This window comes from Quercus suber, unplaced genomic scaffold, assembly GCF_002906115.3.
Source record: "Quercus suber isolate HL8 unplaced genomic scaffold, Cork oak 2.0 scaffold_445, whole genome shotgun sequence".
NCBI lineage: Eukaryota > Viridiplantae > Streptophyta > Magnoliopsida > Fagales > Fagaceae > Quercus > Quercus suber.
Window position 1 is genome coordinate 98268 of NW_027069896.1, and position 66830 is coordinate 165097.

The window sequence follows — 66830 nt, forward strand, 5'->3', positions numbered from 1 at the left end:
GATTTTGGGACATCAAAAATGGTGAAGATTGACCAAACTCATGTAACCACCCTAGTTCATGGAACTTTTGGATACTTGGACCCAGAATATTTCCAAACAGGTCAATTTACAGAAAAGAGTGATGTGTATAGTTTTGGAGTAGTCCTTGTTGAGCTCTTAACCGGAGAAAAACCTGTTTCTTCAACAAGGTCGGAAGAAGGTAGAAGTCTATCCACATATTTCATTCTTTCAATGAAAGAAAACCGTCTCTTTGATATTCTTGATGACTGTGTAAGGAAAGAAGGTGATAAAGAGGACGTCATCATAGTTGCTAATCTTGCAGAAAAATGTTTGCACTTGAATGGGAAAGAACGTCCTACAATGGGGGAGGTCGCAATGGAATTACAAGGAATCCAAAAAAAAGATACTAATGGTCAAGAAAATTATGAAGAACTTCATAATGTTAGAAGCAAAGAAATTGATCCTTCATATGCTTGCTCTACATCAACAAAATCTTATTCAGAAATTGCTTCATCTTCTTCATCAATTGTACTCCTGCCATCATCATCTTTCAAATCACTATGATTAATAAACTATTTGCTTTCTAGTTATTTGGTTTCCTTTTTCATGTTGTAATGTATTAAAAATTATTTTAATATGTACATAATTGAATTTAAGAAGAATTAATAAATATTTGCATAAGAATGGCTTGTATATTGTGAGAACTACAATATTGGGGTTAATGGTGACTAGTGAGACAGTGCGTGCAAAAGAGAAGAGATGATGGTCTCATTCCTTCACTGTGCATGTCATGGGTACATCACTTGCACTACTTATTCTCGCAGTGCTCGTGTGTAGGGGTGAATTCATATAGAGTGTATGGAGTCGCCTAAAATCAGTAAGATTTCTTAAAGGTTTGATTGATCCAAATATATTTTTTTTTCCTTTCTAAATTTAGTTCCTTTAAGTCTAAACTAGATAAAACCGTGTCTCGATCTAGAAAAAAGATTGGGTAGTTTGGTTGCACATGGGGAAGCTCTTAGGCACCACATGACATCAGACCATAGTCGATACCTAATTGTGCTTATCCCTTAAAATGTAGTGCAATGCAATATCAAAAAAAAAAAAAAAAACTACTTGCCCAGTTGGGAACATGTCTCATGATATCGTGCATGCTTTGAGAATAATACATGAGTCTAGATCTCAATTGTTTTTATTTTAGCGGAAAAATAATATATTTTTTAGTTTTGAAAAACTCATCACTGACAAGGGCTGATGTCAAGATGAACTTAAAATATTAAGTTGCCCATTGCAGTCAAGTTTTGAGGGTACCTAGCCATTATTAGGATCTCATTGATCTTTTGTAAATGATATGATCCATCTATTTATGAATTTTAAATTAATGGATAAAACAAAGGTAGACATTCTTCATGATCTTGTTCGCCAATGAAGCTTGTGAGGATAAAAAATAATTTCTCAGTGGGAAGTCGAAGAAAACCACAGTAGAATTTTGGCAAGTGCTTTAAAAAATATGGTGTTTCAGTGGAAAATCAAGAAACCAGGATGAAATTAACAATGTTTTGAAAAATACAAATTTTTTTTTTTTAAGGAAGAAAATCAAGGAACCATGTTGAAACCATAATTTTGCAAATATAATTTTTCAATGAAAAATCAAGAAACTGAGATGAAAATCATGCTTTTAAAATCCATACCAGTCAAAGAACCAAAATAATTAGTGGTTCTGAGTTCTCTAGTCCGATCGGAGTCAAACCGATGGTTAAACCAATGATGTCATAAAAAATAAAATTATTAATTTTAAAATTATAAAATTAAAGAATAAGTGTTATTTTTTATAAATAGTAGACTAAAAGATGTAAATATATCTTGTTAGAAATTATATAAGATTTTTCAAAACAATTTACGCTAGTTTCACAACTTATATTTAGGGAAAAAAACAAAAACAAAATCTAACTAAGGTTCTAAAAATATTAACATTATAAAATAATCGTCTTTGAATTATAGAGGTAATAAATTTAAGATAATTTTCAAATAAATGAATTTCCCATCTTGTTATTTAAGAAAATAAATATAATAAAACATAACTAAAAAATTTAAGTTATCAATACAAATACAAACAAAAAAATATGGAAGAAGCAAGTGTAAGGGGTGTTAGGGTCATATTTTATGTATTGGCTAATCCTTTGACAAAATGCACTTTACTTGTAATTGGGTAGATCTAATATGAATATAATACATCAAGAAATATGTTGGTCAAGCATGATAGGGCAAAAATGTATTGGCCCCTTGCAAATTAATTAATTACTTAAGTTAATTAGTTAGGTTCAATTACATGCAATGATGTGACAACACAAAAAAATCACCAGCTAAACTAAATGCAACGGAAATTAAATTTGACATGGTGATTTGTTTACGAATGAGGAAAACTACCAAGGCAAAAACTCCACCGGGTGATTTTAAAGTCACCACTCCCAAGAATCCACTAATCAATAATCAAGTGATTACAAGTAAAAAGAATCTTAGCAACTACCCTTGGCCTATCCCAAATTACCAACCTACCGTTGAATCTTCACTCCAATACCCAATTAGACTTAATCTAGTAGTAGCACTCTTTTCGTTTAATGCACAAATCTCAATACGTGACTAACCAATGATGCACAAATCCCAGTACGTGACTAACCAATTATGCACGGATCCTAGTAAGTAACTAACTTCAGCAACTTGAAGAAGGTTGTTTGCTGCAAAGTTCTTCACTTCATGCACAATAAAGATCAGGAAGCTCCTTAGTTACAAAACCCTTAGGTGTAAAAACGCAGTAACTTCTTTCAGAGAGAATAAGGCACGAGGTCACTCAATGCATGTACAACGGCCTTTAAAATAAGCCTTATATATGTCTAGGGTTGTGAGAAAAGAAACCCAATACATACACATCAGCTTGGGCCAAAAATCAGATTTGGAAATTTTGATTCTGTAAGTCTCGATAGAAATAGCTTGTGTCGAGCTTCGACTTAAAATCTTGATAGAAGTCCTTTCTGTCGAGATTGCTGTCGAGCTTTAATAAATAGCTTTTCTTCACTTGTTTCTTGGGCTAATCTTCATAGCTTTAATACTTGACTTGAACACTTGTTTCTTGAAGTACTAAACACATCCTAGATCTACCCAATTACAAGTAAAGTGTATTTTGTCAAGAGATTAGCTAATTTACATAAAATATGTCCCTAACAATCTCCCCCTTTGGCAATTCGTGACAAAACCAAAAAAACAAATAATCATGAGAGAAGTCATAAATCACTTAAACTCATAACCACTTGTTGCATACAATGAGTCTAACCCTAACACAAACTCTTGAAAAACTTTGCAAGAAGAGAGCTCATGGCATGGTAGACTTTCACAACCTGTTTTTCTGAAACACTTAAACAAGACTCATCAAAGCATCATATGTGAAACAAAAATAGAGATTGCATATATATAGAAATATGTGTATAAAGAGAGAAAGGAAACAACACATGGGAAGATAGGTGTATAAAACATAAATCATCATCATCATATATATAAATAAAGTACATGTATGTAAAAATGGTCACAAGACCAGTGTACACGAAGCTAATGTAAAAGAATACATAAATATCCTTACTACATCCCTCAAATAGATAAAAAAAACACTCCCCCTAACAAAAATATCCTACACTAACTCTCCCCCTAAGTACAAGACTACTCTCAAACCCAAAACTACTCCCCCTTTTTGTCACGAATGACAAAGGGCAAGTCACTGAGAGATAGTCATCTCGTCATCACCGGAAAAGCTAGCAACACCATCATCTGCATCATCCTCACCATTAGGAGAGGCCTCGAAGAAGGAGAGGTAGAAGGAGCAAGACTAGCCATACGAGCCTGTCGGTGAGCAATGCGTCCTAGTCTAGTGTTCATTTGACACATCTCATCAATGAGAGTGTCCAAATGACCACTAAAGTCAGCATGCATCTGCTGAACCTGCTCTATGATGGCCTCAAGATTCACACCACCAACCGCGGAGTAAGAAGGAGCTGAAGAAGTCAAAGCCGAAAAGGGTGGAATAGCAGAACCTGCAGGATTAGTCGCTTCCACACGTGGCTATTTCAACTGAATCTAAGCCTCACTCCACCAGATAAAACCAGCACTAATGGCACCCATAATGGTGAAGAAAGGTGAGAGAGGAATGGGAAAAGAGAAGTGTGTAAGGATCCGCATGATAGCCGAAGGAAAGATGAGCTTATCACAGGTAGCAATGTCTCTATAGAAATCTATAATAGATGCTATAAAGTGAGAGGGAAAATCGATGGTAAGACCCTCCATCAAAGACAAAGAAAACAAGTGTAAGGCTCGGTGATGGAGTTATAGTGTGACAAAGGAGTAAGTTTAAAAGTCATCACCATGTTAAGAAAGTAAGGGCCTTTAGCAAAGCCTGAGAAATTGGTGTTTAGAGCACCACCCCAAAAAGAGGGTTTCCCACAAAAGTGGGAGAGGAGGTTGTCTCTAGACACAGTCCGGAGACGCTAATAGCCAGGGTAGTCAGGATGCGCTACCCTAGGGACGTGTAGTACATTGGATATAAGATCCGGAGTAACTATGATACGTGTACCTCTGAATGTAAAAACAAACTAAGGCACAAAGGTATCGATGCCTTTGATAGGCCAAAAAATATTGACCCCTTATGATGAATTAACTGATTAATTAGCCAAGTTTATTAATTAATCAAATTAACATGCAATTGTATATAGCCGCACAAACAAATCACCAATTAACTAAAGTATGCAATGGAAAATAAATTGACATAGTAATTTTTTTATAAATGGGAAAAACCTACGCAGCAAAAACCCCACCAGGTGATTTAAGGTCATTACTCCCAAAAATTCACTATTATCAAAACAAGCAGTTACAAGTAAAAGAATCTCACTTATACCAACCTACAGTTGAACTTTTACCCCAATACCCAATTGGACTTGTTTTGTAGTGACAATCTCTCCTTTTCAATGCACGACTCCTTGTACGTGACTAAAAAATTGCGCGAGTCCCAATACGTAACTTAATCACCAACTTAAGAAAGATGTTGGCTGCAAAGTTCTTCAGTTCATCCAAACGATGAAGATCATGAAGTTGCTTTGTCACAAAACCTTACGGTGTACAAACGCAATAGCTTCTTCAAGAGAAAGATGAACTAGGGCAAATTCTATCTCCAGTCACAATTTGCATGAACACAACTTTGCTTCACACTCGTGCAACCTTTAACGACCCTCAAAACAATTCTTATATATGTTTGGGGTTGTGAGAAAAAAAAGCCCAAACACATTCAAGGATTGGATGAAAAGCAGCTTGAAAAACTGAACTTCATAAACCTTGACAGATACCGTATCTATCGAGCTAGCTGTCAAGCCACAAGCTTTAGCTGCTTTTAAACCTCGATAGATGCTAGCTGTCGAGCTTTAAAATCCTGGACTTTCTGACTTGATTCTTGGACAGACTTGCATGGCTTTAACACTTGAACTTGAAACAAGGTTTCTTGAAGCATTAAACACATCCTAGATCTGCCCAATTACAAGTAAAGTGACATATGTTCCTAACAATGAATCACATATGTCCTAACAATCTCCCCCTTTGGCAATCTGTGACAAAACCATAAAAAACAAATAAGATATAAAGGAAGTCATAAATCACTCAACTCATATTCACTTGTTGAGTACAATAAAATCTTTCCTAACACAAACTCTTGAAAAACTTTGCAAGAAGAGAGTTTATGGCAAGTCTACTTTGACAACCTGTATTTCTGGAACACTTTAAACAAAACTAATCAAGGCATCTTAGTATGAAAAAGAAATAATAGATTGCATACATTAAATAAGAAACATGTGTATAAAGAAAGAAAAGAAACAACACATGGAGAGATAAGTGAAAGAACATCAATCAAAATATATAAAGTAAATATAAGTACAATGTATGTCAAAATGGTCACAAGACCAATATACAAGATATAATGTATCTAAAATTGAGAGAAAAGAAAAAAGATACATAGAATCCTCACTAACTCCCTCAATATACACACTCCCCCTAATAAAAATATCCTATGCTAACCCTCCCCCTATGAGAATGACTACTCTCATATCCAAAACTACTTCCCCTTTTTGTCATGAGTGATGAAAGGTAAGAGTATTAAGTAGACATCTCATCATCGCTAGGTGAACTAGCATCCTCATCCTCATCATCATCATCGTTAGAGTCATCGGAGTCAATTGCCTCGGGAAGAGAAGAGGGAGACTTTACGAAGCCACCAAGGCGAGCCTGCCGTCTGGCAATACGGCCGACATAGGTGTTCACTTGACACAACTCATCAATGAGAGTATCAAGGTGAGCATCCATGCGCTGAACATGGGCCATAATCGCATCAAGAGTCACACCATTAGCAGAAAATGAGGGAGCAGAGGTGGATGGAGCTAAAGGAGTGGGAAGAGCTGCTGTACTGGACTGCCTCGAACGTAGCTGTGCCTCACTCTGTTTAACAGTAGTGGTGTCTATGGCACACATAACAGAGAATTTGTTGGAAACAAGAAAAGGAACATAAAAATGGCGTAAGATCCTTGTGATAGCCGAAGGGAATATGAGCTTATCACGAGTCGCCGTATCTCTAAACATATCTACGATGGAAAGAATAAAATGAGAGGGAAAATCTATAGTAAGATGCTTTAAAAGTGAAAGCAAAAATCGAGCACAGAGCTTGGTAATAGAGTTATAGTGAGAAAGAGAAGGCAAAACAAAAGTCATAACCATGTTCATGAACCTAGGACCTTTAGCAAAGGCCGAACATGGAGTAAACTAATGATCACCCCAATCAAAGGGACGCTCACAAAAAGCTAACATAAGCTTGTCTTTGGACACAGTCCTCAGACACTCACAACCGGGGTAGTCAGGATGCTCTACCCTCGGGACACGAAGCACATCAGATATAACATCCTGTGTGACCACAATGCACATACCTCGAACGCGAGTAACAAAAAAAGGTACTGAATAATCAAATCCATGCATGTTAGATTAAAACTCCTATATAAGCATGGATGGACAAGTGACCGGGATGTCACACAGTGACTCCCAACCCCTACTGTGAATGATAATGGGTAGGTCAGTGTCGAAGAAGTACAACAAAATGACTTGGCATTCCGAATGAACACCTTGTCGAGAAAGTTCTCCGAGAAGTCCTTACGGGCTTGCTCATCACGGAACCCAATAGAAGAAGGAGTAGGATCAGACGAAGTGGATGCCCCAGAACGAAAAGGGTTCCGAAATATAGTAGACTTTCGTTTAGGTGCCATAGAGCAACTAACCGAAACAAGAGAGAGAAAGGGAGAGAGAAACATACAGAAAAGTACCAAACACAATCAATATATATCAAAATATAAAGAATTGAAGGTACGTATGCATGAAAATGCATAAGCATGAGATATGCAATAGTAAAAACATCATGGGCTCAACCCAATCCAATCCTACCAGCACATAATCATTGCAACAAATATAACACACATCTATAATGCATGAAAATATTATTATAATGCAAGTGAGATGCAATGCATGATGTTTTGAAACTTATTAAAGCAAAACCTAACCTAAAAATATTGCAAAAACCTCAGAAATTTTGAAAAATCCTAAAAATTTTCAAAAACCCAAAATTCTAGGTCAAACAATGTGAAATACATGATTAATCAGTGAGAAGGCATCATACTAGTGAAGAAAGAAGATCTTGAGACCGAAAACTAAGTGGGAATGAGGTTTGGAGAAAGTGAGAGAGGTTTTGGGAGGTGAAACGTCAGGTTCTATCGAGAGAGATCAAGGAAAAATGAACCTAGTATCGCGAGGATCCTATTTATAGGAATCTCATAATTCTTGACAAATCAAGAGGTGTCGAGAGGTCTCGAGAGGTGTCGAGCTTTAAAGGCATGGGTAAATATAGCTATCGAGTAGCTATCCAGAGTTATCCACAACAAAAACAAGCTCGATGGATCGAAGAGCTATCCAGCAGCTATCGAGGAGACAGAAACTTTCTCAATGAATTGAGGAGCTATTGAGAAGCTATCGAGATTGCGATAAAAAGAAGCCGAAGAGCTTGATAGATAAGCCAGGTGTCAAGAGGTGTTGAGGAGCTATCGAGATTGCTTAAAATAGTTTTCAAGAAGAGAAATTCACAGATATGAATGTAATCAAATATGCAAATCAACCAAGGATCCAATCAACACTTTAATCCCTCAAAAACATCTCTCAATAAAAAATAAAAAATAAAATGTAATCACAAAGATCCCAAAACACACACACACACACTAAACAAGTCTAACCAATTTTATATTTCAAAAACAAGTTAAGATAGTTTAGTGAGCATACATGGACACAAGTATTCCTTGTGATGGCCAAATCACATTGTACCTACACATGTATCAAAAGTAGCAAAGAATATTACGTGTTGTTTGTGAAAAACATTGAAAAATTGCATAAGTGTCTACATATTATGACGATTTGAGATATAAGACAATCACTTTAACTTACACACAATCATATCTATTTGATGGGGACTATCACCTACGAGGTACATCCTATGACTTCCACATCTCCTAGAATACACGCTTGCAATCATATATAAAGCATTTTGTTCTTTTTGCTTTTTATTTTTCTTTGCATATTTTTCTTTTAAGCAAACCATGCATGGGCATATAAGAGAGAAAAAAGAAATGCCCAATGATGTTAAGCATTTGACATTGCACTTTTGCTATGCCAAAGCATACGGATGTCATTTCATGATTTGTAAGTAACAGTTGTGAGATGGTTATTTATGTCTTTCTCTTAGGATTTTCTAGTCCTTCCCGTCAAAAGGAGTGATACGAGTGTTAAATACAAGAGATTACCTAATCTTACTCATCACAAACATGAGCCACAAAGCTCACTTGCTTAGTTGTGCATAGAGATGCTATCTAAGCTACAAAAGATACAAAGTTTAGAAAATTTTGTTTCAATGGCCATCCAAGGTACACAAGTACCAATGTATACAAACACACACTATTTTTGAATTTTTGAATTTTTTTATTTTTATTTTTATATGAAAAACAGAATCAAACAAAATTGAAAACTAACCAAACAAAAACATGTTAAGCTAAACAAAGCAATGCATAAAACTAGATGCAAATGCATGAGGAAGAAGGAAGAGAAGAGGAGATCAATCCATGGAGATGACACCAATGTTTTGGCGAAGGAATTCAAACCGTTTGCTATCAAGAGGTTTGATAAACAAATTAGCCTTCTAATCATCAGTGTAAATAAACTCAAGAGTAAGAGTACCATCTTCGACAAGCTCCCTAATGACGTGATGTCGAATCTCTATGTGTTTAGTTCGAGAATGTTGAACCGAATTCTTAGAGATGTTGATGGCACTGGTATTGTCACAGTAGATGGTAAGATGCTCTTGACAAATACCGTAATCATGGAGGAGTTTTTGCATCCATAGAAATTGGGTGCAACAACTACCAGCAACGATATACTCAGCTTTTGCAGTGGATAATGAGATGGAATTCTGCTTTTTGCTCATCCAGGAAACAAGATTATTACCCATATAGAAACAACCCCCCGATGTAATCTTTCTATCATCAGCATTCCCAACCCATTCAACGTCAAAATACCCAACTAAGACATTATTTTTGTCCTTACTGTACCACATACCAAAGTCGACAGTAATTTTGACATACTTTACGATTCTTTTCAAAGCAATCATATGAGACTCTTTGAGATTAGCCTAATATCTAGCACACACTCTCACACTGTAACTAATGTTAGGTCTACCAACAGTAAGGTAAAGAAAACTATCTATCATGCTTCTATAGAGAGATAAATCAACACTTTTTACCTAACAAATCAACAATGAGTTTAACATTTGGGCTTACAGGGGTTCTAACAAAACTAGCAAATTCCAAACCAAACTTTTTCACAAGATTTTTAGCATATTTAGATTGAGATAGGAATATACCTAAATCTTGTTGACGAATCTACAATCCAAGGAAGTGAGTTAGCTCTCTAATCATGCTCATCTCGAACTCGGCCTGCATGAGTTTTGAGAAGCTATGAGCAAGTTCATCCTTAGTTGATCCGAAGATGATATCATTAATATAGACTTAAGCAACTATCAACTAGCCATCTTCTCTCTTTATGAAGAGAGTTTGTTTTGCTTTTCCTCTAGTGAACCCATGTGACACCAAGTATTGTGTGAGCCGATCATACCAAGTTCTGGGGGCTTACTTTAATCCAAAAAATGCCTTCTTGAGGTACAACACATAATCAGGAAAGTGTGGATCAATGAACCCTTTTGGTTAAGCCACATAGACATCTTCTTTAAGCAGCCCATTCAAGAATGCAGTCTTCACGTCCATTTTATAGAGCTTGAATCTCAAGTGACAAGCTAGGACTAAGAGAATTCTGATGGACTCCATATAGGCTACCGAAGCAAATGTCTCATCATAGTCTACTCCTTCCATTTGTGAGTATCCTTGAGCTACAAGACGAGCTTTGCTACGGATCACATTACCCTCCTTATCAATTTTATTGCAGAATATCCACTTTGTGCTAATGTTGTGCTCACCCTCCGATCTAGGTACCAAAGTCTAGACATCATTCCTCTAAAACTAAAGCAGTTCATCATGCATAGCTTCAACCTAGCTTTTATCCTAAAGAGCTTCCTCAACTTTAGGTTCAACTTGCGACAAGTAACAAGAATAAGACACAAAGTTAACAACACATTTATCAACTATATGCTTCCTTAGTGTAAGTTCATTCATGTTCTCACAATAACTTCGAGAAGATGATTCAATTTGATCCTGGAAGAAGGTTCTTTCTCCTCATGGGTTTCAGAATCAAGTGAAGTAGATAAGTCTGCTAAATCTTCTGCAACGCTTAGAGTATTTGGATTACTAGGAGATGCAGGCTCTTGTTCAATAATTTCTTGAACTTCCCTGGGCTTGGGAGGAAGAATTTCTTTGGAGATTTCCTCACCAAATTTCTCAGAACCGAAATCTAAAGATTCATCAATAACAACATTTACTGTTTTCCATTACCTTCATGGTTCTTTTGTTGTATACCTAATAAGCCTTGCTTGTAAATGAGTATCCTAGAAATATTCCTTCATCATTTTGAAAGTCAAATTTTCCCACATTGTCTCTATCCTTGAGAATGAAACAAGTACTTCCAAAGATTCTGAAATATTTGACATTTGGCTTCCTTCCCTTCCATAACTTATATGGAGTCTCCTTGGTACTGGGTCTAAAATACACCCTATTAACCGTATGACAAGTAGTGTTGACAGTTTCTCTACACAAGTTTCTAGCCACATCCTTGTTATGTAACATGGCTCTAGCCATCTTTTAAATAACCCTGTTCTTCCTTTCTACTACACCATTCTGCTGAGAAGTAATAGGAGTAGAGAATTCCTGAGATATGCTTGATCTTGTACAAAAGGGCTCCATTTATGAGTTCTCAAATTCTTTACCATGATCAATTGAAATTCGATCAATCTTTAGGCTCTTTTCATTCTGCAATCTTGTGCACAAAGCTTCAATGTGCTTAAGAGCATCAGACTTGGATCATAGGAGAATAACCCAAGTGTACCTAGTGAAGTCACCCACCACAACAATGATGTATCTCTTTCCACCAAGAGACTCGATTCTAGTTAGACCCATAAAATCTAGATGTAGTAGCTCTAATGGTTTGGATGTAGCAGATGTCTGAGTGCCCGGATGTTTAGCTTTTATCAGTTTCCCAAGCCGACATGGTCCACACACCACATTGCTCACTCTACTGAGCTTTGGTATCCCCAAGACTAACTCATACTTAGATACAATTGAAAGATGTTTGTAACTAGCATGTCCCATCCTTTGGTGTCATAGATCTTCATTTGGTAAAGGAATGCTATTGCACACAATATCAGCATCAAGAATCAAGCCATAACAGTTGTCTAGAGTGCAAACACCACTGATGAGTTTCTTTCTAGGTTCATCCATGACAAGGCATTTTCCCTTTGAGAATAGTACCATGAAGTCTTGATCATATATCTGACTTATGCTCAATAGGTTCACTTTCAGACCTTCTACATATAGAATATTAGCAATGCCTGGTAGTCCAAGTAGAGATATGATTCCCTTTCCTTTAATCTATGACTTGCTCCCATCACCAAAAGTGACATTACCACTTTTCTTAGACTCGAAAACCTTGAAGAGAGATCGGTCTCCAGTCATGTGTCTTGAGCAACCACTATCAAGGTACCCCAAACACATGTCCATAACCTTAAATGCTGACTTCATCATAAAGCACTCTTCGTGCTTAGATGACAGATCAATGGGAACGGTGTTTTCTCTCATCTGCCTTTTATGAACTAAACCTTTAACTTTCACTCTTCTCAGACGAACTCCTTTGCACATTTTCATCCAGAGACAGTCTAGTTTCTTCTTTATCAAACTAAGATCTTTTCCAATAGTCATCATAATGAAATTCAAATAACTTTTAGACTTGCATTTTCTGATACACTCAAACAAGTAGAGATTAGAAAAAAAATATATGTATTTAAAAACAAAGATCTCTTTAAGCCGGTTGCAGCCATGACTGCAGGGGTCAATGGATCACACAGCAAATATTAAAACCTAATCAGAGTGTGCCTGCTTTGATACCACTTGATAGGCCAAAAACGTATTAACCCCTTGTGATGAATTAATTGATTAATTAGCTAAGGTTATTAATTAATAAAATTAACATGCAATTGTACATGGCAGCACAAACAAATCACCAATTAATTAAAGTATGCAATGGAAAATAAATTGACACGATGATTTGTTTACGAATGAGGAAAACCTACATGACAAAAACTCCACCGGGTGATTTTAAGTTTATCACTCCCAAGAATCCACTATTATCAAAACAAATGGTTACAAGTAAAGGAATCCTAGCACCTTATACCAACTTACAGTTGAACCCTTATCCGAATACCCAATTGGACTTGTTCTGTAGTGACAATCTCTCCTTTTCAATACATGGCTCCTAGTACATGACTAACCAATTGCGCGGATCCCAGTACGCGACTTAATCACCAACTTGGGAAAGATGTTGGCTGCACAATTCTTCAGTTCATCCAGACGATGAAGATCATGAAGTTGCTTGGTCACAAAACCCTACGATGTACAAACACAACAGCTTCTTCAAGAGAAAGATGAACTAGGGCAAATTCTGTCTCCGGTCATGATTTGCATGAACACAACTTTGCTTCACACTTGTGCAACATTTGATGGCCCTCAAAACAATCCTTATATATGTTTGGGGTTGTGAGAAAAGAAAGCCCAAACACATTCACGAATTGGATGAAAATCAGCTTGAAAAATTGAACTTCATAAACCTCGACAGATACCCAATCTATCGAGCTAGCTATCGAGCCACAAGCTTCAGCAACTTTTAAATCTCGATAGATGCTAGCTATCGAGTTTTAAAATCCTACACTTTCTGACTTGATTCTTAGATAGACTTGCATGGCTTTAACACTTGAACTTGAAACAAGGTTTCTTGAAGCATTAAACACATCTTAAATCTACCCAATTACAAGTGAAGTGCTTTTTGTCAAAGGATTAGTCAATTACATAAAATAGTTACATATGTTCCTAACAATGAATCACATATGTCCTAACAGCCGTGTATGTTGGAGTAAAACTCCTAAATAAACACGATGGAACACGTCATGGATCTCTAAAGTAGAGATTCCCAATCTTGAGTCCGAATGACTTCGAGTAGAGGGGTGTCAACAAAATCTAACAGAATAACCTGGCGTTCTAGATGAACGCCACGTTCCTAGAAGTTCTCAAAGAATTCTATCTTGGCCTTCTCATCACGAAACCGGATATGAAATGGAACAGGAGGAAGAGCAAAAGAGGATGACCTAGAACCATGACAAGAGTTCCAAGCCGAAGTGGATTTCTTCTGTTTGGGTGCCATAAGGAGGTTCTATTCAAGAGAGAGAGAAAGAAAGAATAGAAACACAACACAAGTTTAGAATAGAAAGAAGGAAAAGAATGTATGCATGAAAAATGCATGAACTTATGACATGTAAAAGTAAAGACATCATGGGTGACACCCAATCCAATGCTAGCAGCACTCATATCAATAATCAAGCACACATATCTAATTATGCATGAAACATAGTTATAATGCAAATGGAATGCAATGCATGAGCATATGATGTCAGATTCACAAAACCCAACCCACAATATTCACAAAAAACTCAAAAACCCAAAAAATATAGCAAAAACCCCAAAACCTAGGTCTAATGCATGAAATGCATGAAAGAGAGAGGGTTTAGAACACGTTTAGAACAGTTACCAAGTGGATCTAGCTTGGATTAGGTCGAAAATCACTTGGGTGAAAGGATTTAGTGAGAAAAGAGGGTTTGAGTCGAGAGAGAAGAGATATATGTTGAGAGAAAAGGAGAGAAAAGAAATGTGAATCGCACCTTAGCTATATATAGAAAACGTAGCTCGATGGATAAAGATTTCTATCGAGAATCTGTCAGGCACTAAATTTCGACAGAAAAGAATCTATCAAGAATCTGTCGACAGTTAAAGAAAGATCTTAATGGATCAAAGATCTGTCGAGAATCTATCGATCAAACAGAGAGAACAAGAATCTTGCTCGATTGATCGAAAAAGATTACTTACATTCCATTCATTTTCATTCTTTCTATTCCTTTATTTTAAAATATCCAATCAAGGTTACTTAATTTCATTCCATTCCTTTCTCTTACTTAAATACATTCCATTTCATTCAATTCCTTTCCATTCCCTTATGATCATTCCATTAAATTCCCATATGAACTCCTAAACGAAGCCTAAGTGAGAGGGAATGGAATAGGTAGGAGGGAACACTCATTCCTCTCTATTTCCTTAAAACCTCAAATTTTCACTCCCCTCGAAATTGGGAGGAATAAGAGGGAATGGAATTAGATTTAATGAATTTTTTACTAAAACTCCCAAAATACTCCTATATATTCAACCCTTTATCTTAAAATAGTGGTCTAATAGTAATATTGTCATAAAATGATTGCATTCCATTCCCTCCATGTTACTCCCAAGCAAGATTACTTACATTCCATTTATTTTCATTCCTTTCTATTCCTTTATTTTAAAACATCCAATCAAGGTTACTTAATTTCATTCCATTCCATTCTTTTTCATTCCTTTCCCTTACTTAAATACATTCCATTCCATTCATTTCCATCCCTTATGATCATTCCATTCAATTCCCTTATGAACTCTCAAACAAAGCCTTAGAGAATTTTTTTTGGAAGGTGATTCTAGCACCATTCAAGACCGGTTGAACTATAGATGCAATTGATGCAATCGCCTAAGGCCCCTAAATAAAAGAAGGCCCCCACTTGTAATATATATATATATATATATAATATTAATCTATTTATTTTAATTACAAAAAAAAAAATTAAATACATTTATTGGTCAATAGAATGCATTAAAAAAGTCACATTATATCCTAAAATACAAAAGATTAAAAACAGAAAAAACAAAAATAGTCAAAATTCGGCTAACAAAATTAAATTTTAGGAGACAAATTCATTAACTCATTCTTGAAATACACTAAAATCAAAATTAATACCTGAAAAATTCATTAATAAATAATAATACAACGTTGTGGGTTCTAATTAACTCAATTGGTAAAGTCTTTGATGGTTGAATAAAAGGTCTGGGGTTCAATCTCTGCCTACACCAAAAACCGATTGGTATCTTGATCTGATAATAAAGAGTTATTATCAAGAGCGAACACCATAGATTGAAACTCTTTCAAAAAAAAAAAAAATACAATATAAATGTCTTGAAATATGCTAAAATAGAGATTATAAATTTCTAAAACAAAGATTATAAATAATGTGTTTGAACTTTGTGAAAGACTGTAATTAAGTATGTGTGTGTGTGTTTAACAGTTAGTTTGTTTTTCAAAAAAAAAAAAAATCTAAAACAAAAGAAAAAATCTCTCATCTCTCTACCTCTCCATATATATTCTTACATTTCTTTTCTTCATCTTGATTCTTGAATCCTTGATCTTTTTCTATAAGCTTTCTTTTATGAACAAAGTTTCTCTCCAAACTGGTTTGGAGGGAAACATTACAAACTCGTCATATATATTTATATTGAGTGTGAATTTTGAAAATCTAACCATTAGATTGCATGTTCTTATTACATCCTTAATACTTATAAAATTTCAAGAAAATCAAAGATCAATTGCTATGTCATCAAATAAATATTATAATTTCAAGTTTTTGTAATCTAAAATTGTATATAAAAAATAATTTAATTGATCAAATAGTAAATAATATCTGATTTGAACGAAATTTGATATGTATGTTAAGAATATAAGGAACATGAAATTTAAAGGTTAGATTTTCAAAATTCACACCCAAAAAATAAATATATGAGAAGTTTGAAGAGTTTCTTTCCAAACTAGTTTGGAGAGAAACTTTGTTCTTCTTTTACTTAGTCATTCTTCGCAACAAATTTGTTGCTTTCTGACAAGGGAACAAAGTTGCCCATAAGCTTGCTAGACTAGCTTGTAATTTTCCCACTTTTAATATTTGGATGGAGGATGTTCCTCCATATGTTGCTACTGTGTATCTTTCTGAATTGGTTTAATGAAACTCCACCCCCTCCCCCTGTCTTCTTGGGGCGAATTCTCAACAAAAAAAAAAAAAAAAAAAAAAAAAAAAAAAAATTCACGGTAGATTCAAGATTGAAGAGTGGCGGTGTGGGCATAGCAAAGGTAACCCCTTTCTCCCTCTCTGTCTCTCCAAAATTTTCAAGTAGATTTAAGATTGAAGAGTGTTGACTTTTTATTCAATTTCAATATTTCAAATTATATTTTTTTAATTTTGCTTGACAAGACAACACATTAGCTGACTGCACAGTGCACACAACATAGCACAGTCTGCACAAAGGTGAAAGGCCAGAGGCCCATAGCTCACAGCTGCCCCCACACACTAACCCACCCACACTATATGCACACAGCTACACATTTTGAACAAAGGTCATAGCTCACAGCTGGGCCCCACACACTAACCCACCCATACTCAATGTATTGTTGTATACGCACGCACACACTCTATCTTTTACTTTTACTTTTTTTTTTTTTTAATGCAAAATTTTACTTTGTCGATTATTATAAGTTATCACACCAATTAATAATTTGATGTATATAATATCAAATGATTTGTATTATAGTGATACTAATTTATTGAATAATTAATATTTAAATATTAAAAAAATGCCTCACTTAAAATTTTCACCTAAAAGGCTTCCAAAGTTGTTGAACCGGCCTTGGCACCACTGTCATGAGTTTCATAATGTCACCTTCTCTCATGTGCGTCAATAAGGTAATAGGCTTACACATCTGTTAGTAAAACATGCTCTAGGCGTGGTTGATTATTCTGCTTGGATTGAAGAGTGTCGTTGTTTCTTAGTAGGGATGGCAATTTTGCCCCGCCCCGCCCCACCCCGCCCCATGCGGGTTTTCCCCGCCCCGCAAAGGTGGTGGGGCAGGGAAGGGGCAATATTTTGTCCCTGCACCCTGGAGCGAGGCGGAGATGGGTTTAGTATTTTTATCCCCAACCCGCCCCGCCTCGTTCCCACCCCACACTGATAAGGACTATAATTGTAAATTTAGTAAACTCTAAATCACTAATATTTAAAGGGAAACACAAGAGTACAAGATATGAGATAAAATTTTTTTATTCTTAAACCCTATTGCTATTGCTGCCTCTGACCCATCCCTCTTCTCTATAGTCCATAAAGTATTATAGTGATACTAATTTATTGAATAATTAATATTTAAATATTAAAAAAAAATGTCTCACTTAAAATTTTCACCTAAAAGGCTTCCAAAGTTGTTAAACCTGCCTTGGCACCATTATCATGAGTTTCGTAATGTCACCTTCTCTCATGTGCATCAATAAGGTAATAGGCTCACACATCTGTTAGAAAAACATGCTCTGGGCGTGGTTGATTATTCTGCTTAGATTAAAGAGCGTCGTTATTTCTTAAAATAAACTCTTATTTATGATGTATTTTTATCTTTAAATTTTGAATGAAGTTGTTATCTTTTCAAAAAAATTAAAAAATAAAAAATAAAAAAATTTTAATGATTTTTGGACCAAATATTTTATATATATATATATAGACACACACAAACGTGGCAAACAAAGAAAGAATGCTGTCCATTCCGTCTTGTGTCTTTTCAGTTTTCCCTTTTGGAGCCAAAAAGTGGGCTAAAAAGTACATAAAACTTTACCTTTTAACAAAATAAGCCAAGAAATTAGAATTTTCATCGCCACTCCAGACTTGTCATAGACCAACCAAAATTTCTCTGCCAGACTCCGAACTCTCCCAATTCCCAAAAGATGATGGAAGAGAATGAAATGGAGATGGAACAGCTACTGAGTATGGGCTTTCCAGACGAATTGGCAGCCCAAGCCTTAGCCGCCACTGGTGGCCAATCCACTCTCAAAGCCACCGAATGGATTCTCAACCATAAATCCACCCCCGCCGCCGCCACCACCACCACCCCCACTTCTACTCCTCCTCCTCCTCTTCCTCCTATCAACAACAACCCATCTCCATTCCAACCCAAACTCGACCGTTTCTTCCACTTCCATTCCAAACCCTCCACCACCAACAACAGTTCCCCACCACCTCCCAACGCCGCACCTCAACAAGAAACCCGCCGCCGCCGCCACCACCACCACCACCACCCCTACTTCTACTCCTCCTCCTATCAACAACAACCCATCTCCATTCCAACCCAAACTCGACCGTTTCTTCCACTTCCATTCCAAACCCTCCACCACCAACAACAGTTCCCCACCACCTCCCAACGCCGCACCTCAACAAGAACAACCACAAAAATCAACAAATCCAATCTCCAAGCGTCCCAAACTATTACTCTCAAAAAACCCACTTCCACAACAACAACAAAACGACAAGCCCCACGAGCCCTTAGCAGAGCGCATGCGACCTCGTACCATAGACAACGTTGTCGGGCAAGACCACCTTCTTGGCACAAACTCTCTCCTTCGCTCCGCAATCCAATGCAATCGCCTCCCTTCTATTGTCCTCTGGGGTCCTCCTGGTACTGGTAAGACCTCCATTGCCAAAGCCATTGTTAATTCCTGTTCTTCCTCTTCTTCTTGTTCTTATAGATTTGTTTCACTATCTGCTGTTACTTCTGGGGTTAAGGATGTTAGGGACGCGGTTGAGGATGCTAGAAAACTAAGAGTTTCGTATAGTAAGAGGACTGTGTTGTTTGTGGATGAGGTTCATAGGTTCAATAAGTCTCAACAGGACTCTTTCTTGCCGGTTATTGAAGATGGGAGTATTGTCTTCATGGGTGCCACTACTGAAAACCCGTCTTTCCATTTGATCACACCTTTGTTGTCTCGGTGTCGGGTTTTAACTCTTAATCCCTTGAAACCCCATCATGTTGTGGTCCTGCTTAAGTGGGCCACGGACGATTTGGACAAGGGATTGGCACGGAGTGTAGGGATGCGTGTTGATGTGAATGAGGAAGCTGTTGAGTTTATATCTGCGAATTGTGACGGTGATGCTCGTGTGGCATTGAATGCTTTGGAGATTGCTGCTATTTCAGCGGCTGCCCGAGTTCATGGGGACCAATCTAAAGGTGTAGAAGGAGGAACCCAAGGTGGGAATTTGTTGGAAAATGAGGAAAATGGGGTCTGTTCTTTGAAAGCCATTGTCACACTGGATTATGCTAAGGAGGCACTTCAGAGTAAGCATCTTGCTTATGACAAAGATGGTGATGAGCACTATAATCTGATCAGTGCACTTCACAAATCTATGAGAGGAAGTGATGCAGATGCTGCAACTTATTGGTTGGCAAGAATGTTAGAAGGAGGCGAACAACCTCTCTATATTGCACGGAGATTGATAAGGTTTGCAAGTGAGGATGTTGGGTTGGCGGACCCATCTGCACTTAACCAGGCTGTCGCATGCTACCAAGCCTGCCATTTTTTGGGAATGCCTGAGTGCAATGTGATTCTTGCACAATGTGCGGCTTATTTGGCTTTGGCTCCCAAGTCTGTCTCTGTATATCGAGCTATAGAGGCTGCACAGAAAGTAGTGAGGGAATCAGTTGGACAGAATGAGGGAGTGCCTCTTCATCTGAGGAATGCACCAACGAAGTTAATGAAGGAACTTGGTTATGCTAAGGACTATATATACCCCCCTGATAATCCATCTGCAACTCAAAGTTATCTGCCACCCTCACTACAAGGGTACAAGTTCCTTGATTGGCCTAACAGTAATAAAAATGATGAATGAGAAGCGATTTAGTTAGTGCAGGAGTTTTTGGAGCTACTACTTTGTGTTGGTTTGATACTCCTTACATTTCCCTTTTTGTAGATTCTATGTTCGTTATATTATACAAATTAGTACCTGTTAAGCATCATCATGTTTTCAAAATTACTAACAAACATGTTGAAGAATGTTGTAGAATGTTCAAATGTGCCAGATACCTTTTGACTTTCGTATGAGAAATGATGGAATTTGGGCCTACTAATTGACCTGGTTTCTGAAATCTATATTTATGTTGCTTGAAGTTTCAAACTATCTATTTACTTAATTAATTAATTTGATTGGTTCAAGTTGTTGGTTTCTTTAATGCAAGAGACTTCTTCTTGAAAAATCTCCATGAACAAGAGAACTTCTTGTTATGTATAAAGAGGGAAATTTTTTGAACCATATTGGGGAAAGACATCTTCTTATTATGCTAGTGGTTTCAAGTTTCAACAATCATCTGGTGGAAACTTCAGAGTTTTGGACTTTGCTGCAACTACATTGCATATGGTAACCGAACAAGTTTCCAAACATTTTGTGGAGGCATTAGGATAGAGTTTGCTGAAAGAATTTCTGACACTTAACAATGTGGAAATTTTTAAGGGAAAATGTGGTGGACATTTTTAATCTCCTGTAAATGGTTAAATTTGGTGGAACAACAAATGTGGCATTATTTGTTGAAATCTATAAGAAATTTTGAATTTACTGTTTAGATAAAATAAATTTTTATTATAGAATTTATGATATCTTAAATCTATTATAAACACTCAATGCCTGAATGAAAATGTACAGTGATTTAATAAATTTACTGAGTGATTTTGTTCGCTCATGGGTATACTCCGATTAATATTTCCAGTGCTTTCTTGCCTTTACTTTTTCAACAATTAATTAATTATTGGAGGTCTTTCTTTGTTTGGAAATTTGATCCGGTGGATGTTTTAAAATTTGGATATGGTAAAAATATTTATAGATATGTTGAGAGAAAGTTCTTGTTTAATAACGAGTGGAAATTTGTGGAACTAATGGAAACTGCGAAGTCAGTGCAGGAAGAAGTGGAATACAATCTCCCTAACCATGTCAATGAACGGTAATGGCATCCATCTAAATGAAGCCTTCTAGTGGTATGTTATGAGTGCAGTTTCTTAAAAATGTAATGATCCCTGAATTCACTTCTTTCCATGGACAACAAGATTTACTATATAGTAATTCATTATGCCTCATGAAATATATTTCCCCTTTTATGTATTCTTACATTTTCAATTTGTTTTATCTTCAGGTTTCTAGTTGTACTTGTTTTCTGACCTATTGTAATGGAAAATAAATATCAAGTGGGCTAGCTAAACTCTTTTCCCTGGTATAAGCAGCCTGCACCTTTGTTAATTTTATTTCTGCACAAGAAGCTTTCTTAACTGGCTTCATACTTAGCTGAATGAATCATATATTCTAGAGTAGTGTGTTAAGTTTGATGAAAAAAGGCCTTTCTCTTTATGCTATATACTAACCATACCTATAGAGAGAAATTTTGGTAAAATGGTCTCCCATTAAGTTTCTTTAACCCTTTAAAATTTTGCAAGCAAATATTTAAGTCCAACTAATGAAATTTGGTTACGTTTGATTTTAAAAAAATAAAAATAAAAAATAAAAATAAAAACCCTTTAAAATTTTAACCTATGTTGTATTCCTTTTTTTTTTTTTTTTTTTTTTTTTACACCTCTCTAATCACTTTTTTTTTTTTTTTTTTTTTTTTTAACACCTCTCTAATCATATGGTCAGACTGAGCCCATTCTCATCATAGCTCTCATAATTCAAACAAATTAGGTTAGCTAGGTTATGAGCTAACAAAAAACCTCTAACATGTCTTGCATGTTTAGTTAGGTTATGAGCTAAAGAAATGTCTAGTCTATGCATGTGAGAGAAAGAAATAAAACTGTAGGCATTTGTGGTGGACTTGGTAGAAGCTAGGATATGACCATAATTTCATTTGTGAAGGATTCTTCTTAGCTTATGAGTGCCTTAATTACAACTTCAGGGTCCTTCAAGGATGAAAGATGAGAAGCCGAGTTCATGAGCAAAAGAGATGGCTCTCGCTACAGCCAAAGCTTCAACTTCGTTATTTTATTGAAACATCTCTCTTTGCTCTGTATTTTATTTTATATTTAATTTTTTTTTTTTTTTAAATACGCATCTTTGGACCATCCACAAGTGAAAAGGTTAGGATGGAATTTGACTGTGGAGAAATAGTATCATCTCACCAATTGCATCGAGCAGTGAAAGTTAATCAGCCTCCTGCATCAAGACTGCAGGTGCAGTAGATTCAGGGGTTGCTAATTAGAGCACCACCATATTCGCAGGTCTATTGGTAATAGGTACCTTTTGAAATTGAAAACCTTTCATCTTAAATGCCAATTCTTCATCAATTTGTTTTCAAATCCACAAAGACAGGCACAACAAATCTTATTATTTTCACAAGCTGAGGTGGCATCCCACCATTGGTCAAGGTAAAATCAAATAATAACAAAGGGTGAGTTCTTCTATGGGTAAAACAAAATTTCACAATATTTTCATAAGTTGAGATACCAACCCACTATAGGTAAGAATAAAATGAAATTATAAATTATAAATTATTATTTTTTAAAATTATACTTGAACTCACCACAATGTACAATTCAAAAATCAAAATAAGAGTGATATAAAAATGTTGTGAGATTTTATTATGCATTTTAACTTTCTAAATCCATAACTCTTGATATATCTTCATTTTCTCTTTACTTTCTAGATGAGAAGATTATGCACGCCATGCTATTAGACATAATTATGGCATTCATACTTAGGCATGTTCTAGTATCAAGTTCAACCGGATTTTTGTTCAACCAATAATCCAACCTGATCATGTTGGATTGAACTAGTGTCAATCGACCATGGTCAAATTATCAATTGAACACGAGAGGAGAGAGGGGGTTCACCAAAGTAAGAGAAAGAGATGAAAGGATGTTGGTTCGGACCCATTAAAATGTGAGAGGTACGTTACATATATATACTGATAAACAATACTTTTTATTTTTAATAAATAAATATTTAAAAATATATATATATATATATAAAAAAAAAAAAAAAAAAAAAAAAAAAAAAAAAAAACATTATACTTTTGTTATGTTGAGCACTACCTTTTGGTAATGAGAAATGGAAATTATTAGAGTACTAGCCAAAAGAGGTTTTGTTGTCACCAATTTACCTATGGTTGATTTTAAGGAATGATATTCCACATTGAATAATAACACTAAGAGGGAGTGATTAACATAAAATAATTGAACTTATCTCTTAAGTTTAAATTTTTTGGGTAAAGTAGTGCTCCAATATGTTATATTAACCATAACTATGAGTTATCTTCCTTAAAAATGAATCGAGGTAACTTCTTAATTCTTAAGTGTACCACTGGTCGAGAATGGTATAGATCAGTTGGCCAAATAGATTATACTGAGTTCTAACTTACACCATCTTTTTTGTCAATGTAGGTTTACTATTGTAACTTTTTCTTCCACACGGTTTGAAAGTATATGACTATAAAGGTTTATGGATTATCAGGTGCTGGTAGATAGTAGATGCCTCATTCCTTTGGCTTCCAAATGTTGAATTTATTTAATATAGTTGTGTGATTGTGACTTATAGATCACAGAACAAAGCAGAACTTCCTATGTACACTGTCTCGTATGATATTTAAAAAAAAAAAATATGTTTTCTCTCTCATGCACACACCTTCCTCTCACATTCATGATAATCTCATTATTAATTTAATTAGTAAAATCTATTAGGAATGTAAGAGAAGGGAGCACCATATCAACTTACTCAGGCATACATGCACATTTGAGTTTGGATTTTCCATATAGTATTGGGAAATGAGGCCATTGGAAACACCGCTACAAAGCTTTTGATATGAACTTTACTACTTACCTTAAAATAAATTGTACTTAAGTAATTAAAATAAAGGACCTTTTTTTTTTTTTTCTTTTTCTTTGGGGATATTACCACGTGCTAACGAAATAATAAAACAAATTACTCATGCCTGCCTAAACACAAAACTTTAGTGGTAATTTATTCTAGACAAGAGAAGCACAAAAACAGAATTCATTATGGAACAAAAATAAATCAATTCGATGAACCCTCTTATCATACTAAAAATAATAATGATACATCAACGCTGCCCTTGTAAAATACTGTGAGAAAAACTAACATAAGACCATATTATATACATCAGGATTACCAAAAATATTATATACATCAGCTTCTCAAAACAATAGCTAGTCCTCCACAACACATACCATCGGAGAGTGATGGTAACAATTAACTAACATGCCAACTGGTGTATGCACTTAGGACTCCCGAAGTAGATTGAAGGGTCTGTTTGGCATTGCCATTTTGTGGAGAAGAAAGAGTAATTTTATATTCAAACCCAAAAACAAATAGCAGCTTGGCTTTGCATTTTTAAAATTAGGGGGAAAAATACAAAAAACCAAAGCAACTCATGGTATCCTTTATTTTTCTTTTTCTTTTTTCAAAATTTTCCAGAAAATTGTGTTTTCTTTCACAGCAACAACATTTTGCAAAGATTTTATCAAAGGCTTTAATTGCAATTTTTTTTTTTTTTTTAAGTTCTCAAAACACAACTTCTGAAATTGCTATTTTTTCAAAATACAAAGCGTTCAAAAGGCCTTACCAAACAGAGAGAATATAATTCTACTTCAAGAGTCCTAACAAAAAAATAAAATAAAATAAGTGGTTTTCAAAACACAGGTTTCTTGTTCCCTTGTCTGTCAATTAGTCTTTAAACTCTGTTCTGTTGTGTTGTCTCAGTTGTACTTTGTGTAGTGCGTGTTGTAATCAGCACATAGACATCAAAGCCTGAATTTTTTTCTCTCCCCCTACTGAAAAGTGGGGGTTTCCTTAATGCTCTCCAATTGCTCTATCGAAAAATATTCCCCCAAGCCCCGCCTCTCACCTCGGTACTGCATATACCATTAGTAGTCAATACAAGGCATAACTGTCAAATATTCAATAAGTTTCACAAGATAGATAAATAGAGCCAAATTAGTTCACTAGTATCCTATTCAACCAATGAAAACATACATCCACCAAAGAAAATTGGAATAAACAAGCCTGCTCTCTAATTTGCACCAGTAAAGAGATAAAACCAATAAATATCAGTTTGCTTATGAGGAGGGCGTTATAAAGATAATGTCAACACTCAACACTGAAGAAGATTTATCTGATCACTTTGATTCAGAAATCAAAGGGCAGACCCAAGCTAGAGTTATCAATGTCCTAAGTTTGGGTCACTTCAAAATTGGTATGTCCAAAATTGCCCAGTGCAACCTGCCCCTTAAGGGGTTAGGAAACCTAAACCAGAGCCAGTAATAAACATGGTAATAAAACTAACTTTATATTCCTAAATAACTCAAACGATGAAAGTAAAGTCACAAATGAGTTGATTATTCATGGCTGGTTGGGGAGCCAAACTTTGATGCAATCCCTTCACTTTGGGCCCCCAAAACTCATCCTAAAACATAAACACCTAAACAACATAAGTTCATAACAGGCAAAGAAGGGCAGATTGGCTGGGCAAGTCTGGTCTGAATTTGCAGGCATTCTTTCTAAATTCAAGGGTATGATAACAAGCTCAACTTAAAAATAAAAATAAAACTACGAACGAATTCCACGTGTTCAATAACTGACTAACAGGATGTGATTTACCTATAACCCCATCCCACATGATTTCATCCAAGCAAAAACAACATATTGATGAATTTGATGAGCTGCTGAATTGGCTTATATATTGGAGTGCTGACAAGTTGTTTCTCGACTGCTTCTCAACAAGTTACTTCAGGTGAACTCAAAGGGGCTGTTTTACTAGAACTTTGACAGTTTGATCTTAAAATGCCCTCTTTCTTCTATGCAATCAGTTCAGAAGGGGCGAAACCAGCCTATATATTGGGCTGGGTTGGAATCTCAGGGGTGGATCAGCTATTAGGATTGCATTGTTGTGTACATACAAAACAATTTTAAATCCCATACATCATACAAATGTTGAGATATCAACCCAACTTGTAAATTGAGTGCATTTAGGTGACTTTCAAAAACACGTTACTAAAAACGAGAAGTTACCAAGATTCATAACAAGTGTTGGAAAAATCAATGCATCATCAGTTCCATATTATGAGTTCTAATAATATAACGCTTTAAAAAGAAATATACCTGGATATATAAAAATAATCATGGCACCATTTCTTCAATCAAGGATAGAATGTAGGATCAAAGTGCTTTTCTGAACCTACACACACACACACACACAATTTCTAAAATTCAAGAACTTTTTGAAAATAAAAACCAAACCATGTATTCAATTCTCCTTAATGCTGCTATAGATGCACAATTGAATGTCAGAACTACTATTCTTAATCTGGCTGTGACAAATGGATACCTTCATAAGATAGATTAAGCATATGCAGCACCCTGAAATTACTTCTCCTTTCAAAACTCAAATCCTTAAATGGGACATGAGATGCAGAACTAGACACTAATACAATACTTGCATCATCTCACATAATAAATGGGGTCAATATTAAATTGAATGATGTGTGTTATTGCAATTTTACAAGAACCCATTATTCAAAATGTTAGTTATGTTTCATTATGTAAATCAAAAAGAATCTAATCCTTACAGTTACACATTCCTATCAACAACAAATTTGTATTATTTGAGGACCAAGTGATGCATATTTGAAATTAATATTTGATGGTCTTTTTTTTTTTTTTTTTTTTTTTTTTTAAATCCCATTTTGGTAAGTGATTTATGGCATGGGTTGGTGTAGTGTAGTAGTGTGAGTTTGTTGTAATAAGAATAAAATCAGCGCATAGACATCAAAATTCGAATTTTCTTATCTCTGACCCCCATCTGAAAAGTGGGGGTTTCCTTAATTCTATCCAATTGCTGCGCGACCTTTTTCTGAACAAGATCAAGCGAGTTGAAGAGCCTCTGAGCAGGTGTTAGGGATGATGATTTTGAATTTGAATTTGATTTCATCTTATCTCTATTGATAATGGAGTGAATGATGTGGATTAGATTCTGAAGCACTACAGCATCATCAGTTGTGTACGGCACCCGAAACCGGAACCGATCAGCACAAGAGATTGGAGAGATGGACAAGTTAGGGTTCATGATTTTAGGAGCATTGTGTGGAGTAAATGGAGTCCCAATTTGAATTTGTTGTTCTCGAGATGAGAAAAACGAAACGGGAATAACACTGACAGGACTCTTCGGACTCCCAATTTGTTGTTGTTCTTCTTCTTGAGAAGGAGAAGAATAAATGAAAAAGGAAGCAGGAGTCCCACTGAATCGAGAAGCCATGGATGAATATCAATTCAAACCTAGAGAGAGAAGAGAGAGAGAGAGAGAGTCGGTTGAAGAATGCGTGGAAGGAGATCAAGTAATGAGTGTAGAAAAAAAGGCTGGGGAGGTAGGAGTGAGAGTGGCTTATAAAGGGGCTCAAGGCGGTTTACGGTTAGCGTTTGCGTTAAGCTAGCGCGTTATGCTTAAACGCTACCCTTTTTTGCTTCTTTTTTTTTTTTTTAAATCCGTGTTCTGCAACTTTCATTTTTTTTTTTTCCCAAAAATTATATATATATATATATATAACTAATATTTTTCTAGATTCTAAAATAGTTAAATAAATTCTACACCAGTTTTCAATTAATTAAAATTTAAAAATGCATACAAGTGTTGTGCGTACTAAAAAAATGTGAAATTTTATGAAGTTCACAAATAGTCTCAAGATTATAGGGTTTAAGGGTTTTTGTGTTTTTCCTGAAATTTTCGGTTGTAATTTGGAATAGAAAATTAATAAATAAAATTATTATGATATGAAAATTTTTAAGACCTACAAATTGATGTGGCATTATATTAGAAAATAAACTAAAAGTCAAATGTTTTCGATTATATATATATATATATATATAAAAGATTAGACAGAGAAACCAAAGATTTTCAAATTTCACAATTTCATAATGAATTGAACACTCAAACAGTGAAACAAGAAGCATCTCATTATTGACCTAAAGAACGATGAGTAATAACCTCGTTTATCACAATACCCCATTCCTTAAAAAAAATTACAAACCCAAAAGGGTAGCATTGCTTATTACAGTGTTGCATCATTGTTGCATTTATGAGTCCATCAGTCTTCTTCACACAGAGAGAGAGAGAGAGAGAGAGAGAGAGAGATCCTTTAATCCAAATATCCTTCGATTGAAGATGTTAATATCAATGGGCTATTCTTTGATCCTGTTATTTTCTTTCATTTTCATATAATAATAAAATAATAAAAAATTTACTACCAGATACAAGTTGGATCATTTGTAACCGTACTTGTTTCAAACACAAGTACTTTGCCATTTTTAGGCATACCTGTGCAACCTAGCAGGATTGATAAAAATTAATTGGAGTGGACGAAAAGACATAAATTGGAATGCAAAAAACTTTTGAAAGTTTTGGAAAGAAAATCTAATTTTATGGATAAAAACAATATCTTTAGCCCTTTTGCTTTTACAACCTTTCTCACCACTTCCAGAGATTAAGTTGGTAGTTGGAGACATCATTTTTACATTAGTCTATCATAAACACAACTTTTGTTATGCTTCATACATAAAAGACCAAGTCAACCATTGTCGAAAAATCAAAAAAGCACGGTGCTAAAATAAATGATAGAGGTACATTGACTTCTCACATACATAATTCATTAAACGCCTTTAAATGCAGTTGTTATCTCCTGATTATTGGCTTGAGTTGAATTCAATTTCTCAACATCAAGATCATTGAAAAATAAACTCAAAGACAAAATAGAAATGTTATCAGAGCATGTGTTTATGTTGTTGACCCGTTGTGCTCCTAGTGGAAGCCGTGGGTCTGTACTCATGTATCTAAAGATTTCACAACTTTGGACAGTTTATAGTGAACTTCTAACCTGATTTACCAAAATAAAACTGGTGAAAAAAAAATCAGAGAAATACCTTCTAGTTGTTGAGAATGTTCCAACGCACCAAGAGTGCTAAATGTGCAGCATTTTGTCAAAAATGGTGTTTTTTTATGGCAATTTATACATGAACACAAAGGGGTTTCAATATCTGTACTGTCAAGTGTCAAGCCAGAATGGAATAAATCCAATTTCTTACTGTGATTTTATGTGAGATCTAGGAGTATGAGTGATCTAGTATGTACCACTCATACTCCTAGATCTCACATAACGGTCAGCTAAGCTCACATAACAGTTAGAAGCAAGAAAAACTATGTCCCCGGTTTATCATGACTCAACAGCTAGCTGACTGGTAATAAAGGTGCTTGCTGAAAAATATTACTAGGGAATTATTAAATGTACAGTGGAATTATTCAACAATGTATGTTTTTTCGCCAGAAAATTTTTATTAGTCCTTAACAAAAGATAGCGTACTCATAATTTTATGATTTACATCTCTATCACCTTTTACTAGTGAATTACATCAGTCCTAGGCACCAATCACTAACTTCTAACCATGCAATAAAAAACACTCATTGAAGAACAGAATAAAGAGGGGAAAAGTGGGGAAGGGATGATACAAAGACATTAATTTTGAACAATGTTAGATCCATTCCTTTGGATTGATGCAGGCATCTAATAATTTCCACTCTTCAGTTCCATTTTCTGGTTTCTGCAAACATCAAACAACAAAACCATCCCCGCATTATGATTCAAGGATATTCCACTTTATAGCATTATTGTACAAGAAGTATTCATTCAGAAGATCCGAAAAGCTTACATGGTCATATTCCCACCGAGCTGTTAGTGGGAGAGAAACAAGAATACTCTCAATTCGACCTCCTGTCTTTAGTCCAAATGTTGTACCACGATCATAAACCTTTGTTAATAAGAAAACATGTTAACAAGGCCTCATAACAATAGGGGAAAAAAAAAGGAGTTAACAGATGTTTAACGTTTAATAATATCTTTAGAGACAGCTTTGGTACCAAATTGAATTCTACATAACGCCCTCTTCGCAATTGCTGCCATGCCTTGTGCTGGTCTGTGAATGGCGTATCCTTTCTTTTTTCTATGATTGGTATGTAAGCAGGAACCACAGAATTGGCACATTCTACAAATTGACAATAGATGTGAGCATGAAGAGAATTGAAGTGCCACAAATCTAAAGAGTTCTTATTGAAAAACACATGATAAGACATCAATTCTATATTCTCAAGCAATTACCAGTGGCAAAGGAAAGAAGCATCTCTTGATCATAGTCATTTAGATCATCAAAAAATATTCCCCCAAGCCCCCGCCTCTCACCTCGGTGCTGCATATACCATTAGTAATACAGGGTAGAAAATTCAATACATTTCACATGTAATATATATAGAGCCAAGGTAGTTATAACAGATCACTTCTATCCTATTCAGCCAATGAAAGTATCAACAACCAAAGAATACTGGAGAGAACAAGCCAGCTCTCTGATTTGCACCAGTAAAGAGATAAAAACCAATAAACATCGCTCTGTAGATGAGGTGAGTGATATAAAGATAATGTCAACACTGAAGAAGAGAGTTTCGCTGATCATTTTGATTTTGAAATCAAGTGGCAGACCTAGCAAGATTTATCAATGTCCAAAGTTCAGGTCACTTTGGTATGTCCAAAATTGCCCAGTACAACCTGCCCCATAAAGGGTTAGGAAACCTGACCCAGAGCCAGTAATAACAAGGAAATAAAACTCACTTTAAATTACTAAATAACTCAAAAGATGAAAGTGAAGTCGCAAATGAGTTAAAATCCATGGCTGGTTAGGGAGTTAAAAAATTTGATGCATTTCCTTCACATTGGACCCCAAAAATTCATCCCAACACACAAACACCCAAAAAATAAGAGTTCATAACAGGCAAAGAAGGGAAGGTTGGCAAAGAATGCATTTCCTTCACATTCTTTCCAACAACAACAACTATGAAGGAATTCCATATAGTGTTCAATAACTAACATACAAAATGTGATTTACCTATAACCCATCCCACATGTTTCCTACCAACTTGTTCCTCCACTTTTTCTCAACAAGTTACTTCAGATGAACTCAAAGGGGTTGTTTTACTAGAACTTTGACAGTTTGAACTTAAAATGGTCTCTCCCTTCCATGCAATCAAGAAATATGGGGGAAAAACAGCCCATATATTAGGCTGGGTTGGATTCTCGCAGGCAGGTCTAACTGTAAGGATTACATTTTTGTGTACAACTTGTTGACGTACGAAACAGTTTTAAATCCCATACTTCATACAAATGTTGAGATATGAGGTGCATTTAGGTGACATACAAAAACACATGTTGCTAGAAATGAAAAGTTACCCAGATTCATAACAAGTGTTGGAAAAATCAATGCATCATCAGCTCCACATTATAAGTTTTAATAATAATAAGCTTTAAAAGGAAATATACCTTAATATAGAAATAATCATCGCACCATTTCTTAAATCGAGGATAGAATGTTGGATCAAATTTGTCACAAGCACTTTTTTGAACCTACAGAAGAAGGTCAATATCAGTATGTCTAAACGCATTAGTGTCTATCACACAAAATTTCTACAATTTAAGATCTTTTTATCTTTGATAAGTTAAAATTTAAGAAATTTTTGAAGATACAAATGAAACCGTGCATTCAATTCTTCTTAAGGCTGCTATAGATGCACAATTGAATGTCAGAACTACTATTCTTAATCTGGAGGTGACAAATGGACACCTTAAGAAAATGATGAATTAAGCATATGCAGAAGCCCCAATTTATTTCTCCTTTCGATTCTACTCATTTATTCTGGAGAACTAGCCTATTTCTCATATAAACCAGAAAAAGAAGAAGAAAAAAATCCCATTCCAGTTCATTCCAAAGAGACAAACTGTGTTTTGAGCCTATGCAAGGAAGCACAGTGAAAGAAGCAACTCAAATTTTTGGAACCTATCATTATGAATAACATGATTTGTTTATAAGAGAAAGAAAGCTGATCAATATTTCAAATAAAGGAAATGATTCAATGTCAGATGCCTAAAGCAAATACCGAATGGAAATGCTTGACATCCTCTTCAAATATGTAAGCAGGTGTCAAATCGGTTCCTCCACCAAACCACCACTGTCTTGGTGCTCCAGGAGCATCTGCATGAATCAACAGTGAAACATCAATACACAAATGCAAACGATCATACTTTATATATATATATATATATAGGCAAATAATGGGGTAAGAGGAAGTTGAGATTAAAACCACAGACATCGGGCATCAAAGAGGATGCCTTGGTTGCCAATTTTCAATTATGGGACATGAGGTGAAGAATTAGTCACTGATAGTTGCTTTCTTTGGTACCATATGTATAATAAAAATTAATTATTAAAAAAAAAACTATATGTATAATAAAAATATCTTGGACAATAAATCTATCAATAATAAAGAGAAGGATAAGAGTTATATGTGTTGTTGTAATTTTTGAAGAACTCATTATTCAGTTGACATCTGAATTATAATGTTAATTATGTTTCATGTAAATCAAAAGACTCTGATCCTTGCAGCCATCTTTCAAAGCTTAAAAAGGATGTCCTAAATTCCTACCAATAAGTTCATATTATCTGAGGATTAAGACAACCCAACCCAATGCAAGAAATAACAAGAAAGAAATTATCATAAGCAAAAGAGTACTGAAATATAATAGACTCCATGTTAGATCTCCACAAAGTGATATATATTTGAAATTAACATTCACTAAGTCATTGAACAGATAAAGTATACTCTAAGACAATCAAATTCTAATTCTTGACATCCAAAAGGCCAGAAAACCAGAAAAACATGCTCAATGAAGCTTTCTTTTTTCTTTTCTTTTCTTTTTTTAATAGTTCCGATGATAGAATTTGAAACCTATGGCTTGTGTTCTATGATGATTGCTCTTTAGCATCAAGCCAAGATGCCAAATGAGTTTCTTTTTTGGTGTAGGCAAGATTTGAACCCAATACTGTATTCGACAACAAAAGACTTTACCAATTAAGCTAAATCAAAACCCACATAGTCAATGCAGCATTTTTAACAGAAATATCCTGGGGAGTCTTCTTTGCTTCTTCTTCTTCTTCTTCTTCTCCTTTTTTTTGGTTGAAAATAAGTATTCTAGTTTAAATTGTGGTAATTCAGTGCAATACTCTATACCCAAGCAAGAACTTGTTACTAACCAAAGCACATTAATAGCATCAAAAGCTATGAAACCAACAGAAAACACATAGTGGTAGAGCCAGGCAATTGGTTCATAACAGACACATAAACATTGGCTTATGTTTCTAAAATTCCATACACAACATGTTCCATTCTGAGAAATCAAAAAAAAGCAAGCATTGAATGGGTACCTTTAGGAGCATCAGTCTCAAAATATCGATAATTAAAATGCAATGTGGGCGCAAATGGGTTCTTTGGATGCAACACCTGAAACACCACCACAACAAACACATTACACACATTATTGTACAATTTGGTTAAAAAAAAAAAAAAAATTCACAATCAAAAGCAGAGAAAAGAGTGAATTTACGGAGCTAATTCCGGCAGCAAAGAACGGAACGGGGCCCGGCTTCAGCTCGGCGGTGGCGGTGGCGGCACGGTAAGCCTCCGGCGGCATAACCCCGTAAACGACAGAAACATTAACCCCAGCTTTCTCCCAAACGGCACCGTCTTGAAGAACTCGACTTATGCCTCCGCCGCCTCCGGGCCTCGACCACACATCTTCCTTAAACTTAGCTCCGCCGTCGGCGGCTTCGATAGCTTTGCACACACTGTCCTGTGCTTTCCTTATCATTTTCTCGAACCGGGATCGGACGGTGGAGGATGAGGATGATGATGATGGGGAATCATGGTCGTCGGATTCGCGGAGGAATGTGTTGGGTCGTTCGGTTTCTGGGATTTCTTTTTCGATGGAAACTGCGGATCGAATTGTTGTTGTTGTTGTTGTTTTCGAGAGTGTGAGATTGCGGGGTTGGGTTTTGGAGAAATTGAAGGAGAGTTTGGTGGTGGGTTTTGATTTTGGTGAGGTTGAGGTGAGAGGGAAAAGTGTGAAGTAGGAGGATGAAGATGAAGATGAGACAATGGCGCTTGCTGTTGTTGGTGGTGACATTGGTTTGGTTTGGTTTGGTTTGAATCAGATTTTGGTGTAGGAAAATGAATATATATTATCTGAAGAAGATATAGTAGAGTGTGATGAAGAAATTTATTGAAGAGAGAGAGAGTTGGGATGATATATACGATATGATAAACAGTACTGTGGTGATGTTGTGGATGGATGGACTGACTTTTTCCCGAGTTTGTTCTTTTTAAGTAAGACTTCAAAAACAACAGGCTGGCCGTTTACCGGCAACATGGAGTGAGTAAAAACCCATTAACTTCTAGAATTCTACCGCCACCTACGCCCACCGTATCATTTACCGTTGACCTTGCCTTCTTTTTTCTTTTTTCTTTTTTTTCAGAGGCTTTCCCAGGAGATTCAACATTTTTTTTTTGGGTCAAATATACCACTGCACACTCTAAGTTTAAAGTTAAGTAGGGCAAAATTTGAGGATAATATGGTAAAGATATATTTTAAAACATTGATATAAAATAAGAATAGTATTAAGTTGGTTTTCAATCGCTTCATCTTTACACTTTTTTTTTAGAGGCTAAATGCAACTTACTTACCTATAATTTGGCTGAAATTTAAGTTAGTTACTCATAATTTGAAATTTGGCACTTTACCTTAATTGAGATTCCATAACCAACTTCTATTAAAAAATGGGCTAAATAAGTATTTTTGCTATGTTTTATGCTCCTCTTAAAACATACAAAACACAAAAGAATAAGAGAAAATAAGATCAAAAAGTGAGGGTTTTGTAAAAATTAAGAACAAACATTACCACCATCATAGGAGCTTCCACTATAAAACCCTCACTTTTTGATCTTATTTTCTCTTATTCTTTTATGTTTTGTATGTTTTGAGAGGGGAGAGAAATAAAAGAGAGCAAAAATACATATTTAGCCTAATTTTTTAACAGAAGTGGTTTAATTGAGCTAACTAGGAATGACAATTTTTACCCGACTCACGGGTACCCGACTCAACCCAACCCTAATGGCCCGGATTTTACCTGACCCATGAAACAGTAAGGTCAAGTTTGGGTTTAAAAAATAAAACCCGAAGCGGGTTCGGGTCAAGTGTAGGTTTTAGTGGTACCCAGACCCAGACCCGACCCACTTAAAAGCAAAATTACCAAAATACCTATATATATATACCCTAATTTCCCTAACATCTTCCCTCACTCTCTTTAATCGCCCCCCATCTCCCTTCCTTCTCCTTACATACTCTCACTCACCCTAACTCTCATTCAACCTCACTGCCTCAACCCAGCTGCCCCCCACGGCCCCACCCTTACCCTCACTCACTTAGTCACTCTCACTATCATCCCTGCATCACCATTGCAGGTCATAACCCCATTCGTTCCCTCACTGCCGGCCATACCCCTCAAGCCCTCCCTCATCCATGCATCATTGCCAGCCCTCCTCAAGGCCCCACTCAGCCCCATGGCCTCGCTCCCTCCTCCATGTGTCTCCACCTTGTTCTCCATTTTTTTTTTCCTAGGTTCATTTTGTCTCAATCTTCTGAGTTTGTGTTTGTATTTGTGATTTCAATGTTTGTGTTAGGATTTGTGTTTATGTTTGTGATTTTGAAAGGGAAAATCATAAATCTAAAATTTTTGTGTTTGTGATTTCTATGTAAGTGTTAGGTTTTGTGTTTGGTTTGTGATTTTGAAAAGGAAAATCATAAATTTGAAATTTGTGTTTGTGATTTCTGTATTTGTGTTTGTGTTTGGGTTAGGATGTGTTTGTGATTTTGGGTCGGGCATGATGGGACAGGGCTTGCAGGGCTCATAGGGCCCGTTGGGGTAGGTTTGAGTTTTTTTTAAAAACCTGTTTATTAAACGGGGCAGGTTCAGGTAATGGGAGTGGGCCCGCTGGATGGGTTCGAGAATAAAGAAACCCGCTCCGAACCTGATCTGTTGCCATTCCTAAAGCTAACCTCAAGTGAGTAAAATGTCAAATTTCAAACTACGGGTAGGCAACTTAAATTTCGGTCAAACCACATGTGGGTAAATTGTAATTAGCTTTTTTTTTTTAATTGGCTGCATGCAATTTTATTTTCTAAACAGCTATCTATTTCTTTTTCTTTTTTCTTTTTTAAATACTCACCTTAAAACCCCACATTGCCTTGTCATCCACTTTTTACTACTTATCAAAAAAAATTTAAGAGACAAGTTTTTTTTTTTTCTAAACATTTTTAAAAAAAAACCACCTATCAATTATCATGTACATGTTATTCTCACAACTTCCCATGATTATTTGCTATAGAAATTACAACAAAAAAAATTGTGATAATTTTAAAAGTACTTCTGACAAAAAGAAGAAGGTACTCTATGAGAAAAAAGAGGTAGATTATGTCCAATAAAGAAAAGAAAAGAAAAAATAATAATAAAGAAATAAAATCTAACAATTTTTTGGGCAACTGCCTGAAATTTAATGATTATTTTACTACGTGAGTTTTAGGACTTTTGGATTTTATTTTTGTTCGTATCTTTTTGTTGTTGTTAGGTTTGCTTCTTCTTTCTATTTTACAACATTGATGTTATAAAAATTCATCTTCAAAGCCTTTTTCAGGTTTTCTTTCTTGGAGAATTTTTCATCCATATTTTAGCATATGTTTTACTAGTTGAAAATTATTAATCATTAGAAGAAAAAGATAGAAGAGCTTCTAAGCATGTGTATGAATGCGATCTCGAGGCTAGTTTTTTATTTATTATTATTGTTTTTTTTTTTATTAGATAATGAATCCTTCAATTTTAAAACCAAAATAAATTTAAATCTTTCAATTGAATTATCAAATTCCCTTAAACTTTAAAATAAAATAAATAAATAAAGCAACAAAGTAAAAGACATTTTTTTCCCTTCGAATTTGGACACGCTATAATCCATTTTGTGTTTTTGTTTTTAAGAAAAAAGGTGAAGAGATAATAATATTACACACCAATTAGAGGTTGCACATTAGTGTGATGGCAAGTATCTTCTATCAAAAGTGATGCATTGCTGGTTTGAGTCCAAAGCATAATGCTACCTACCATAATCTATCTTAAAACCCGTAAAAAAAAAAGAGTTTTATACACTAAATATAACCTTTCACACACAAGTCAATTTCAAAGCGTGCATAAATTAAAACAAAATGTTGATTCAACAAAACTCTACAAACAAATACTTGTTGGGTGTGATTTAACCACCTTAATGTGATATAAAGTGTTTGTTGGAGAATGATTTATCTAACTTCTAAATAAAATAAGCTAGATGAATTTTTGGCTAAAATTTTAGTAGTAAAAATAATAATAATGAAATAGAGTATAACCCACAAGACTTAAAAAAATTTTATGGACCAAAACATTACCGGCCTATGGAGCACTTTAAGCTAGCTGAAAAAATTAAAATATTAATATTAAAAAAAAAAAAAAAAACTCTTTTTTGGGGATCTACAAACAATACATGATTTAAGAAGAAACTAACTTTTAAAATTATACTTTATCACCCTAAATTATATTCTTAATTACACTTTGCATCCTAAACTTTTCGAATGCACGTTTTGCACCCTATACAATAATAATTGTTACACTTTGCACCCAACATCAAATTTGCTATTAACATAATGTAAAAATATGGTATCATGTGAAAAGACTTAATTGTCTCTCTTAATTATACTTTGCATCTTAAATTTTGAATTTCTATCCAAGTTAAAAATAAACTTAATGTCAATGTGCAAAGTGTAACAAATGTGATAGTTTAGGGAACAAAATATGCATTTGAAAAATTTAAGATGCAAAGTATAATATGAGGCATAGTTTAGAGTGATTAAATGTAATTTCCCTTAACTTTTAATAAGTAGACAAACGCACACAAAATGTTGTCCTCCTATCATCTATACTACTATTTAAGGGGTTTCACCTGTTTGAGATTCTCATTTTTTTTGTTAAAAATGCTCCTACACTTCTATATTTAAGTAGAGACAAAATTAAAAGACAATCTTGTAAAAATACAACTTTAATTTCCACTAAAACGTTGTCTAAAAAATAAAGTCACTCTCTTATTGATTTTCAAATTGTTTTATCCATTTATAAATTAGATTTTCAAAATAAAAATTATATATAAAAAATAAAGACATAGGTTTTTTTTTTTTTTTTTGGGCTATAAAATAGAACCATTAAACCCAACACTTTCACCTTCTTCTTTTTTTAAAGAAAAATTATGACACTAGACCAAAAAAATAAATTTTATGGCAAGCACAAAGCGCATGTGACGAGGCTAGTCCCAATTTGAGAATTTCAACTCTTGAAAATTGAGCACACCTACCCAACACGATTCGGGCACGTCCAAAATTGATCATATGTCTACATTGTGTTCACTACAATTGACAAAACACTAGATTGACTACAATCACTTGGCCTATGCTATAAGAAGTTTAATCAAAGGGCACGACCTATGGAGATATGTCATTGGAGAAGTTATGCAATCTACCTTCAACAAACATTATGATGACCAGTATAGTGAGATATGTCCTTAGTAGAACGTTGCTACGATGGTTTGAGACTACATATGACATATAGAACTTCTTGGCACTGCATTATCAGGTAATTGATCTTTCTTATCAATATTAATATATACCATTCTTCATCGTATGCAACAAGAAAAATGGTATTTTATTGCTGAGTTTTCGTAAATATCTGATGTTTGGGATCAGCTTGCTTATTTCGAGGTAGAATGGTATAATTCCAAAGATGTCGAGAGATTTCTACAGTATTATGATGCTAATCATCTAACACAATTTTGAGGTAGAATGGGATAATTCTGAAGATGTCGAGAGATTCCTCCAGTATTTTATTATGATGCTTATCACCTAACACAATATTTTTATTTTTTTTTTGAGTGGCACTTGATTGATGAGTACGAATTTGTTAGAACATTCATCTTACATTGTGATCCAACTTCCTACACATGATAGTGAAATCCAGGAGTTGATATCTGAACTCTGAAGAAACATACAAAAGGCAGTTCCTGTACAGCAATGGCTTCTTTGGTTCCATCCTTCTCAACTGATTGAACTCCAACTCATGGCAGTTTCTCTGCTCCTGGAAATTCAGTTGTCTACTATCATCTTCGCAAAAAGAGTTATATCACTCAGAACTCATTGCTCTACTGCTGCCACTACACCTACTCATTTCACATTTAATACGGTTGATCTGGAGACACTCTTCAACCAAGATGTATTTCACCATAATATCCATTCATTTTTTACTCTTTCAACCACTTCCAAGTAATTTTCATTGGCTTATTGATACCACATGCTATAATCATAAGACTTCTAATCTGTCTCTTTTTTTCTCACAAGTTATTTTCCTGTCAAATTCCTCCTATTCACATTGTAAATGGATCTACTAAGTCTATCAGTGATTCTAAAGCTACCACAAATTATAACTTTCTAACACTTTCATGTTCTTAGTCTTGCTCATAACTTACTACTTGTTGGTCAATTATGTGAACTTGCAATTACTCTCTTCTTTTTTAAACATGGTTTTGCTATGAAAGATCTTCACACTGGGAAGACCATTGGGGTAGGTTATAAACTATAACGTTGGTTTAAGCTTTCCCCTCAATGTTTTTTTTCCAATGTTTGTAACAATAATATCAAAGCTAGGTCAGTGTCTTTCACTTTGGATAATGCATTCTTCCCTACTGTCCATGGGGGAAGAGGTAAATCTTTGAGTGTTTAGATGAGACTATAGCCCATGACGCCAACATACCACATGCAAAAGAGGTCCTACATGACACGTTCTCTCTTGCTGCCCGTAGGGGGTAGAGGCAAAACCTTGAGGTTATGAGTGAGGTTGCTGCCCATTGGGCCAAGAAACTACAAACCAGAGAGGACAATATCATGCCAATTGTGAGTGGATGGATCCTCTAACCTGTCTATGTGATAGTATGGTGTCTTTGTGACATTTTGCCTTGTATTAGATTTTCTAGCTTTGAAATTGTAATGTTATTGCTCACAGAATATAGTATGTAATTTCATGGTGGTTATCTTGAGAAACTTTGTGTTGCATCATTTTGATCATTCTTATCCCATTATCAACTAAAATGATCTTGCAAAATTTAGTTGGAAATTCCCAATTTATATCATGTCTTATAAAGTGCACATCATCATGAACCTTGCATTTTCTCCCACTCCTATTAATTATGCCACTTACCAAGCTTTCCACTCATCTCACTCCCTAACAATTTTTCAGATCAGTTAGCTATATCTCAAGCACGGAGCTTCCTTTATTGTTAATGATTGGAGTACTATGTTATGGGAAAGTCATTATTAATGGTTTGTGCTCTAGTCTTGCTAACTTTGTGGAGACAATAGTTAGACTCTTAAGAGTTTCTTAGACTTGGGCTTGGTAGACTTAGATTTGCCATTGAGGTTGTATATTTTAGGGAGGACATTTTAGGGAAGACGGTGGATTTTTGTTGGTTCTTTTGGTGTTTCAGAATATATTTATGTATATTTTGGAGACACATGATTTGTAAATTGTATTGTTTGTAAATGTCTTGTAGAGCTCTAACTTATATTGTAGAGATTTCAATATGTTTATATATTTTTATTATCATGTGGAAAAGGGAAAAAAAAAATCCCCAAGAATTTCTCTTGATGGTTCATTTTCCTCATGCTTTGGATCCTCTTGGGTTTAGGGCATGACAACTTGATTGTAAGAAATTCCTTGAGATTTAAATCTCTAATGCCCTTGTAGGCCTCAATTGATCACAATCTTTATCATTAATTCTAGGTGTCTCAACATTGAAAAAAAGAGTTTTACTTAATTAAAAGGTAATCCAATATTCAACACTATATATATATACATATATAGTAATTGTATATTCCTTATCTATCCGGGAATAGAATTGGAGTCTTATAAATAATATTGTTGCAAAGAATTTGGTGATTTAGCCTTATGTGAGAGCTCAGTCCAAGCCCAAGGTAGTACTCTTGTGAGAGGAGTGGTGTGGTAGTGTTTTGGAGTTAGAAAGATTGCCTTGTGTTAATTAGAAGTTTGTTTATTGTATGTTTGTGTGACTTTGTTTATATTTGTGTTTATGAGATTTCAGGTTTGTGAGCGTTACTTGTGAGAACCTGTATGTTTAGTTTGTAAGGTTTTATTGACATTGATTGTAAATAATTTGTAATCCATATCATGATATTGAATTTTAATTGGCATTGTAGGCATGAAATTGACAAAATCATGTTAAATGTTACATACTGTGTAGATGTTTATTTCTCAGTCGTGTACATTTATGCTTCTGCTAGCTCCCACAATCCAACTACAATTTGATACCCAACTAAATAGACATAAATTTCAAACATTGCCTTCTGTAATATAAGGTTATACAAAACAAAAGTATAAAAGACATCGTCTATAATCAATAAATTAAAGGACATATAAGTAAAGTTTTTATTGTCTTTACAAAATGGACAATATCTTGGGACACACTAAAAACAAAACTGAACAATCAAAATGAGAAGAGCAAAATATATACTAGTTTTATTTAATTGTTTGATTAAATAATTATTAATTAAATTATTTACGATCTGATCATGGTTTGCACCCAATCCACCATAAAGCGAAAAATATTCCAACTGGGTTTTTAAAACGTATAAATGAAACAGACAAGCACACACTAATGTGCTGTGGGAGGAATATAGTTAAGCAAAAAAATTCAGAATGCCACATTTAAACCTTGGACTTAAGCATTGTACAGGATGAAGGTGCAAAACCTAACTTCTTCCCAAGAAGATCAAACTCCCAGAAATGATTCTGCTGCATAATGTTACCAATAATAGAGATGCCAGGCCATTTTATTGAAGTGAACCCAAGACACCTCACACCATCATCAGCATCAATAACATAACTCTTAACTGGTGGCACAAACTGAGCCCCATCAGCAAAATGAAATGCCAACTTTGGCACAAGGCTCTCCTTAAATCCTGTGGCATTAAAACAATAGTTCAATTCCTCAATGTCGATGTCTAACTTTTGAAAATTCTTTAGGTGGGGATCTAAAGCGGCAATGACAGGTTTGTATGCAAGTTCTGGTAGAGCAGTCAAGCTTGTACCAGAATCAATAATGACTCCACCATTGCCTTCAATGTCCCATACTTCTGATGGGATTTTAAGCATTGTCCCACCTATTGAGATACCAGCAACATTCACAGCATAAAATGGATTTATGACTCCTAGGATGAGCTTTGTGTATTGCATGCTATGCAATTTTGAACCTTTACTTTTGTGGCCAAAGCTTAGGTAGTTGGCAAAGTTACTTGGGCTCAAGTGATCAACCAGACAATATGAGAACATATATCCAAACTCTTTTGCCACCCTTACGGCAAAAGAATGCTTGCTGTAGCCTAAGCCCATGACTCCATCAAATGCATGAACAGTTCCTTCATTTATTTGGCTACACCCAATCAAGACATTGTGAAGTTTCTTCTTTCGGTGCTTGTGAAGCCCAAGCCCCACTGTAACAGTCTCATTGGCAAAGATCCCCAGAGCTTTTGAACCATCTGCATATCTATCACAAACATTAGGAATGAATAAAAAACTATGTAACGTCGTAAAGTTCATTATTCTTATGTTTCAAATTCCAAAACTCATTCATGTCTAAGAGTGAGAACTAATTAATTATGCCCAACTCAGTGAGTATTATTTTTAAATTAAAATTCAATTGTTAAAACTTGGCTCTGTTTATAAAGAAGACCAGACTATATCAATGAGGATATCATAATTCAAACGAAGACAACTTATGGAATGCTAGAAGTTGGATTTTTTAGATGTGATATCAACTTAATTATTGTGACATCAAATGATTTCCACTAAGTAGTTTCGTATGAGGTTAGTAAGTCAAGAAGTGAATCAATGTAAATTAAGAAGTCGGCTTTATTTTCATTTTGAGAAATAAGGTTAGTAATTTTGAAATGAATTTACAGCAAAACTTCGTTATCAATAAACATGGATCAATGATGTATAGACTGTATGTTAGACACCCGCTTATTTTTTAAATATATATATATATATAAAATAAATAAAATAAAAACTCTTATTTGCTTAAATTAAGTATCAAAATGTCAAAATCTCTCAAAGTCCCATGATTCTACAGGGGGAGCATCGGACCATTTTTTTTATTTTATTTTACTGAATAAATGAACCATGCAAGTCTTATTTTGGCCTCTGCATGCCAAATGTAATGCCCTATGGGCAGGGCCGGCTCAAGGCCTAGGCAAGTTAGGCCTAGGCCTAAGCTCCACCAAAAAACAAAATTTTCCTTAGGAAAAATAGCCCCACTTTTCATAGTTAAAGGCAAAATTTTTATAAAATTATATATATTTTCTAAAAGTTGTACATTTTTTTTTATTAGTGATGTACAGATTTTACTATTGGCTTACAAATTGCCATGTTATTAATTACAAAAAACATGATATAAACATTCATTAGTTAAATTGACGAAGTTCATCAATGAGAGACAATATCACATTAATTTTGAACATTTTATAGTGTTTTTAATTAGCGCATTTTTCTTTTTCATTCCTATCAAGACTCTCAAAGTACGAGACCAATAGAACCTAACTCAATTGAAACCCTAAAATATTTCAAAAAGATGTTGCAAATGTGTTAAATCATCAATTATAGATTAATCTCCCCTAATAGTTTGAGACTTTGATTTTTGTAAACTAATATCCTACAAAACCATACACCAAATAATATATATATCTCTCTCTCTTAAAATCAAAATTAAAAATTAAAAATTAGATTACAACTTTATTTAACTATGCATCGTCTTATATCCAAAATAAAGTATCTTTTTCAATCACAATATATTTTTATTACTTTTTATTAATATTTATAATTCAACTATGATATTCAATTCTTTATATGAAATTAACATTAGTCTAGTTGATATTATTTATGTATTTAATGTATCAAATTAACTTTAATTTGATTAGTATTAAATAATTTTGTTTAATTAATATTTACATATTAAAGGCCCCGCATAAATTTTTTGTCTTAGGCCCCAAATTATGTTGGGCCGCCCCTGCCTATGGGCCATGGGCAGTTGTAACTTTGTAACCCTCTTTTCCAATTTCTTATTTGGATATGTCCCTCATCCTTAAAATAATTTTCACTACGCAATGAAATATGTTAATGTTGATATTACAAAAAGAGAAGAAAGAATATGCATCCCATCAATTAAGTATATATACTCTTGAGAGTCTCATGATTAGTCTCACATATTATTACATTTTTGTTTATTGTTTTTGGTCTACCTAGAATCTACCATAATTTGCCAATAAGGCTCTTTTGTTATTTGACTTTGTATAATTATAACCAATAACAACTTACAACCAAGTTTTACCATAACAACTTAAAGCCAAATATATATAAGAGAATTTGTAGATTTTAGTTAGCCCAATATAGAAAGTTTCTAATTAATAAATCTGGATTCGAGTCTTGTCTAAAATTAAAATAATAATAATAATAATAATAATTAATAAAATAAAAAAAACCAAAAAAATAAAAAATTATAAAAAAAAAAAAAAAACTCTTATTTGCTTAAATTAAGTCTCAAAATGTCAAAATCTCTCAAAGTCCCATGATTCTACAGGGGGAGCATCGGACCATTTTTTTTTTTTTTTTCTATTTTACTGAATAAATGAACCATGCAAGTCTTATTTTGGCCTCTGCATGCCTAATGTAATGCCCTATGGGCAGGGCCGGCTCAAGGCCTAGGCCTAAGCCCCACCAAAAAACAAAATTTTCCTTGGGAAAAAAGGTCTTACTTTTCATAGTTAAAGGCTAAATTTTTATAAAATTATATATATTTTCTAAAGGTTGTACATTTTTTTTTATTAGTGATGTACAGATTTTACTATTAGTTTACAAATTGTCGTGTTATTAATTACAAAAAAACATGATATAAACATTCATTAGTTAAATTGATGAAGTTCATCAATGAGAGATGATATCACATTATATTTTGAACATTTTATAGTGCTTTTAATTAGCGCATTTTTCTTTTTCATTTCTATCAAGACTCTCAAAGTACGAGACCAATAGAACCTTAACTCAATTGAAACCCTAATATATTTCAAAAAAATGTTGCAAATGTGTTAAATCATCAATTATAAATTAATCTCCCCTAATAGTTTGAGACTTTGATTTTTGTAAACTAATATCCTACAAAACCATACACCAAATAATATCTATCTCTCTCTCTCTTAAAATCAAAATTAAAAATTAGATTACAACTTTATTTAACTATGCATCGTCTTATATCCAAAATAAAGTATCTTTTTCAATCACAATATATTTTTATTTCTTTTTATTAATATTTATAATTCAACTATGATATTCAATTCTCTATATGAAATTAACATTAGTCTAGTTGATATTATTTATGTATTTAATGTATCAAATTAACCTTAATTTGATTAGTATTCAACTTTATTATTTATGATTTTTTTAATTTGATTTATATTTACATATTAAAAGCCCCACATAAATTTTTTGCCTTAGGCCCCAAATTATGTTGGGCCGCCCCTACCTATGGGCCATGGGTAGTTGTAACTTTGTAACCCTCTTTTCCAATTTCTTATTTGGATATGTCCCTCATCCTGAAAATAATTTTCACTATGCAATGAAATATGTTAATGTTGATATTATGAAAAGAGAAGAAAGAATATGCATCCCATCAATTAAGTATATATTCTCTTGAGAGTCTCATGATTAGTCTCACATATTTTTACATTTTTGTTTATTGTTTTTGATCTACCTAGAATCTACCATATTTTGCCAATAAGGCTCTTTTGTTATTTGACTTGGTATAATTATAACCAATAACAACTTACAACCAAGTTTTACCATAACAACTTAAAGCCAAATATATATAAGAGAATTTGTAGATTTTAGTTAGCCCAATATAGAAAGTTTCTAATTAAGAAATCTGGATTCGAGTCTTGTCTAAAATTAAAATAATAATAATAATAATAATAATAATTAATCAGGAAAAAAAAAAAACAATTGGTATATTATTTTGATCATAAAAAGCAATTATCTTGAAGGAGATGCAATAATTTCAAATCCAGTCATATCAATAAAAGAAACATATACGAGAATTTTGATTTTGTTATGAAGGGTTTTGTGAATGAAAAAGAAAATTATATAGGTTAAGAATATAATATAAGAAGAAGAAGCTTACGAGTATTCGAATTCGCAGGGTGATAATGCTGTAGGACAGTAGTCCATAGAGAAAGATCCTGAGAGATCAAATTTACACAAATCAGAAACGCAAGGAATGGTCTTAAAGGTTGGTGATCGAGAAGCATGGAAGATCCTCCTAGCGGCATCAAAATTGGGACAATTTCCATGGTGGCACACAGGGCTAGGCCTGTAATGGCAATTCATCCAGGTGACATCGCTACCGGTATCAGCTATTAGTACAAACTTTTGTGGAGGGCTTCCAACTCTAAAGGATACAAAGTACTGCCCTGCACCTGTATCAGCAGCTGATCTCATTGGAATATCAACCGGCTGAACGTTATAGTTATTGTTATTGCCATCTTGAAACTCAAAAGCCTTTCTCCTATGGCTGCTGCTCTTCATCAACCTCTGTGATATCATTTGCTGCCTTGCATTGTCGCTATGCACAAGCTGTTTTACGCGTTCAAGCTGGCTCTTTGGGGGTCCTAATGTGGTTCCATTTTTGTAGGCTTGTGGTGCATGTCTATGGAACAACTCGAATTGGGCTGCATCATCATCCGTATTAGCCGAGGCAGAGGCTAAGAAACTAGAAAATAATAAGAATGATTCCAAGAACCAAAGGAGGGACATGCTGAAAATGAAATGATTGAGAAAGATCACCGACCCACGGCGAAGAAGGAAAAATGTGGGGGAGATTGAGAGGCTCCAAGAAACTGAAAAAAACAAACCAAATATGATTAGTAAATTTAGACAACAGCAATGTTCGTTCAGTTTTGATTGAGCAATATTTACGGGAAGTTTTACATTTGGTGACATTAATGTCTAACGCAATTAACAACTTTTATGTTATATTCTTTGCGAGTCATAAATTATTTTACAATATTTTACAAAATATTGATGTAGTCATTTTTACATTTGGTCTACCACTAACATCACATTTTTATTTACCAATAATTATTTGAAAGATGTTAAAGCCACGTCAGGGATTTATAAAAATATTGTAAAATAGTTTGTATTTGTAGCATTACTCGTTCTTTACGGATCTTAAATTCCATGAAATTTATGAGTTGTGATCTGGTGCAATAGTCATGCAATCCCTCTCACAATATTTTAACTTTTTCAAGATTTTTAACTTTTTTTAACTCAATTTTTTTTTTTTTTTTTTTTTTACATTTTAACTTTTTTGATCTAATGGTTACTATTAAAAGTCAACTTTTTAACTTTTGATTTGAACCATTAAAAAGGTATTGGATGGTGCTATGCTATTACACTGAATCTCAATCCAAAATTTATGAAGTCTAAAGTCCCTCAGGACAAATCAAATGATTTGGAAAAGTTTGTTTGAAAATCAATTTGGTCTGGGTTCGAACTTTTTGGGATTTTAACAACACTTTTAAATATATATATATATATACAACACTTGGTTGTATAAATAGCCAAATATAGATTTAACAAGACAAATAAAATATAAATAGTCTAAGTCCCTCAAGACAAATCAAATGATTTTGGCAAAGTTTGTTTGAAAATCAATTTGGTCTGGGTTCGAAATTTTGGGATTTTAACAACACTTTTATATATATATATATATATATAAGAAGGATTTTAACAACACTTGGTTGTATAAATAGCCAAATATAGATTTAACAAGACAATTTTTTTTTTATAATAAAATACTCAACTAGACATGATGAAACATTTTCTCAAACAAAAAATATCGGTAATATTATTTATTTGAAATTACATCTTATACTTAATCATTTTAAACCAACATATTAATAAAATTGAAATATATACATCAAATGGGAAAATTATTTCAACTAATTTTTACATTTATCTACAATACTTTTAGCAATAAGTTTTCAGTTTCAGCAACATAAGCAGTATCCAAACCAACCCTTAAAAGTTGAGATCCAAATTTTCTATCTTGAACGACGACATGGCTGAAATCCAAATCATTCTCTTTTGAAACACCTTTATCCAATCAACCATTTATGAATTTTCACAGATTTTCACATTAATGTTTTTAAATTGAAATTGTATTAATCATGAGAAACTTAGCCTGTACACCGTATGCTATTGGAAAACTATGCTAGTTGTAATGCATTGAAAAATATGAATGGAATTTTCTAAAAAGAAGTAATGAACATTTTACTACAAAGTATTTGGTGAAGCATTAAGCAGCACGAAAGAGATAAATTTTTTCCTTATTTTCTTACTTATTTGGTCTCAAGTGTGTGTGCGTTTTTCTGTTCTTTTCCTTTCTTTTCTAATTGTAAGTATTGCTAATGGCCTATTGTTAGTTGTGTTGTGATATTTGATCCAGCTTAGATTTTTATTAGCTTTTTTCTTGAAAATTTTAGTCGTAATAATTATTTCATATTATCAATTGCAAACAATCATGTATGACAATTCATGGAAGATAACTTGATAGAAATGCTTGGAAGGCGTGCAGATGCTGTTTTTACATAAAATAACAAAATTGGCATCACCTGAAAAAAATAAAAATAAAAAAGATTTTAACTATGTACTCACAAAATTCACACGTCTTCCATATCAAATAAAGAATGACAAAAGATAAATTGCCCAATTGAGACACATAATATACATGGCAAAACCCAGTAAATGATGGGGCACAGAATTTGTCAAATAATGGGGCTTGCTGAGCCTATTGGCTCTAAGAGTTAAAGAGCATCAAACTCTCCTTCAAACCCTGCTCTTCACCAGCCTCTTCATGTTGCTCCCTTGTATGTGCAATTACGGAATTCCCAACAGTAAATCTAACCCTTTTTTATGCATTGAGACCATCTGCCAAGAAGGAAAGGCAAAGTCAAATTATAGAAATTGCTAGTTCATATTTCAGAATGACTAATATAAGCTAGATCAGAGAAAAGCCATAGTTGAGAGTAATTCTGCATGACAACAACATAAGTGACAGAAAATGAATTATTCAGATAGGTTAGTCACACAAACTGGTAATACCAAGCAACAAAAGATGAGAAATGGAAAACACAATAACAAGTAGAGAAGGAAGTGTTTAATTCATTTAGAAAAATGAGATAGTAAAATGAGATTCATTACAACCTCTGAATTTCGTGTGCTGCTCTTAGCATGCACATGCCAATGTCGAAGTTACTAATTATAATGCAACTAATCTATAATAGATATTAGTTACAAATCCAGATATTTAACTAAGCTAACAACCCATGCAACCGACATGCTTTCAATAAGCTCACATAGTAATAGCTAAAATCATGGCAGCTTTCGCCTTATTAAAATATAAAATGGCAGCTCAAGTCTTGCTTTGTCATTTTTTTTAAAAAAGAATCCAACACAACTACAAGCATCATATTCAAAAAAGTTTTCTTCCTTATTTTCTCCGCATTTTATGGCTCTTGGAAATTATAAAAGCTAAACTGTGAATAATAATATATCAGCTTGGTCTCTTCATTTCAAAATAATTAAATGGCAGCTTGTTTTCTGTTTATGTTTTTCATTTCACGATCATAAATATTTTCATATAATTTCAATTTTTTCATCATGCTACCCTTTATCACTCCAACTTATCAACTGGTCAACTCAACAGGAAATGTAAATGTTACAAGGCAGAAAACTTCCATTACCCAAACATTATCCCTAAGAAGTTAAACACCATCCTAACTCTTATTCAACTAATGTATATTTCGTTTAAAAGTATAAGTTTCCCTGTTGTTTCAGGACAGTGGTAATCAAAGATAGTGAATCACCTACCAAATTCTATGAAATCAAATTCAACAAAGACAGTGAACAGTATGGCCACAAAACAAAGCACATCGAGAACATTCTTGCAAAATGGGAAGGAAAAGTCCCTATGAATAAGTAAACAGACGCCACACATGTCGAAAACAGAACAACAAAGGAAATGACACAAAGTTCACACAAAAAGGCTTTGGTTAGGTATTTTCACAAACAATTGGTAGGCGGATTACAAATGAAGTGACACAACAAGAAAACTTACCAATTCAAATATTTTCGCTCATCAAATAGGTATAGAGCTTCACATGGGCCGTGGGATCTTTCCTCGTTTTCTTGAAATTTTTAGAGCCAGCTTTCAGTGCCTTAGTCCAACAAGCCTGTAATAAACAATGTAAAATATAATTAGAATACTGGTTCTAAATATTATAATATGTTTCCCCAAAGAAACAAGAATCTATAGAGCATGTTTGTCTGTCCTGTTTTCAGACAGAGGACAAGAACAAACAAGAATGATGGGTTTGAATGCCAACAAATAAACAATGTATTCATTGATCAAATAATCATTCCCTAATAAAAATTAATTCCTAAATTTTGTCTCTCAAATGGGTTTATTAATTTCAGGTTAATAATCTCAAACTTGTTCAGATTGAAATATATAAATAAATAAAACCCTAGAAAAACCCCAAAATAATTGTTCTCTATTAAAACTAATTTCCTTCTCTCTTTTTTTTCTCTCCAAAGGGTTTACTAATTTCAGTTTTTTTGCTAACCCTAAAAATAAAAAATAAAAAATTTCTCAAGAAACAAACAGAAAAAGAAATACCTTTGTGGTGGGTTTGAGAGGAGATGGGTAGAACTCAGAAGCCTTGGTTTTGATGTTGTTGTTGTTGTGCTTGGCCTTGGACTTCACAAGATTGGCAGCAACTTTGAGTTTCTTCTTGATGTTAGAAGTGACTTTCTTGATCTTGCTTTTGCTGCCAAGTGATTTTCTCTTTGGTGTCACGAAACCAAAGTATTCAAAATCCAAATCAATGGCACTGTGAAGCCGAGGGACCAAAGGGGACCAGATTGAACTCTGAGACTGAGAGTAGTTGAAGTCGAAAGCAGAAGACTTGTCAGGAAGAAGCTCTGTTGACATCAATGGATCCATGTAGTATACCACTTTAGTAATGCCCATGAGAGACATATCTGATCTTCTTCTCTGATCTTTTTTCTCTTTCTGTGGTTGATGATTGAAAGCTAATAAAAAAAAAAAAAAAATTGGTACAATTTCTGACACTTGCCCTCCCGTGTCCTCTGCTATATAAACAAACCGAAACCACAGAGGAAACCCACCAAATTTTTTTTTTTTTTATTAGCTTTCAATCATCAACCACAGAAAGAGAAAAAAGATCAGAGAAGAAGATCAGATATGTCTCTCGTGGGCATTACTAAAGTGGTATACTACATGGATCCATTGATGTCAACAGAGCTTCTTCCTGACAAGTCTTCTGCTTTCGACTTCAACTACTCTCAGTCTCAGAGTTCAATCTGGTCCCCTTTGGTCCCTCGGCTTCACAGTGCCATTGATTTGGATTTTGAATACTTTGGTTTCGTGACACCAAAGAGAAAATCACTTGGCAGCAAAAGCAAGATCAAGAAAGTCACTTCTAACATCAAGAAGAAACTCAAAGTTGCTGCCAATCTTGTGAAGTCCAAGGCCAAGNACTTACATGAACGAACCTCTTGTCCGAGGAGGCAAGTGTTCCTATGAATCCACTTCACCGAGTCCCCCCCCGCGCCCCCCCCCCCCCCCCCCCCCCCTCACTCTCCCCCAATCCAAACAAGCCATTAGTGAGAATTTAAGATGAATCAACAGTTTAGCCTCATTGGATCAAATTTCAAAAATCAAATCAAGTGAGAAAATTTATGATGGTTAAAATGAATGCCCTAAATTTCTCATGGAAATAATATCAAATCAAATAATCAAATTTGAATTTATATTCTAAGGCGATAAAAAAGGACTAAGAAAAAAAGATGTTAACGTCCTGTACTGGCCAAAATCACCATAGCAACTAAATTTAGCAGAACGGATTGGAGTGGATAAATGAACTAGATTAACTAAATTTAGACTAAATCGAATAGAAGAGTTGTTCATACCCGTCAACTAACAAAAATGGAAATTTTCAGGTATTCTGAACAAAGAGGAAAGACATTGCTAACTTTGAAATATAATTAAGAGGTTTACAAAGATTTAAAATCATTTGAAAAAAGCAAATCACATAATTAAATAAATAGGAATCACACAAACTCTATTTAAATTATGTATGTTCTTTTATATAAATCCTCTAATTGAATTTATTTAATAAAACTAAGTAAATAAATATGTATCATTTATAAATAATTTGTGAATTGCACAAATTACTAACTACTTTACATGTATACAAGGGTAAAAAATTACCCAAAGTTTATAATGATGCTGTACATAACAGTTTTTTTTATAAAAAAAAAAAGTCACTATACATAATGTACACAACACAGAGCTTACACGCATTTTACATGGAAAAATATGACCTAAGTTTATCTAAAAAGGCATTACTTAAGCCAATGAGCTCAAGCTTAGATATTACGTCAGTCCACGGGGGATGTGGTGTGTTTAGTCCAATTGGGGGTGTTTAATTACCAATCAGCAACAAAAAGGCCCCAAAGGATTTTTTTTTTTTTTTTTTTTTAATAGGTGCTCCCTCACTCGCTTTGGATGGGGGTGGCCAAGGCAATGGTGGAACTAGGTGCCACGCCTACTGATGAATCCAATCCTTCAGTGCAGAAAATGAATGTATTCCAGTTTTCGGCTATTTGAAATTAGCTTGATGCAGGAGATGCCCATAGCCCAATCTCACTCTTTCCCAAGTTCATTGTTGTCAACAATATCTGTAACAAGTCTTCCACATCTTCCTCGCTTGCCAGGCAAGGGCGGTAGCAGGAGCCAGGTCTTGTAATGAATCCATTCCTTCAAATCAGTGAAAAATGTACTCCACTTTTAAGCTACTTAATATTTCCTTGATGCAGGAGATGCCCACAGCCCCAGCCCCACTCTTTCCGAAGTTCAATTGTAGACAACATTATTTATAACAAACTTTCTGCATCTTCTTTGCTTGCCAGTTCCAAGTTTGTCTGCAAGAGTGGAAGAGTAGTAGGATTGCTCCATCGCACTGTCCTTGTACCAACACCTTTTCTGGGATGATGTTGGTTTTGCCTCAGTATGGTATCTGGACTGCTTCCAACAGTATGTACCACTTCTTGGTCCGAATCAGCATGTATAACACTCTCCAAACCAATTTCCGATTCTATCACCCATTGTGGATCAGCAGAAACGCCTCGAAATTCAGGCTTACCCAACTCCACCAAACTAGGGCAACTAACAATCAATACAAATCTGTGTGTGATGATGACAAATTTACCAGCTTGTTTAAGTGCTTTGCACATGACTAAGACCTCATCCTTGAGCTTTAAATGATTGTCAGCCTCCACAAGTACTCATGTTCCAACTGCGTCTTCCCAAGAGTAAGGTCTTAGAGGAAGTTCCCTGCTTAGAGGCCTTGGAAGAGGGGCCCTAAAGCGCTGCGATCCCATTTGGTATAGCCTACTTCTATTTCTGATACTCTGTGCAGTTTTTCCAGTAACTTCAAGGATACTAGCTGCTGGTTTCGCCAAAAGTCCTGTGACTCCCAATGCTATACCTGCACCAAGGGATATGAGCAAGAAAGCACAGTCAATTGCTATGCAAACACCATAAACCATCTCTGCATCTTAAGTGACAATGTTCATGTTGTTGATCCCTTAAACGCTCATAATTTTGAGGGAAATTATGCTAATCATAATGAGATGTATACAATTTACAGCATCCTAGTAGTTGATTACCTGAGAGGACACCAGGAAGACCATGTTTCTCAGCTCCTTTAATTGGTGACTGGAGAAGAAGACCAGTGAGTCCCTGGAATTAAACAGGTTACACAATTCAACACATTAAAACATAAATAATATAGTGCATATAATTTCCCTTCCAAAGAGAAGCATGATAACACATGTTTTCAAGCTGTGCGAAGATTTAACAATCCCCAACATATACATTGGCTGTGTTAGAATTCGACCTCAGTAACTAACACACACACACACACACACACACACACAATTTACAGCATCCTAGTAGTTGATTACCTGAGAGGACACCAGGAAGGCCATGTTTCTCAGCTCCTTTAATTGGTGACTGGAAAAGACCAGTGAGTCCCTGGAATTAAACAGGTTACACAATTCAACACATTAAAACATAAATAATATNTTCAACACATTAAAACAAAATAATAAGTGCATATAATTTCCCTCCAAAGAGAAGCATGATACACAATGTTTTCAAGCTGTGCGAAGATTAACAATCCCCAACATATACATTGCTGTTGTTAGAATTCGACCTCAGTAACTAACACACACACACACACACACACACACACAATTTACAGCTCCTAGTAGTTGATACCTGAGAGGACACCAGGAAGGCCATGTTTCTCAGCTCCTTAATGGTGACTGGAAAAGACCAGTGAGTCCCTGGAATTAAACAGTTACACAATTCAACACATTAAAACATAAATAATATAGTGCATTATAATTTCCCTTCCACAAGAGAAGCATGATAACACATGTTTTCAAGCTGTGCGAAGATTAACAATCCCCAACATATACATTGGCTGTGTTAGAATTCGACCTCAGTAACACACACAACACACACACACACACAATTACAGCATCCTAGTAGTTGATTACCTGAGAGGACACCAGGAAGCCATGTTTCTCAGCTCCTTTAATTGGTGACTGGAGAAGACCAGTGAGTCCCTGGAATTAAACAGGTTACACAATTCAAACACATTAAAACATAAATAATATGGTGCATATAATTTCCCTTCCAAAGAGAAGCATGATAACACATGTTTTCAAGCTGTGAGAAGATTAACAATCCCCAACATATACATTGCTGTGTTAGAATTCGACCTCAGTAACACACACACACAACATTGGCTGTGTTAGAATTCGACCTCATAACACACACACACCACACACACACACACATTGGCTGTGTTAGAATTCGACCTCAGTACACACACACACACACACACACACACACACACACACACACACACACACACACACACACACATTGGCTGTTAGAATTCGACCTCAGTAACACACACACACACACCACACACACCTCTCAATAAATGTCTAATGGAAGCGTCTTTTGACAAACCACCATTAAATAATATTGTCTCCTTATACCTTCCATGTTTGCAAAATAGTAAATGATTAATAATCATCTCATCTATGAAATGTTTAAATTTCAACACAACTTCAAAATTATACACAAAATCGATCTTGAGTTTTCCAATCAATTTCTAACTGAATTTTTTTTTCTTTCTATCTCTATTCTATAATATTATCTTCAATGAGATCAATGAGAAGTTCATTTGATTAGTTTATTAAATTTATATATATATATATATATATATTGTAAAGTAAACAGGCCAGAACTAATCTTTCCTTCAAAAATGGAATGAAAAATTCCTCCGTTAGAAGTTAGAAGAAGCCCACTTCTGGGAAAAAACGCAAGTGATTTTTTTTTTCTGCAATTTTGGTAAACCATATGCATCAAAACAATTTTTAATTTTAAGCCACTAAACAAAATGAAAGTGCAAATCAAATAAATAATTAGGGAGTCAAACAGATTTTCAAAATATTAATCCAATACAAGTTTATTAAGTAGTTTAATATTACCATTGAATTCCACCAGGTATAACCTGATCTAACTCTATATATATACACACTTAAAACCAATCTGGACAGGAAAATGGAACTTATGTCTATACGAGACAGTAAGAACACCTATAAAAAGATAGTTATCAGCTATATTGTATATATTTGTTAGGTCTTCTTTCTATACAAATAAGCCACGATGCAATTTTTTATAGTCATAATTTTACTTATAGTTCCCAAAGAATGACTTTTAGACACTAGATAGACCTTATTTACAGACTATGAGACTTTTTGCTTAACTCATAACATGACCATATTGTAACAATTTTAAAACTCTAATGTAAACATTTATAGGCCTAAAACTTCAGAGTTTAACATGAAAACAATATCAAATTCTTGGTCTATTATATAATTATTCCCAAATTTTATTGCTAATTCACTGATTTTTATGAACAAATATAGATTATTACATGAAGAATTTGAACTCCTATTATAACTCTTTTATCACTTTTAAAAGGTAAAAGTAATTTCATTTTATTTTGTACTTTTTTCTCTTTGATCAAAACTTTTTCTTCTTTATTTTCCCTTTTTTACCACCCATGTTTTCCATTTATTGCTTTTGAACCTTAAGAGACATTAAAATATGATAAAATACGGAAAAAAATTCTTTCTATTTTTTAAATAATTTTTAGTTTAGAATTTAAAAGAGATAATAGTCATTAATAAAATAATAAAATCAAAATGTCAAAAGGGAATTCAAAAATAAATGTATATGCAACTCAATTTTTCATAGTAGTTCTGAGTGGGAGATGCAACCCTAGCCCTCAACTGATAGGTGGGTGCATTATTTTTCTGAATCATGTAAGTAAATGAATAAACAAAAAAATACACACCAATAAACAAACAACTTAAAAAAAAAAAGAAAAATAACTTCATTTTTTTAATGATTCAATTGTCACAACAAATGAGGGAGTGGGATTTGAATCATGGTTCTCCTTGTAAAAGGGCACATGCAATGCCATTGAGTTACAAAGCTCTTGGAGAAAAGAAGTAGAAGAGAGAAGTAACTATTAACTATTAATTGAGCAATTTATGAAATAAATAATAATTTTCACTATTTTTAAGTTTATATGCAATAGCCACTCATTTATTGAAAACATTACTAGTTGTTTGAATTCTACCCATAGGTTTGGAACACATCATTCTAGTTTCATCTTGTTAGAATTATGATTAAAATTACCACTTTCTAATAGCTTAAAATTTTGGGACAATTGGAATTTATCATTGTATTAAATTAAGTGGTCTTGAGTTCAAGCATTGTCTTCGCTCTACTTCCCATTTAAAAAGTTAAATTCTCATGTATTGGGTTGGGCCCCATTTATTAAGAGGGAGTTCAATGATTAAATTTTAATATTTCCCAACAGTTTAAGGTTTTGGTACAATTGGTAATTTATTACATCTAATTTGAAACTCAACTTTTGTGAAACGTATAAATTTGTAACATACAAGCACCAACGGATCCACTTCTATAAACATCTAGGAGGCTTTTACAATGAGAACTACTAAATATGACTGACATACCTCTAAGACTTCATTTATCACACCTTTACTTTGTGAAGCTGCACTCATCTGTTGCTTTTCCATACTTGAAACAACTTGGTCATCAAAGGTCAATGCAACAATACCCTACAAGCAGAAATTCAGTTCATATTTAAATACATACAAATATATATATATATATATATATAAAGAAACTGGTCTCTGAAACCATTCAAATGCTTAGGATGAAAATAGATACCTTGTGTGCAGCTTTACTGAACTGAGTGGCAGCGTCACTTATAGCATAGACTGTGTTACTTAAAAGACTAGTGCTGCCTTGTGCCATGCCAGTAATAAGTCCAGTAGGGCTCTGCCAATAGAAAAAGCTAGTTTTCAGAAAGCTGATAAAAGGAGAAAGCTTTGGCCATCTAATAAACTATGTACCTGCAAGACACTCGTGGCTGGCATTGATAAATCCCATTGGATTACCAATAAAACCAGCAGAACAAAACACCTGCAAATAAAAAGAAACAAGGAGCATGAAAAGAGTGTGGCACAATGTTCATTCCAGAGACTCAAATAAACTGGAAGCCTAAGGAGAGGCAATTCAAATTTAAAGGCTCCATCTGTTTCACAGAAGACAAGGAGATGACTTTTATAACATCATGTTAAGAGTGAGTGGTTAAATGATTAAGTTTATCATATTCCCAATTGCTTAAAGCTTTTGCGAAAATTGGTAATTTAACATTGTATAAGAGTAGGAGGTTTTGAGTTCGATCCCAGTCTCCTCCACTCTACCTCCCATTTCAAATCCCACTTATTAGGTCTCACCTATCAAAAGGGAGTGTGACCCCACGCGTGAGGAGGAGTGTTAAAAATATGTGGTCAAATGATTAAATTTAGCTATCCCAATCCAATCAGTAATTTAACACAACAATTATGTTCATGGTTGCTAAAGATTCCCTAACTTATAGCTCATTGACTTCCTTCCACCCACATTCTGAATAGCCCAATCAGCCACATTAGCCGATGTGAATTTAATTTGCCATATATATGAATTCTACTATTGATATACATAAAACTGATCACGTCTTCATTCCACGATATATCCAATCTCATAGTGAAACTTTCATACTCAGTTTATTCTTCAAATAAACTATTTTCATATAAACTGCAGCTCAGTTGCTTGTAATTTTTACCCACAAAGCCATGAGTCATATCAGTCTTAATGTCATCTCAACATCTAACAGTAGCATGATGTGATTGTTGATATTTAATGAAACAAGCTCCCATTTCCCTATTTGGCTTCAAAAAAAGAGCAGGTTAAAAATAATACCACCTGAACAAATTCCATATGTGATGCAGCCATGGAAAAAGAGATTTAGTTGTTGTTTGCATAGAATTTTGGTGATACAGGGTTTTTTCTGTGAGAGACCCTTGTACGATGTCCGATGGATATGAGATGTGTGGATTAATAGGTTGCATCAAAGCAGACAGTGTTTATTGTGTACTTATTTGGAGTTTTTTTTTTTATTTTACAAGGTATGGTTACTTTTGTGAGAAGAGGACTTTTCTTTGCTAAGCAATTTTAGGGTATTTGGTAATTGAGTCAAATATAGAACTTCTTAGGATTTTATAGGTATTTGTTTGCCTTTATTACGTTTTTGCTGTGTGAGACCCTGTACGACGTTCGATGGATATGACATCTGCATGGTTTAATAGAATGCATCAAAGTGGCATAGGGTCAAATGAGTATTTATTTTACAAGTTACGGTTATTTTGTTCTTTGTTGGTAATTGAGTCAAGTCTATTTTTTTAGTCACTAGGCAAATTAGAAAGTCCTTCTAGCAGATTGTGGAAGAAGTCAAAGAGTCTTACAAATATGTCCAATTTCAAAAAAATTTGAGTTGATAAATATTTTTTTTTTTTTTTGAGAAAAAGGTAAGAGGAATTTTATTAATCACTGTTGACAAGTCACAAAACAAAATCACCCTGAAATACAACCTCCAGGTCCTCGAGTAGTTCTTCCACCCAAACATCCATATCTGCAGATGAAACTGCTCTACGAGCAAGGGAATGCGCTAACTTATTTCCCTCCCTCTTTACATGATGGAAACTACAAGATTCCAAACAAGAGCCCAAACGTCGAGTCTCCTCAATCACATGACCATACATAGTAAGGCATCTACCATGATCATTCAAAGCCCGTACAACCTGCAAGCAATCTCCCTCAATCATGACCTTGAAAATGCTCAGTTCCGCTGCTAGAGTGACTGCCCGTTTTGCTGCCAAAGCTTCCGCCAGTTCTATCGAGTTGGGAAGCTGAATCTTTTGGCTTAGAGCTGCTAAGACATTACCACCTGAATTGCGAAAAACCACGCCCAAACCAGCCATACCCAAATGCTGAAACACGGCTGCATCAAAGTTCGCTTTATACAGAGTTTCTGGAGGTGGTGTCCATCGAACTGGAGGTTGATTGGTAGACGAAGTCAAGCTCTGTTTCTGCGCATCAAAAAATTCCTCCACCAGGGTACGTGCTCGTTTACCAACTTCCAACAGTGGCCACGAAGGTTGGTGCTCACGTAGTCTATTTCGCCTTTGCCATAAACACCATGCAATGGTTGCAAACCATGCAATATGGAAGCTTGAATTCTGCAGCAAAACTTCTTCAAACAGATCCATGAAGGTACGGTGATGTTTCTCATACAATGGCGCAAAACTCCTTATGGACCGCCACACAACTTGGGCTTGCTCACAATACCACAGGCTGTGTAAGATTGATTCCTGAGTGTCATCGCAGAGAGGGCAGAGAGCTTCCCCCACTACATGTCGCCGGTGCAGATTGAGTTTTGTTGGTAGCGAGTCCTTTACTGCCCTCCACATGAAGTGACGAACACGGTTCGGTACCCGGATTTTCCAAATCCCTTTCCACACCCCTTTGAAACCCTCTGAAGATGATGAACTAGCAGTGGACGTCAAAGTGGAACCTGCCAACAACTGATATGCACTACGAACAGAGTACTCACCATTTGGAGTTAAGGGCCATATGAGATTATCTTCACTGCAATCTTCACTAATATAAATCCCTTTAATCGCATCCGCTTCCCAAGAATAGAACACATCATCAATAAGTTCCAGATTCCATTGTCTAGAGTTAGGAAGAAACAGCTCACTAACCTTATGAATGTTTTCTTCAGGTCTAGGAGACACAATCAGCCCCGGAATGGTTTCAGTCAGCCATCTGTGGTTCCAAATGTCGATTGATTGACCATTACCCACTCGCCAAACAGCTCCTTTATGAATGACTTCTCGTGCTTGCATAATACTCTTCCAAGCATACGAACACTTGGGATGAATAGGGGCATCTAAAATGTTTCCATTAGGAAAATATTTTGCACTGAAAACTCGGAATAACAAAGTATCTCTTTGGTGAAAAAGGCGCCAAACTTGCTTAGCTAGCATGGCGTTATTAAACCTTTGAATATCCCTAAAACCCATTCCACCCACTGATTTTGCAGTACACAAAGTACTCCAATTAATCCAATGGATCTTCCTATTTTCACCTTGACCCCACCAAAATTTGCGAATCATGGCTTCAATATCCTTACACAATCCCAAAGGTATTTTGAAAACACTCATGGAATAAGTAGGGATAGATTGAACAACAGCCTTAATCATGATCTCCTTCCCGGCTTGTGAGAGTAACTTCTCCTTCCAACCTTGCATCTTGGCCCAAACTCGTTCCTTGATTTGTGTAAAGCATGCCTTCTTATTTCTACCAATGAAAGAAGGTAAACCCAAATATTTCTCATAGTGTTGAATTGCAGGGACACCAAGAGAAATTTTGATTGCTTCTTGTACTGATACTTCTGTATTCCTACTAAAAATATAATGGCCATATATAATGGAGAGCGTTTGAGTATTGATGTATATTGGCCATATATAGTATGTTTTCTTCTCTCTCTTCTTCTTTGGCACACCTAGTACCGTCATGGTATACACAGTCCCTGAACACAGAAAACTTTCTCTTTTCTTTCATCTTTTACAGCCCAAATCAGATCCATTTTCCTATATCCTCTGTGAAACCTGCAAACCCTAAATTTGTCACACCCTTGTGACAGCAGCAACCAACCTTAAACACGCTAATTTGCTACTGCCAGGAAATTTCCAACAAACAGTTTTTTCTTTTCCCCTAAAGCCATAACCCTCCAACTATTTTCACATAAGACATCCCTAAAATGAACAGATAAATGTTATCAGTATCAGAGCCTCTTCTCTCTTATGATTTTGAATATCTTCAATGAGTAGAGGCGAGATTTTCAAAATCACGAGGGAGTAGAGGCTCTAATAGTTTTCAAGGAGAAATATAAATTCTCCTGTAACACTCTTAAGCATAGCTTGTAACAATAAATCTCAATGCAACATGACTAACGTTAGATATATCAAATGCTATTAAAGAATAAAAATAATTTATCAAAATAATCCCAACCTTAAATCTAAGAAATCGCAACTAATAACCTCTTAAAATATATCCTTCAAACTTAAATTGTATATATCAAGTGAAATCTACATGGAAGAAATCAGAAAGGACAACAAAAGCCCACAGTAGTTTACAGCTATAGGAGCATGAACAATGCCTCCTGTATTTGATATAAATAATTATTTCCACTGCATTGCTAATGGAAGTCAGTGTTTTAGCTAATCTAATATGAAAAAGTTTACATATTTAGCCAATTTAAATATTAAAAATTAATGTATCATAAGAGCAAAAAGAAAATAGAAGCAGGCATTAAATACTCTGTCCCACAGGTGGTGGAAAGAGAATACTTGGCCAAAAGCAGTAGAGGTTGAATACATACTTTGTCCCACATGCGTCAAAGAAAATTTTCATTTATTTGATTCTAGAAAATTCTAGGAATTTAAAAAACAAATTAAATCAGGGAAAAACATAAAAAGAAAAAATATCCAGCAAGGGTTGCAACAAAGTTTTATGCATGTGATGATGCTGAAAAAATCAACAGTGAATTGCACAATACTCGTATCCTCAAAACGACACCTGCAAAGAGAAAAGAGGACCTAACAGAGAGCACCGGTGTGGTGCCGGCCAAATACCCTCCGAAGGTCAAGTTAGAAAGTATGCTCACAACTCTAGAGTGCTAGAGAGGGTAAAATTTAAGCGTACCGTGGCTTATGAGGGTATTGGGGCTTTTATAGTGGCTTGAGATTGACATCCCTTCCTTGATGCGGAAATCTTTTCCTTATAGGACTCTTCTTGTGGAGTCCAAAGCGTGATGAACAAGTCTCCTCCTTATACGGAAGATTTTTACCAAGTAGACAAGATTTCCGAAGTCCTACTAGCGCAAGGACTCTATTTGGGCTCTTACGAGAATGGGCCAGAATATCCCTTCTTAGGGGCTCAGCAGGCCCATGGATAACTAGCCCACCATAAAAACAGCCCGTCCATGTCCGGCCCAATCACATCAGGTCCGTCCACATAGGGCCCGTGCAAATGATGGATCTGTCTATTTGGGTTTAAGAGATATTTTTCCCCTTTCAGCTGCCCCCTCACCCGATGGGTCCGTCAGCACATATGAACGGACCCATAGGGTGACGGATTTAAAACTCGGTAGCCTGTCTGTAAGTTCTCATCCGTACAATGCTGAGTCAGGAGCTGGCTCATTAATGCGTTGTGCCAAATGTCAATCTGCTAGTGGCTGTTGTTTTGGAACGAGGCGTCGCTTCGTCTTCCGTGCACTCCCAGTATAAATATTAGGCCTCCACCTCTCATTTCTCCACTTGCTGCTGGAAGAGATTTGTCAGAGCGAGTCCGTCACATCTGTCAGAGCACAACCCGTTCACTCAAGCATCCGTCAGTCGTCGTATCCTACCACAAGCTCCTGGTGAGTTATTTCATATCTGTCCTTCCTTTTTTCTATTATTTGCACTTTAATGAGTCCGTCGTTATCTCCAACCCGTCAGAGTCTTAGGTTCTTTAATTATATGTAGGAAATGTCTAGTGCGTCAAGTAACCAGTCGGTCGTTCCCGACGGGGCGGACTACGAGGGGATATATCCGTCAGGTCCTAAAGACCACGACGTCTCGAGCGAGAGTAGTCCGTCGTCATCTTCCTCGTCCTCAACATATGAGGGCCTGGAAATGATTGAAGCCCAGGAGGTTCCAGATGACGAAGAACAAGTAGTGGGGTCCGTCGTAGGGGTAGATGGACTTAGGAAGTTCATCTTGCCCCCAGAGTGGACGGTCCACGCTTTTACGTCGACCATCAAGGAGGGTCACTTCAACACAATAAGGGACCGCTACCAAATTCCTGATCATATCCCACTCCGTCTACCTTACAAGTCGGAGAAGTGTTATTACGAAGGGGTGGACGGAGTGGGCGTGTACGAGCCGGTGTTAAAGGCTGGGTTGCGGTTCCCACTGAGTTCGCTACATCGCGAACTCTTAAGTTACCTAGGCTTATCCGTCAGCCAGGTGTCCCCCAACGCCTGGAGGGTCTTTATTGCCATGGAGGTCCTATACGGAGCCATGACGGACGGAGCGAGGAGGCTCACAATAAGAGAATTCCTTCACTGCTACCGTCCAGACGAAATAGATAAGTCAAGGGGCATGTATAGCTTCGTCCCTAGGAGTCCCGTTCTGAAAGTCATCTACGAGACCCCGGACTCTAACAGGGACCGGAAGAGTCGTTACTTCTTTTTGGAAGGAGACGACTGGATGAGTCATGCAGGGGAGACGGACTTCATGCCCGTCGACACAGTTTGGGGCATTTTAAACTCATCTGGTATGGTCCGTTGTAAACCACTCCGTTCATTCATGTAAATTGTAATATTTCTAACCTCCGTCTTCTATTTTGCAGTTCGACGGCGTCCCCAAGTTACACTCGAGGAATTTAGTTTCCTTGAAAAGATTTTTAACAAGACAACACCAGAGGAGAGGACGTGGGCCAAGCTCGTCAACCTCAATACTATTTATTGGTATTGCGACGGTCCTGAACCCACCCCGGCGGCATTATAGTACGAGAAAACGACCCGTCTGCGTAAGTCCGTCCACCTTTTGCCATTTTCACTTCACCCCCTTTTTTTTTTCTTTTTTTTTCTTTTTTTATGGCTCCCTAATCCGTCATCCTTTTTCAGAGATGGAGGACGCCAAGAGACGAGCAGCCATTAGACTTCAAGCCGCGAAAAACAAGAAAAACGGGACGGACGCCATGGGGACGGGCTCTAGCAAGCCCTCTCTAAAACGGAAGCTGCCTATGAAAAATGACGGTCCGTCTAAGCAGCCTAAGGTTCCTTTGGACCCAGTCCTTAGCCTGATGGCTGAGGGGAGCAAGTCAGCCCCTCCGTCCAAGCATGGTAAAGGTAAGGGGCTGATGATAGGTCAGCCAGGCGAGCAGAAGAAACCACCCGTCCTGCTCCGCGAGGATTCCAAGTATGCCTTGGAAAGGATGTCGTCGATCATCACCAACGATGACTACGAGGATCTTGGGAACCACTCGACGGAGGCGATGGGAGAGACGGCCCTCTTCAGCATCGCCCAGGTAACGATCCGTCGACCTTATTCCATCCGTTCATCCATTTTTGCTTTATGTTTTGTTAACTTATTTTCGTCGTCTTCAGGCTATGATCATGTCGAAGGGCCTCATGGGACGGTGCCTCAACCAAGAGACGACCATTGGCCGACTTCGTGAGAAGGCCAAGATGACGGAGGGGGACCTGCTCGACCTGAAGGCCTGGAAGATCACACATGAGCAAAAGCTGGGGTTGGCCGAGACGGCCCGGGATGAGGCCGTTCAGATGGTGGAAATCCTGAAAACGGCCTTAGTGGACAAGGACAACGAGGTCCGTCATGCCAAGGAGGAGGCCGTACGAGAGTACCGTGACTCCAGTGAGGTTATCGCGGAGCTAAGTGTAGTCTATAATGACGGGTTCGACGATGCCCTCCGTCAGGTGAGGAGGTTATATCCTGACCTGGACTTGTCTGCTGTCTCCGTTTCTGCCCCGGAGCCGTCCACTGCCCAGCCTGCTCAGACGGAGGATACCGACGCTCTTTTTGACGAGGATGGCGTCGTCCGTGAAGCTCCCTTGGATCATACCGCTGTGGATAGCAAGGCCAAGGATGCTGGGGACCGTCCAGATGTAGAAGTAGACGGAGCTTGATTATGCCAGCTTTATTTTGTAATAACTTAGTTTTTTTTTTTTTTTTTTTTTTTGCAAGTGTGGAACAATTTATAGCACCCGTCATGTTTTACGGGTTATTATACACTGACCGTTCAGTATGCTTATTATACAATGGGTCCGTTGACCTTTTCTCTGTGTGGGATGTATTATTTTTTTTATTTTCAACGCCTTTTCGTGCTTAAGCGAGCTCCGTCCTGCTTACTGTGGTACTTCTTTTCGTTATTTGCTTACTTATAAAGGCCGTCATCCTTTTGGATGATTTGTATGACTCGTTTTTGGACGGTTCGAAAATGTCCGTTTATAATCCGAATCCCTCCGTTAGGTGGACCGTACATTAAACATGCGCGTTAGGCACAATTTAAATCCACACATTAGGTACTGTTTTTTTTTGAACCGTCTACTTGGGTTGGCCTGCCCTCTTACGGACGACGTAGCGGGTCCGTCCGTTATATGGACTTCAGTTTTCATCCTCTTGGGATGGTCCGTCCATTGGGTGGATGGTTTTATTTGGTTCGTCCATTATATGGACTTAAATTTCCATCCTCTTGGGATGGTCCGTCCATTTGGTGGACGGTTTTACTTGGTTCGTCCATTATATGGACTTAGGTTTCCATCCTCTTGGGATGGTCCGTCCATTTGGTGGACGGTTTTACTTGGTTCGTCCATTATGTGGACTTAGGTTTCCATCCTCTTGGGATGGTCCGTCCATTTGGTGGACGGTTTTACT

General features: G+C 35.4%; 7 protein-coding genes and 1 long non-coding RNA gene across 8 annotated transcripts in view; 3 read left to right on the forward strand and 5 right to left on the reverse strand.

The window, feature by feature from the left end:
* The window catches only part of LOC112035149 (wall-associated receptor kinase-like 9), a 1610-nt gene extending 1046 nt beyond the window's left edge, over positions 1–564 (forward strand). The window contains exon 2 of the mRNA XM_065762168.1: positions 1–564. This exon is cut by the window's left edge and continues 638 nt beyond it. Coding sequence (XP_065618240.1) covers positions 1–564 — 564 coding nt within the window.
* A 17801-nt stretch (positions 565–18365) lies between these two features.
* On the forward strand, positions 18366–21455 carry LOC112015639 (uncharacterized). The gene is made up of 2 exons (XM_065762179.1): positions 18366–18645; positions 18866–21455. Exons 1-2 carry the CDS (start codon positions 18482–18484, stop codon positions 20415–20417), a joined length of 1716 nt encoding a protein of 571 aa, XP_065618251.1. The 5' UTR covers positions 18366–18481; the 3' UTR covers positions 20418–21455.
* Positions 21456–24656: 3201 nt separating this feature from the next.
* On the reverse strand, positions 24657–28048 carry LOC112015643 (uncharacterized). The gene is made up of 2 exons (XR_002883243.2): positions 26679–28048; positions 24657–25432 (listed from the first exon to the last, which is right to left on the reverse strand). It is a non-coding gene; the product is annotated as an uncharacterized LOC112015643 (long non-coding RNA).
* Positions 28049–29861: 1813 nt separating this feature from the next.
* LOC112015646 (coproporphyrinogen-III oxidase 1, chloroplastic) lies at positions 29862–34889 on the reverse strand. The gene is made up of 8 exons (XM_024048081.2): positions 34046–34889; positions 33867–33942; positions 32542–32636; positions 31928–32011; positions 30719–30806; positions 30481–30605; positions 30273–30371; positions 29862–30164 (listed from the first exon to the last, which is right to left on the reverse strand). Exons 1-8 carry the CDS (start codon positions 34622–34624, stop codon positions 30096–30098), a joined length of 1215 nt encoding a protein of 404 aa, XP_023903849.1. The 5' UTR covers positions 34625–34889; the 3' UTR covers positions 29862–30095.
* A 7195-nt stretch (positions 34890–42084) lies between these two features.
* LOC112015627 (aspartic proteinase NANA, chloroplast) lies at positions 42085–47574 on the reverse strand. The gene is made up of 2 exons (XM_065762178.1): positions 46855–47574; positions 42085–43173 (listed from the first exon to the last, which is right to left on the reverse strand). Exons 1-2 carry the CDS (start codon positions 47484–47486, stop codon positions 42336–42338), a joined length of 1470 nt encoding a protein of 489 aa, XP_065618250.1. The 5' UTR covers positions 47487–47574; the 3' UTR covers positions 42085–42335.
* A 1781-nt stretch (positions 47575–49355) lies between these two features.
* LOC112015626 (uncharacterized) lies at positions 49356–51835 on the reverse strand. The gene is made up of 3 exons (XM_024048058.2): positions 51412–51835; positions 50851–50965; positions 49356–49661 (listed from the first exon to the last, which is right to left on the reverse strand). Exons 1-2 carry the CDS (start codon positions 51772–51774, stop codon positions 50855–50857), a joined length of 474 nt encoding a protein of 157 aa, XP_023903826.2. The 5' UTR covers positions 51775–51835; the 3' UTR covers positions 49356–49661; positions 50851–50854.
* A 164-nt stretch (positions 51836–51999) lies between these two features.
* LOC136062727 (uncharacterized) lies at positions 52000–52341 on the forward strand. The gene has a single exon (XM_065762169.1). It carries the CDS (start codon positions 52000–52002, stop codon positions 52339–52341), a length of 342 nt encoding a protein of 113 aa, XP_065618241.1.
* A 2789-nt stretch (positions 52342–55130) lies between these two features.
* LOC136062728 (uncharacterized) lies at positions 55131–58279 on the reverse strand. Its single transcript, XM_065762171.1, has 4 exons — positions 58168–58279; positions 57951–58055; positions 55386–55454; positions 55131–55169 (listed from the first exon to the last, which is right to left on the reverse strand). Exons 1-4 carry the CDS (start codon positions 58252–58254, stop codon positions 55131–55133), a joined length of 300 nt encoding a protein of 99 aa, XP_065618243.1. The 5' UTR covers positions 58255–58279.
* Between the last annotated feature and the right edge of the window lie 8551 nt (positions 58280–66830).

Bases quoted from the DNA above. Each gene is read 5' to 3' on its own strand.
- LOC112015639 (XM_065762179.1), top strand. From the start codon at position 18,482: ATGATGGAAGAGAATGAAATGGAGATGGAACAGCTACTGAGTATGGGC. The intron at 18,646-18,865 runs CCCCACTTCTAC...TATCAACAACAA, and splicing joins GCCGCCGCCACCACCACCAC to CCCATCTCCATTCCAACCCA.
- LOC112015646 (XM_024048081.2), bottom strand. From the start codon at position 34,624: ATGTCACCACCAACAACAGCAAGCGCCATTGTCTCATCTTCATCTTCA. The intron at 33,943-34,045 runs GTAAATTCACTC...GTGGTGTTTCAG, and splicing joins TTGCTGCCGGAATTAGCTCC to GTGTTGCATCCAAAGAACCC. The intron at 30,807-31,927 runs GTATATTTCCTT...TGGTATATGCAG, and splicing joins ATGATTATTTCTATATTAAG to CACCGAGGTGAGAGGCGGGG.
- LOC112015627 (XM_065762178.1), bottom strand. From the start codon at position 47,486: ATGTCCCTCCTTTGGTTCTTGGAATCATTCTTATTATTTTCTAGTTTC. The intron at 43,174-46,854 runs GTAAGCTTCTTC...TGTTTGTGATAG, and splicing joins CCCTGCGAATTCGAATACTC to ATATGCAGATGGTTCAAAAG.
- LOC112015626 (XM_024048058.2), bottom strand. From the start codon at position 51,774: ATGTCTCTCATGGGCATTACTAAAGTGGTATACTACATGGATCCATTG. The intron at 50,966-51,411 runs GTATTTCTTTTT...TGTTTATTACAG, and splicing joins CTCTCAAACCCACCACAAAG to GCTTGTTGGACTAAGGCACT.
- LOC136062728 (XM_065762171.1), bottom strand. From the start codon at position 58,254: ATGGCACAAGGCAGCACTAGTCTTTTAAGTAACACAGTCTATGCTATA. The intron at 55,455-57,950 runs GTATGTCAGTCA...GTTTAATTCCAG, and splicing joins TGATAAATGAAGTCTTAGAG to GGACTCACTGGTCTTCTCCA. The intron at 55,170-55,385 runs GTAATCAACTAC...GTTTAATTCCAG, and splicing joins GCTTCCTGGTGTCCTCTCAG to GGACTCACTGGTCTTTTCCA.